Raw genomic sequence first — 72089 nt, 5'->3', positions numbered from 1 at the left:
GTTCAGATACCCTGTATACACTTATACTGTATGTTGGTTTGTTTACTGTTGAGTGAGAAAACAATGCTGCACATTAAGCTAATCATCTGGGGACCCCCCACCCCCCAAAATCATTTGGGACCCACTGTGGGGTCAAGACACAGTTACTAGTTAATATATTAACCACTTGAACTTGTAGATCGGCTATTTCTGGCAAATTTTCTCCTCAGAATATGGATGCTAGGGTTCATCGGCTATTTTTGACGAAGACATTGGTGTAGAGGGGAAAAAGCGGTCTAAATACAGCGCCTACACATGTCTGTCTTCAACAGGGGGTCCGGGACCCCTAGGGGATCCTCGGAGTTACTACAGGGGGGGGGGCGCCAAATCTTTGTGAGATCTGACCTTTTTATTTAATTTTATACATCAACCACTTGAACCCTAGCATCCCTATTCTGAGGAGAACTTTGGCCAAAAACAGCAGATCTACAAGCTCACAGAGCGAGGCGTTGTGAGCTTGTAGATCGGCTCTTTTCGGCAAAGAGGTTTGGTGTGGAGGGGGGAAAAAAGCTGACCAAGTACAGAGTGAAACGTCAAGTTCACTAAGTACTGACAGTTTAAGTGGTTACATGTCTGAAAATACATGTTAACATGAATCCAACACACACTGATGATAGTGCTGTTAAATTAATCTGCAACACAATGTTATACAAAGTGTAGTGGGGGTCCATGCTTCAACTCTCTCTCAGCTAAGGGGTCCTTGGACTGAAAAACCGGTTGAAGACCCCTGCAATAGAGGTTTGAAGAGGTTAATCCATCTACAGTGCTTTGGTCTCCCTGCTCTTCTAATGACACATTTACGCCCTGTGGTCTAGTAGGACACCTACTGGTTGACTTGAGGTACTGCATTGACCCATTAAGACGATTACGATTCTACAAATGTCTTCTAAATCGTTAACAGTTTTCTGAAACCCTTATGTTGCTATAACAATCAGTGGTTCTCAAACCTTATCACGTGAAGGACCCCCAAAATGATACGGACCATCTCAAAATATGTTGTTCCAGGGACCCCCAGAAGCAAAGATTTGAGTTAAAAATGTTCGCTTTAAAAATATATATAAATTCAAAGATTTGCACAATTTTCTTTCAAAAATAGCAGATATACAAGCTCATAGCGCGGCACTCTGTGCCGCGCTATGAGCTTGTATATCTGCTATTTTTGAATAGCCAAAGCATAAAATAGTGGAAAGTGGTTACACAGATGCGGTCCCGGGCTTAATGGGTTAAGTCAAATTACAATCCATCTTCTGCTCAAACAAGCTGTCTCTTATTATTATATCATAATTATAGCTCGACAGTGGACATTTTGGTGACCGAAATTGTCCTTCTAATGAATGTTACTCATTGCACACACAGTGTATTCTTCTTACCTGTGGGCTATAGTCGGGTGTAGTTTGGACTCTGATGACGATCTTGTGTTCCAGAGGATGAGGGACTTTGTACCCCGCAAACAGAACCTGGGGGTCTTTCAACAGCTGTCTACAAGATGGAGGGGGGGGGGGGGGGGGGGGGGTAGAATATATACATTATATTACAGAATATATACTCTATGTTGTATATATATATATATTCTGTTACACAGAATATACCGAATAAACTGAATTTACATAGCGCCATAACAGCACTTTACAGGGTTACCACACATTTTGAACAATGACATTTTGAAAACTTTTCCAAAGTATTTCACCTCACTTCCAGGCCTATAGCAATGATATAGAGCAATAATAAAGAATCTTAAGCCATTGTGTTATGAATGCACCAAGACTCGAGCAAAGGTGTCATTTGACAAAAATAGCAGATCATCTACAAGCTAACAACATATCATGGTGCAACATTTCATATCACGGTGCAGTTCTATTATTTTCGTCAGGTGAAGTCTTGTATACATATTAGGCCGCTCTCATGCAGCTTGTGCATTTGACCCATATTTCACCTCATGTTAGACAAAAACAATGGATGTCCAAAACTTTTCCAAAACATTTGATTAATTCCAGACCTTTTCCAGGAATTTCATGACCGTGGGTCATTTAAAAAAATGTGCATTACATTCAACCATTCACTCACAACCACTCACAACCACACACACACACACACACACACACACACACCTTTTAATTTCAAGGACCCCCATAACTCTGAGCGTACAAATGGGCCCATAACCAAATGGGCCCGTAAGGTTCCATTTGTACACTCTCAAGAGTTACACACACCCATAAGGGTCCATTTGAAACCCTGAGAGTCCCTGGACCCCACTTTGAGAGCCACTGACCTAGATTTTTTATTTATTTTATTATAACACTCTGGTATTGGATCTGTACTTGGTATCGATCCATAAGCAAGCTATGGGTATCAGAGTCGGTATCGGTACATCTCTGGTTGATTCAGTGAGCACATATCGTATGTATGGGGCACACATGATGAGGGGTAATTAATGACACCTGTCAGTTGTGTGTATGTGCTCACTGGAGGCGAAGTGGAGAGAATGTGGTCCGTGTCAAAGTCATGACAAAGTGGACATATTTGACTAAACACACGTTTTCTGCCAGAACCTTCAAAATGGATATGAAACTAGAGTAAAATATCTGAACCCAAGTTAGCAATCAATCATTGGGCCAGTACAAATGCAGTGATGCCACTTTTAATGCCCGACACAGGAGGACATGAGAGTTTGATTGAGTGATTGAATATTGTATTGGTATTTTTTAAAATACAGCAGTTCAACCATACAGCATAGATCTATGGCTGTGTATATAGAATACATGAAATTGATGGAATATCGCAGTCATGGATATATGAGTGTGACATCAACCCTATACTGTGTGTGTGTGTGTGTGTGTGTGTGTGTGTGTGTGTGTGTTGCTGGGAGTAGGTGGTGTGAACACGAAGGTGAAGCACCGGTGAACGCCAATGTTGCTTTTATAGCAACTTAAACACACCCGTCGTAACTACCGACTACCGTCGTTAACGTAGTGATGTGCACGATGATTTTGTGGAAAACTGTTTGGACAATGTGCCTGGTTTTGGCAATCAGAGTTGCTTATAATAGGAAGCCGCTCAATTTGGAGGAGGCGTTGTTTCCTCTACCCATGATTGTTGTCTGCTGTGCTTGACAAGTATGCCAGCATTATTGTATGTAACAATGTTCTGCCTTATATGCACTTTGTAACTGGCTGTTTTCCCATTATCTGACTGCACTGGTAGTGTGTATGTCCTTTGTACAAGGCATTCTTGTACTTCTGTTTATGTGGACGTAAATAAATATTTAAAATGTGTGTGTTCCAACATTATCATCAAATACACATTGAGGAATGAGACATTTAATATATGGATAGAAGAACTGTAGGTGTAAGACTGATATCAAATACATATTATCCAATGGTTCCTAGTGTGATCTAATAATAATAATCTTACAATGACCATCCCCCCATGTTTTCTGTACATATACTTGTATTGGTACTAGTGTTGATGAATCCTGATATGTTGTTGTATGTCTTTTAAATGTCTTCATGAATTGAAGACATTTAAGTATTTTTTCCAGAGTGTGATCTTCTTTAATGTAAACACACATAATAATAATAATAATAATAATAATAATAATAATAACAATAACAATAACAATAACAATAACAACAACAACAATAAACTTACTGTCTGATCATGTTTCCCAGGGTGTGATCTTCTTTATTTAATATAATAATAATAATAATAATAATAATAATAATAATAATAATAATAATAATAATAATAATAGTAATAACTTACTGTCTGATGATGTTTCCCAGGGTGTGATCTTCTTTATTTAAAGTAAACAAACAGGCATTAGGAACCTTGGTGTCTTTAGTGATGGTGATCTTCTTCTCTCCCTCAAACAGCAGGAATGACTCAAAGGCGGGCGGAGCGTTCATTTTAAACTCATAAACCTCCAACAACAACAATAACGAACTAATATGTATTAATATTTAGGATAAAACGAATATGCTGTCCTCATGCGTTTCTGTTTTAGCCGTTAGCTGCTAACGAAGCTCTAAGAAGCAAACACAGACGCTAACTTCCGGCGCACAGCCCGTGACGTCACTAGGCTTTGTAAGATTTTTAAACAAAAATAATATTTGAATGTCTGTTATATTTTGTATATGATTTTTTATTTGTTTGTATTTGTATTATAATTAATTAAAGTGTATTTATTATATTTATATATTATTTTATTTTAACTTTTAAGACAATTATTTGCAGTGGTATAAAGTAACTAGTACATTTACTCAAGTACTGTGCTTAAGTACAATTTTGAGGTATTGTTTTACTTTACTGGAGTATTTCCAATTTCCAGTACTTTTACTTCTACTCCACTACATCTCAGAGGCAAATATTGTACTTTTTTACTCCACTACAATTATTTAAAAACTTTAGTTACTTGGATTTAGATTATTCTTACAAAACATACATTAACTACTTCAGCCCTGTATGCATTTCGGCCATTTGAAAATAGCAGATCTACAAGCTCACAACGCGACGCATTGAGAGCTTGTAGATCTACTTTTTTCAAAAGATTTTATACATTTGAAAACGTTTGAAATGGGACATTCTGCATAATGAGTACTTTCTACTTTTGGTACTTTAAGTACATTTTGATAGCAATACTTTTCTAAATGTACTCAAGTAAATTTAGAATTCCAGACATTTACTTGTAACAGAGTATTTCTATTGTAGTATTGATACTTTTACTTAAGTAAAACATTTGGAGTTGAACATTTTTCCACCACTGGATATTTTCATAGAGTTATAATTATATTTTCCGTCTCTTCATTTTGTAAAACGTCACTTCCTGTTCACTGGGGAGGCGGAGCCGCGTTGCTTTGTTTTGTAGTCCTGCGCGTTGATTGGCCGCGTCGGTCCAGAGGGAGTCAGTGATTTGTTCATTTAAACAGGGGGGCGGGGACTAGTCTCCGTTTGAAATCGTCGTGTGTTTGAAGAGCCTCAGAAACTTCCTGCTCCGCGTGAGTCTCTGATTATCAGCATTTAATCATCATCCTTATTCATTATGTCTTTCATTTAGAACGCGTTTTGTTCCATCTTTTATCTTCTATTCATTTATTAGTGTTTTATTGGTTGAATGGCGTCTGATTCCTCAGATGTTTAAGTGTTGTTGCTATGCTAATGGTAGCTGCTAACCCAAACACAGGATTGTCATATAATTTGACACATCTTGCCTTGAAAATAGCCGATCTACAAGCTCACAACGTGTCACGATGCGACGCGTTGTAAGCTTGCAGATCGGCTATTTTTCGAATAGTTTAAGATTATTTTTAAAAAGTGCTTAAGTGGTTCATGTATGTTTTGTATTTTAATCATGGAAATCTACAAGTTGTAGCTGCTAACATAAACACAATATGAACACCATTATAGATGGTATGAATATTATTAAAATATAAACGCAATACAATGCACACTGTTATTAAATCTGATCTTTAGGACCTGCTGTCTACCCTGTTATTAAATCTGATCTATAAGACCTACTGTCCACACTGTAATTTCCAAGTGATCAGATCAGATTTGTACGGTCAGACATCACCGAAAATAGCCGATCTACAAGTTCATGTTATGAGCTCCCCGCCCTGTCAGTCCTTTTGGTTCCATGTGTACGATCTTAGAGTTACAGACCTGTAAGGGTCCATTTGGAACCCTTCAAGGATCCCAGAGGGTCCCTGGACCACACTTTGAGAACCACTGTCCTACATTTTTTGTAAATTAAACACTGGTATCGCTTTGGTACTCTGTATCGACCGATACACAGGTTGTGGGTATCGGTCGGTATTGGGAAGGAGAAAATGGTACCGGTACATCTCTAAAACGGATCGATCATGTCATAGATGGGTAGATAGAAACCTTTATTGATCCCGTGGGGTAAAAGTTACAGATACAGGCCATAGAAGAACAACAGGTGCAGAAGAATAACATCACAATAAAGATATATGATGAAGATAAATACAATATATGAATAAAGTATACAGATGTATTCACTCCATACAATCAAGTAGATGTCGTTGAGTCAGAGTGTAGACAATATTTTAAGGTCATCCAAACACCATTTACATGGCTTATACGCTTATACCAATCATAGATAACTATAATATCATTACATATTACATCAAATGTATGTATGTTTTAATGTCTCCATAGTGTGAAACATAAAGGTGATGGAATCATGGAACATGGATCGGCATGATTAATAATTATAATGATAATAATGTCGTCCTCAGTGTGAACGGTAAAGATGTCTCAGAACATGGACCCAGCTGCATTAATGATCGCTAATAATAATAATCGTTAATAATAATGTCTCCACAGTGTAAACATAAAGATGGCGTCTCAGAACATGGACCCAGCAGCAGCCTCATCCAACACATCATCTCTGAAGGGCAGTGAGGCCAGCGGCAGCTCTGCCAAGGGCTCTGTCACCAAGAGGTAACCATAGTAACAATACTGTCACCATACTAAAACAGCTCTGCCCAAGGGCTCTGTCACCAAGAGGTAACCATAGTAACAATACTGTCACCATAGCAACAGGACTGTAACCATACTAACAATCCAGCTCCACCAAGGGCTTGGTTATTCAATTAACCTACATGAGAAAGATTAAGTAGGTAATTGGTTCAGAATATTGGTTTTACTTTTGATATGTTTTGGGTTCCTTGCCCTGCCCTACCGTCTAGCCCAGGTAGGTTCCTGGTTTACCTGTGATCCTAGATTCATGGATAAAAGTTCTGTCGCCACGACTGATTTCAGTCATTTGGATTCCATAGAAGTCAGCATGTCTTCTATGGAAGCTCAGCGAAAACAGTCCATCTACAAGCTCTGTAGATGGAATATTTATTTTCAGTCACTATTTTAAGATTTTAACATTTTCAAGTGGTCAAACTTGCAATATGTTCAGAAACATTGTCCATAAAATCTTAACAGTCTCGGATATTTCATATAAAAGCAAAGGTTAAAACCTCAATCTGTGATTTCTTCACCTGGTTGGCTGAACGTAGAACAGCAGGAACAATATTACTGAAACATCATAATTGTACATAATATATTGTGTTAATTGTTTAGGGCTCCTTTCACACCATTTCACAGATCACACACTAGGACTTGGTCATACAAATATGTTGTGGTGATATTTTATTTAGCTTTAATCCATTTTTACTGAGGCACTACACTGTCTCTCTGCATTCATTCTATGTGTTTACCTTGATTACTGTAAGTCACTCTGGATAAAGAGAGTCTGATAAATGCCTACATTGTAGAGCCTGAGGTATACTTAGTGGTGTGATATGGTGTCAACCCTGGTAGAGGACGATTCAAAACTAACCTTCATCTCTCCTCCTCTTCCCCTCTGCAGACTGCAGCAGGAGCTGATGACACTGATGGTAAGAAACATATGCACGCACGCACGCGCGTGCACAGACACACACACACACACACACACACACCTGCTACATTTGTAGTTTATGAATTCTGTCAAAGTGTTGCCATTAAGTGTTAAATGGCTCTATATTGTCATAGTAGTTTGTTCAGTAACAGGGCTCTCCCTGTCTCTCCAGCTCTTTCATAAACAGACAATATATTGTCAGGATTCCAATTTCATCCAATCAGTAAAGAAACCCTACACAGATAATTATATTTATTTGACACAGCTGTGACAGTTTGTCACACTGTTCCACACTGTGTGTATGAATGTTGTTGAATTGTATTGTTTGTGTATGAATGTTGTTGAGTTGTATTGTTTGTGTGTTTATTAATGTTCTTTTTGTGTATTTCAGATGTCAGGAGATAAGGGCATCTCTGCGTTTCCAGAGTCGGAAAACTTGTTTAAATGGATCGGAACCATCGATGGAGCGCAAGGAACCGTACGTAACTAATATAACCTAACATTATAGTAATGTCATGTTACCGTACATTAATTACATTAGTGGTGCTCAACCTGTGGTTTTGGGGGTCCCCAGATGACTGAAGTTGACAATTTAAGGACTTTTAAGACCTTTTCAATTCCTAAAAAGAAAAAGACTATTACTGTATCAAAAGTAATCAACAAACTAAACTATAAAAACTTGTCAAACATTGGTCAAATTGTCAAATAATATAAGAGGCAAACATTTTGAAAATAGCAGATCTACAAGCTCACAATGCTTCGCATCGCGAGGCGTTGTTAGCTCTCAAAGGCTTTCAGGTCCAGAGACCCTCTGGGTTACTTGAGGGGGTCCCAAATAGACCCTTACAAGGTCTGTAACTAAGAGTACAAATGGAACCTTGAAAAAATAAAAAAGTTTGAGAACCACTAGTAGTATTGTAATTGTCTATCAGACATGAAGCTCTGACAATGTGATTAAAAATCCAGAAACGGTTCCAAAATGTGTCCGGTTTCTGATTTCAACCCTAGTCAGGCGTTGCCAGACGATCAAAGATCTGTGCCTACTTATTATGGTATACAGCTGAATTCAGCAAATGGGCTAAAAGTGAGTGGAAAGATCAGAGAGACATCATCAGAAATACTCCAGGGCTGCCCTTCATATCGGGACGCTATCAGTACTGGTTTTCAAAGCAGTGATTGCGATTATTTGCATAACCATCACACATTTCTTACATTTAAAAAACAAACAAATCCTAGCTGTTTAAAGGCCTTTTCTCTGCAACAAACTCATGTGTGAGTGTCAGACATGAGCTGTGTGTGTCATGTGGATTGGCCAATGCTGCCACCTATTGACTTTATTGTGCACTGCACCATGTATGTTTATTTTTCAAAACTGTGTCACACAGCATTTCAAAAGTAAAACAAAAAAAAGTATTACTAATTAAAGTAATTAGTCATTGATGTATATATTGTGTTTCAGGTATACGAGGGTCTACGTTATAAACTATCGTTGGAGTTTCCCAGCGGTTATCCTTACAAAGCACCGCGGGTCAAATTCATCACTTCCTGTTTCCATCCGAACGTTGACGACCAAGGATTCATCTGTCTGGACATCCTCAAGGACAAATGGTCTGCCCTGTACGACGTTAGGTCTATACTGCTGAGTATACAGAGTCTACTGGGAGGTAAATACTATGAACTAATGAACTAGATAACTAAGTTAATATAACCGGGGCTTTATCTGTTTGGACATCCTGAAAGACAAATGGTCTGCTCTGGACGACCTCAGGTCCATTCTGCTGTCCATACAGTCTGCTGAGGTAACTGTAGTGATAGGACGATTATGGAAATGACATCACAGAATGATTGATTAGCAACAACGCTGATTTCTCTTTAACCTGCAATCCACAAGTGTGATAACTTGCATTAAGAAGAAGTAATAGACGAGGCTTTTCAGACGAGGAGCGACACAGCGCCTCCGTTCTCACTGGATCAGTGGGAATACCTCTCATGTGAGCAGTGAGGGAAGAAGTACCAATACTCTGTTGTAGTCTGTTACAAGCACAAGTCTGGTATTCAAAATTGACTCGAGTAAAAGTACAAAAGTATTGACATAAAAATATACTTAAAGTACTCATTATGCAGAAGTTTTCAAATGTATAAAAATCCTTTGAAAATAGCAGATCTACAAGCTCGTGACGCGTTGTGAGCTTGTAGATTGGCTATTTTCTGATTGCCAAAGTTTATAGTTCTGAAGTGGTTTTGTAATAATAATCAAAATCTACAAAGTATCTAGTAACTCAAGTTTTCAAATAATTATAGTGGTTTAAAAGTACAGTATTTTCCTTTTGAGATGTAGTGGAGTAGAAGTAAAATGATTGAAAATTTGAAATACTCTAGTAAAGTAAAAATGCCTCAAAATTGTACTCAAGTACAGTACTTGAGTAAATGTACTTGAGTAAACAGCAGGTGATCTACCCCTGCTTCAGCCAGCTGTATCAAATCATTGTCCTGTGAGTTGCGTGACTGACCACAATCTAGCCTTTGTCGGGAGTTGGCGTGTGAGACAATTTAACGCTATCGCGCCTGCTTGCTGGCTTCTCCACCCTTCAGATTGTCCGGGCCGGCTCCCTACTAGTCGCTCGTCTCTCATTGAAAATGAATTAGTAGGCACGTCCATCGCTCCCTGTCTGAAACCCCTAGACTAGAGTTCTCAACAGGCCTAAAAATGAAGGCTTGGCGCTAACTGGGCAGGCCTGAACAATTACCATAATGTTAGGCCCAAAAACCTGGGGTGAAAAATGTATAATAAAAATGTGCATACATTTGAGGCCCGGCCCGAAAACGTAGGGACGGGAAAATTTGAGAACTGTACCCTAGACTAGAGTGTAACACATTGTACATACATTGTTGAATTATTTGTAATGAAATCTTTCGTTTTGTTTCAGAACCAAACAACGACAGTCCTCTGAACACTGCTGCTGCTGAGCTGTGGGACAACCAGGAAGGTAAACATCATTATGTTATGTCTGTACATTGATTAAATATTTACGTTTATCAACGATATTCAATAGAAATATAAACAATACACACATGGGATTATTTCTGTCTGAAATTGCAGAAATACAGATTTTTGTAATGGATGTCAAATCATGTCATATGTCTCCAGCGAACATAACACATGTTTTGGTCATGTCCTCACTTACAAAGCTACTGGACTGCTATTTTTGAACACCTTGCTGAAGCTTGGAACATAGAGCTGTCAGAGTGGGCAGAGATGGCATAGTTTAGAGGTTTATTAGATCACCAATTTATTGTGAGGAGTATAAAGCAGAGTCTTTATTAACAAGAAGAAGGATGTTTATTGGTGTGGAAATCCACACTGGCCCCTAAAGCATCTGTATGGCTTAAAGACCTCATGATGTAGGAAGGAAATTGATTTCAGGGTATCAACGGGAAGATTGGATCGTGTATGGGGCTCTCTGATTAAACATATTAAACTAAATTAAAGACTCTACAGGACAAATAAAACAACTGCCACCACCAACACGTTGATGAGCTCTATGTTAACACATGTCAAAGTGAGAAAATAAGTTTCTTTGCACACATACCATATCTCTGCTGTCCGGCAGCAACCAGCTAACTCCAAAATGTTCATTTTTCAGGAAATGACAAAAACAAAAATAAAGTGGATTTAGGAGGTTTTGTTCATCATTGATTAGAACAGCTGAATGGACCTCCAAGCTCACAATGAGGTTGGAGGTCAAAAGGGGGTGGAGCCTGGAGTCAGCTAAGCCAACTCCACCACCCTATGGTGAACTTAGCTGGTTTAGCAGAAAGTTTGATGTTCCAATGGATTTAGCTGGTTTTGTCAGAAGCACTTTTTAATACTTTTCATTGGTTCAATAATGTTTTAATCAACACACAGACGTAAAGGGTGTTCAATGGCCCTGATTTATGGAAAAAAAATGCAAAAGCGGAAAAATGGAGTTAGCTGGTTCCTGCCGGACAGCAACGATATGTACCATGAGGGAGTGCCAGGAGGGATAGCAAGGGAAATCATCATTTCAGTATAAAATGATAAATACATATTTTAAAAAAAAAGAAGTAATTGCAGGTAAACTAGCTCTCAACGTGCGTCCGCAACGCTTTGTGAGCTTGTTTATCTGCTATTTTTGGCATGTGACACCGTTGGATGATGAAGTATAAATCAGGGTTTAGTCTGTGTCAGAGAGGTTTGGGTTGTGTATTTACACTGTCATGATGGAACTACACATCTCTAAATCAGTCTTCCAATGTTTTCAGGCCAAGGACAGATTTTTTTCTTAAAGTTCCCATCACACAAAGATTTGGCGGCCCCCCTGTAGTAACTCTGAGGACTCCCTAGGGGTCCCGGACCCCCTGTCGAAGACCCCTGCTCTAGAGTCATATCTAACTGATAGTTGCTCCGTTATTTAGAAATTGACATTCAAAGATATTCCTTGTTGACTTATGTGGTTGTATGGTGAAACTGCTCTCAGACTTCTTATTTTATAGGTATTTCAACTTGCTATTCACATTTTCAATTTTGGTAATTTTATTCATAACTGTACAGTGTATATATATATCTGTGTATCTACAGTGTCTGTCGGATAGAAACCTGACATAGAAAAACTGTTACTTTTCAGGATTGAAATTCAAAAGTAGCAGATCTAAAAGCTCAAAACGCGTCACTTTGCGCTGTTTCGAGCTTGTAGATCTGCTACTTTTGATGCATTTTTTTGTGGCACTGTAGTATGATCAAGTAGTAGGGCATTAATGTACGAAAATACACAAAGTTTGAATATGAGGTTTCTGCCTTACAGCAACGATATGTTATATACTCCCAAATTCTGTTTTGTGTTCATGTGCTACGCGTTGAGAACTTGCAGATCGGCTATTTTTGGTATTTTTGCATAACACTCTTGTATGACAAACAAAAAGTTGAAATATGGAGATGAAAAGGTTTCCGACCAACAGTTAGAATATAATATTTCTTTGTTTTCTTGTGTCTTTCAGCGTATAAAGCTCATCTCCACTCCACCTTCAAAGACTGAAGCACTGCTATTCCTCATCCAATCACAACCTTCTATTTTCTCCTTGTTTTAAATTTTCACTCTGTGTTTGTCTGACCTCAGTTTGTATCATATTTTTATGTTTGTGTGAATAATAAAGTTGATAATTGTTAAAAATGATTATCTGTTTGTTTTCATGTTCAGTTATTTATGTATTATGGTCAACAGATGGTGCTTTAGGGCTGCCAGTGAATACATGGCCTGTCTCACCATATAGTTAGTCTCGCGTAGCCAGACCCCACAGAAAATGAAAAACAGCGACCTCTGCTTTTCTGATCTGTTCTTGAGAGATTACCATATAGTATACATGGATTGTCAGTCACCACGACTACTAGTAATTAGGATTACATGTAAACCAGCATGTCTTCTATGGAAAGGACAGCGGTCTTCAATGTTTTTCAGACCAAGGGCCGATAGCTGAGAGAGAGATTCAAGAGATGACCTCTACATATTGTGAAGTTGTTGCAATTTTATAGATTTGGGGGTGCCATAGCTGAAGCAGGGGCGGCGGTAGTTTAGAAAGCCTGCTGGGGAAGCCGAAGGTCCCAGGTTTGATTCCAGGCCTCAGTTAGTGGAAACCTAATATCCATAACATTTATATCCTACCCAGGATTCAAACCTGAGTATCCGGTGTGAGTTTTAAGAGAAAGGACATCTGGTAACGGGTTCCTTCCATTTGAGCTTTATGCAATAGCTCTTGTCAACCAGTAGGTGTCCTACTTGACCACAGGATTTATATGTCTCATTAGAAGAGCAGGGAAACTAAACACAACCACTGCAGTTGTTCTATTGTATTAATATAGAGATAAGAAAGACTTGAACTTGCCAACCTTTTTCAAGGCGCTTGAAGTGATATTTGTTAACATAAGTCTTAAATAGCTCCGTATTCCCATTGTAATCGGTGTGTTTTCAGTAACAGGGGTCTCCCTGTCTTTCCAGCGCTATAGTAAACAAATACACTTTCAGGAGAGAAGTCATACACAGTAATAGTCCAGTCAATGTGGTTTGACCCAGGGTTAGTGCTAAACCAGGGCTAGGGTTGGACACCATCTTTAGTCAACTCTGACATCCTCTGTGTTACAGCAGAGCCTTGGGCCCTATGGTAAGTTCTTTACCATAGGACATTTTTGGCACTGTATTTGTTGCATCATTAAATAATCTGAGGAATTCTTCTAAACCAGACCATCAAATGCCCAGCTGTGCCAAGGATGACACCTGCAATGTCAGAGAACAATTTCAATGCACTCCAGGTGCTTCACTTTAATAGCACTTGCTGCTGAGAGCCAAGCAACAAGTAGCATTATTTATGTTTGTTTAACAGAGGCAATACAATAACAATGTATCAGGATATAAAACATGAGAGCATTGAATTGTATTTAGGGTTTCTAGCCAATGCTAATTAGTGATCCCTGTCCCTGGGGTCGGTTTCCATGTGTTTTAGTTGTTTTCGTTAGTTTTTCCTGTTCAGATTTGATCAAACAAATCTGATTACAACCTGGATAGGCCAAAAAAATCAAACGTCACAGTGAGAACATAACCGTAGTCTTTGCTTCATTATAAACTTTCACACTCCACATAAGGAATTAATTTGTACCAAATGTACATAAGCTATTTGCTTAAAGCAGAGCACCTTCTAAATCTAATGTTAATGTAAAACACCCAAAGTGACTTCCAATGTGCACACTGCCCCTTAATACACCATATACTGTGGTGTATTTGGTCACCATCATAAACATCACCACAATAATTTCCGGGTAGATAAGGCCGGCAGCGTCACATGGGAGCAGTATTATTATTTATCAACCTTATATCTGGAAGAACAGGACACTTATATTATTATTATTGACTATTAGAAATATATTATTTTGATCTAAACATAATGTTCATAGACATTAAATATCCATAGACATTCTATACTGCTCTACATGTTTGTTTACAAACATTCTGTCTCTAGTTACTGATGAACATATCATTTCAACCAATAGCAGCCATTGTAGATAACAGCTGTGTATAGGAGGAACATTGGGGGGGAAAAGGAGCAGTCCTTCACACTGTCTTCACTTATAAAACAATTTATTGTACAGTAAGCTACAACGTTTCAGTCATCTGAATAAACAGAAATAAATGTCCAGTACATATACAGTAGTGGTTAACAGCCTTTTGTGGATCAGGGTCCACTTTAGATTGAAGTGGTCTTGTATTTTCAGAGCATGTTTAATTTAATGATCAATCAATCAATTGTGTTCCGGCTTGGACCAATGGAATTAACGTAGTATACGTTACGTTATACGTTCTCTTTTTATCGGTATCACAAAGAAAACAACATTTTCAAGATATTAAAGAATAACCAAGAATAACCAACAGTGGGCCCGGGCCCACAGGTTGAGAATCGCTGAAAGAGAGCCGTGGTCCAATCAGAGCCATGCTGGTCAATCAACATAGACAACAACGTTCATTCAACTTTCTTTTTTAAGGTTTCGAGGCCAACAGGCTCGAAGCCTTTCTTGGGATACTAGGCTTTCACTATTCTTCCGCCGCTTTTGGCAGTTCTGGCCTAACCGCGTGGTCACTTTTTATGAAATTCGGCAATATGGTAGAGGGCTATGCCAAACGGCGAAAACCCGAAACTCACAACCATTGGCCAAAGGGTGGCGCTGTAGCACTCAATTGAAATATGCCAACTTTGAACAGGTACAACTCATGCCCTGTTTGACCCACAGCCATGAAACTTACATGCGTCTCCTCATGCCTAACAACTTTCACACTCTGACTTTTGACCTCTGACCTTTAGATCTCCCACCATTTCGAATTCTATGAAAAGCAGTAAAAAAGACTCTTCCTTCGTACAGATTGAGCAATCTGTACGAAACTGTATACACATGAACTTTGGACCAATGCCGACAGACGTGAGCAAGCGGATTTTCCATAAGTGAAAACGTTAAGCTTTTATAAGCCAATGAAAATTGCAGTTTTATGACAATTATTCATCTGCCCCTAACACATACATGCAGACTTACATTTGTTTGACACTTTGCAATATTGTAGAGGGTCATTCCAAGTATCACTGAAACCAATCTTACTCCAATTGGTCAAAGGGGGGCGCTATAGCAATTTCTTGAAAATGCAAACTTTAAACAGGCAAAAGTCATGCCTCGTTTGGCCGACAGCCGTTAAACCTGCTTACACATGTGCCTTGACTCATGAGGAACACATGTATCACTTTGACCAGTAAGCTCTGCCCTTAGATTGTCTGCAATTTTGAGCAGTTTGAAAAACATTTAAATCCAGGATTTCTGAGCAATTTGCATGAAAGTGTGTCATGTGTGTGAACTCCCTTTTCACAGGTTCTTGTCTGTTGGTGGCTTCTCGCTTAAATGTGTGCCCCACAACCTGAAGGTCACCAGTTCAAGCCTCACTTGATGCAGACTTCATTAAAGTTGCATTGCAGACAATATGATCGTGTCAATTAATACACGTGTAATTGTTAAAGAACCTGAAATGCTTATTTGAGGGAGTACGTTTTTTCAATGTATGACATACTTCATTGTGAAAATAGCCGATCTACAATCTAACAACAGCTTGTAGATCGGCTACTTTCACTAGTTCGTTCTGAGGAGACAAAAGAACAGACACTGTCAGGGAGGACATAGCTCAATGAGAAGAGAGACAGTCTGTGAGTCCGTGGGTCACTGGTGCGATCCCTGTCCCTGACAATGTATTGAGATGATCATGATTTGGCATTCTTGGGTTTACACATAGTCTTGAGGATAGGCTTAGGCGTTGTTTTACTGAGGTTAGGGTTAGTGAGGGTTTAAAATGCTCATTTGTTAATTGCATGGTCTTCTTTCTCTCAAGTTCAGTCTTCTATGTTTCTATGCCTTATTGTGCATATTACTTATCATTGCTTCTTTCTAGGGAAGCAGTGATCTAGAGTAGTTAACAAAACAGAGGCCTGGTCCGTCAGGGACGGAAAGAGTTATATATATCAACAGACAGCACCAGGGCTATCATATCTCTAGCTCAATGAGAAGAAAGGCAGCCTATGAGTCCGGAGGTCACTAGTTCAACCCCATGTTTTTGCAATGTATGACATACTTCATTCTGAAAATAGCCGATCTACAATCTCAAAACTTTTCAGATAGCAACGTGTTTCTGAGCTTGTAGATCGGCTGCTTTCACTGGTTTCGGTTCCGAGGAGACATACAATTTCTCTATTGGTAAATGGTTTTTGAACGAGTGATCTTAGTGTTAGTGAAACAGGGGCTTGGTTCATGACAGAAGGCAAGAGTTAATTATCTTCAACAGACAACTCCAGTCTGGACAAAGCTATAGCGCAATAGGTAGTGTTGCAGCCTGTGAATCCGAAGGTTGAGGGTTCGATTCCTGTTAATGGCAATAGGTTGAGATGGCCAATCAATCCATTCCGTTTCCATCTCTCTCTTCAATCTATTCTTTTTCCATCTCTCTCTCTCTCTCTCTCTCTCTCTCTCTCTCTCTCTCTCTCTCTCTCTCTCTCTCTCTCTCTCTCTCTCTCTCTCTCTCTCTCTCTCTCTCTCTCTCTCTCTCTCTCTCTCTCTCTCTCTCTCTCTCTCTCTCTCTCTCTCTTCATTCACCAGGTCAGGTCTGTTGGTCCAATGGCTTCTAGCTTACATCTGTGCCTCTCAACCCCAAGGTTACCAGTTCAAACCTCACTTGATGCAGATTCCCTTTAAATTGAGTTGCACACAACATTTTGTCAATTAATGCATATGCAATTTTTAAAGATAACCTGAAATGCTTATTTGAGAGAGTTTGTTTTTGCAATTTCACATACTTCTTTCTGAAAATAGCCGATCTACAATCAAACAACAGCTTGTAGATCGGCAACTTTCACTAGTTCGTTCTGAGGAGACAAAAAACATCTTTATTGCTAAATGGTTTGTGAACCAGTTATCTAGAGTAGTTTAGGACACAGAGGCTTGGTTCATAATGGACGAAAAATAATTATAGATGTCAACAGACACTGTCAGGGAGGCCATATATCTAGCTCATTGAGAAGAGAGGCAGCCTGTGAGTCTGTGGGTCGCTGGTACGATCCCTGTCCCTGACAATGTATTGAGGTGATCATGATTTCGCATTCTTGGGTTTACACATAGTGTTTTTTGAGGATAGGCTTAGGCGTTGTTTTACTGAGGTTAGGGTTAGTGAGGGTTTGTCTTTCTCTCTCTCTCTCTTCAATTTATTCCGTTTCCATGTCTGTCTCTCTCTCTCTCTCTCTCTCTCTCTCTCTCTCTCTCTCTCTCTCTCTCTCTCTCACACACACTGAGGGAGGGTGAGAGGTGGCATTGCAGAAAACATGACCTTAAGCTCAGTCTTCTATGTTTCTATGGCTTATTGAGCATATTACTTATAGTTGTGTCTCTCTTTTAATGTATGACATACTTCATTGTGAAAATAGCCGATCTACAATCTCTCAACTTTTCAGATAGCAACGTTTTGTGAGCTTGTAGATCGGCTACTTTCACTAGTTTTCGTTCCGAGAACACAAAACAAAACTTTATTGCTAAATATTTGTCAACCAGTAATCTAGAGTAGTTAGCAAAACAGAGGCTTGGTTCATAACGGACTGACAAACCTATAGATATCAACAGACACCATCAGGGAGGCTATATTTCTAGTTCAATAAGAAGAGAGGCAGCCTGTGAATCCATAGGTCGCTGGTTTGATCCCTGTCCCCAACAATGCATTGAGGTGATCATTATTTGGAATTCTTACTTTGTTACAAACATACTCCTGGTAGCCTGTCTGTCTGTCTGCCTCTCTCTCACTCTGTCACTGTCTGTCTGCCAATCTGCCACTCTGTCACTGTCTGCCAGTCTTCCAGTCTGCCACTCTGTCACTGTCTGTCTGTCTGCCAGTCTGCCAGTCTGCCACTCTGTCACTGTCTGTCTGTCTGTCTGCCAGTCTGCCAGTCTGCCACTCTGTCACTGTCTGTCTGTCTGCCAGTCTGCCACTCTGTCACTGTCTGTCTGTCTGCCAGTCTGCCACTCTGCCACTCTGTCACTGTCTGTCTGTCTGCCAGTCTGCCACTCTGTCACTGTCTGTCTGTCTGCCAGTCTGCCAGTCTGCCACTCTGTCACTCTGTCACAGTCTGTCTGTCTGCCAGTCTGCCACTCTGTCACTGTCTGTCTGTCTGCCAGTCTGCCAGTCTGCCACTCTGTCACTGTCTGTCTGTCTGCCAGTCTGCCACTCTGTCACAGTCTGTCTGTCTGCCAGTCTGCCACTCTGTCACTGTCTGTCTGTCTGTCTGCCAGTCTGCCAGTCTGCCACAGTCTGTCTGTCTGCCAGTCTGCCAGTCTGCCACTCTGTCACTGTCTGTCTGTCTGCCAGTCTGCCACTCTGCCACTCTGTCACAGTCTGTCTGTCTGTCTGTCTGTCTGTCTGTCTGTCTGTCTGTCTGTCTGTCTGTCTGTCTGTCTGTCTGTCTGTCTGTCTGCCACTCTGTCACAGTCTGCCAGTCTGCCACTCTGCCACTCTGTCACAGTCTGCCAGTCTGCCACTCTGTCACAGTCTGCCACTCTGTCACAGTCTGCCAGTCTGCCACTCTGTCACAGTCTGCCAGTCTGCCACTCTGTCACTGTCTGTCTGTCTGTCTGTTTGCCAGTCTGCCAGTCTGCCACAGTCTGTCTGTCTGCCAGTCTGCCACTCTGTCACAGTCTGCCAGTCTGCCAGTCTGCCACTCTGTCACTGTCTGTCTGTCTGCCAGTCTGCCAGTCTGCCACTCTGTCACAGTCTGCCAGTCTGCCAGTCTGCCACTCTGTCACAGTCTGCCAGTCTGCCAGTCTGCCACTCTGTCACAGTCTGCCAGTCTGCCACAGTCTGCCAGTCTGCCACTCTGTCACAGTCTGCCAGTCTGCCAGTCTGCCAGTCTGTCACAGTCTGCCAGTCTGCCACTCTGTCACAGTCTGCCAGTCTGCCACTCTGTCACAGTCTGCCACTCTGTCACAGTCTGCCAGTTTGTCACAGTGTGCCAGTCTGCCAGTCTGCCAGTCTGTCACTGTCTGTCTGTCTGTCTGCCAGTCTGCCACAGTCTGTCTGTCTGCCAGTCTGCCACAGTCTGCCAGTCTGCCAGTCTGCCACTCTGTCACAGTCTGCCAGTCTGCCACTCTGTCACAGTCTGCCAGTCTGCCAGTCTGCCAGTCTGCCACTCTGTCACAGTCTGCCAGTCTGTCACAGTCTGCCAGTCTGCCACTCTGTCACAGTCTGCCAGTCTGCCAGTCTGCCAGTCTGCCAGTCTGCCAGTCTGCCAGTCTGCCAGTCTGTCACAGTCTGCCAGTCTGTCACAGTCTGTCCGCCAGTCTGTCAGTGTCTGTCTGCCAGTCTGCCAGTCTGCCAGTCTGCCAGTCACTCTGTCACTGTCCAGTCTGCCACTCTGCCAGTCTGCCACTCTGCCAGTCTGCCACTCTGCCACTCTGCCAGTGTCTGTCTGCCACTGAACAGTGGGCTCAGTATGAAACTAAAACAAAACAGTTGTGTGTCCATTCTCTTCCAAAGATTATATTTCAGTTAAAACCAGTTATAAAGACAAGTTAGAAACTGGGAAAGTGGGAATGCAGAAGTTCTTTTTTTAGCTTCCTGAAATTTGAACAAATGTTATGAAAATACAGGCATCTTTGATTACTATGTAGCTTACTGGAAAATACTTATATTTGTGTATAGTGTATACATATGTATATTTGATGGATGTAGATACATTATGCAAGGGATAATGCATGGGGAGGTAGTCATTATTGAAATTTAAAGCCCGACAGGGCGATTGTGGTTAATCGCCCTGCTTATTACGTACGGCTACTTAATAAATACACAAATACATCTTTCCACTCAAACAGAGAGCGTCTCCTTCCCAAACCCCAATGGTTCTAATCAGCCCCCCGCCCACAGGAGTAGCCCAATTCACTCACAACTTGCTACAAAAATCGCTCATGAAAAAATATATAATCTCCTACATTTCATTTTCCACCTTCACATGTGTCTCCTTCTCTAATAATCAAAAAGTGCTATATATTTCATCTCGCAATCTACTTCCGGATGGTTCGTTTTGCACCTTCTCTTGCCACATCGGTCACGGGAAAGACATAAGCACTGCCGTGGTCTATGGAAACAACGAGCCCAAAAGTGCACCCAAATAAGCCCACAATCGCTTATACAAACAGTCAGACCTGGCAACGCAGCCTACGCCAATCATGCGTGAGAGATCTACAAGCTATGGGGCAGAGACGCCACCGTATCTTAGCAACAACTACAGCGCTCACTCTCATTGGTCGTGTCACGCTAAGAGCAGTCTCCAGACAATGGCATCTCAGAGAGCTTGCTGTAGTGTTTATATATCTATGGCTGTAGCCATCACAGTCTAGCCTGGGTGCCAGCCTGCTTCGCTGCGTTCGGCGGACTTTTTTTCTCTCTCCAGAGAGAAACAAAAATCCGCCGAACGTAGCGAAGCAGGCTGGCACCCAGGCTAATCACAGTCAGTCGCAGCGACGACGGCCAGGGCGCTGTGATAGCTGCCATGTCGCTAACGCTAACGTGGTTGTCATGCCTGCAGCGGCTGTGCAATCAGTTTGTCAACAATGCACGTTCGTGTGGTGAATGTCAATATTGCTGCTCAGTTAGTCCATTGTAGATGGTGTATGTTTGTGTGTGTCTTCTGGAGAACTATGTAGCTCCACAGCAACTACAGTAACTAACGTAATGGCAGGACCGCCCCGTGCTACGCATGTTAGGCTGCATTATGGTCATGTAGTAAATTCAGATAATTTCGCTCAGATTAGAGCAGTGCTTATCAACCCTTTCAGGCCGCCCCCCCCCCCCCCCCAAATAAACGTACTTGATCTGGGGACCCCCCCATTCTGTTTGACTCCGTTCCACAAGTAAATATTGTGAAAATAGCCCATCTACAAGTTCGCAACGCCTCACGTTGACAGGCTTTGTAAGCTTGTAGATCGGCTATTTTCTACATGATTGCCTCTTTCTTAGATTATGTGGCCCATGTTTTTATAGTATAGTTTGTTGACTACTTTTGTTGCAGAAATGGTCATTTCCTTCACTTTCGTTTTTTTATTGTCTCCGCCAGGCCGAAAGGCATGGCGCAAGACTATGTTTCACCCCCTCTCCGTCCGTCTGTGATAGCTAATCTCTCACATCGTTGACTTGATCGCAGCGAAACTGTGCACACACACTCCCTGGATGCCAATTCAGAACCTCTGCCCTATTTCTTTCACATGGCCCTGTTACAGTGCCACCAGGAGGCCGCTTTTTGCTAAACACATTTTCTCACAGTACTCCTACATATTTTGCCCAAACATCACGCAAATCGGTACACAGTATCTCCACAGTCATTAAAAAAAAAGGCTCTTTCAGATTTTTCATATTCCATCCTGATTGGCTAAAATGGCTTCCAAAGTCTGCAGGACTGCTCCGTTTGGACCAAAATGCCTCACATTATGAACACAGCATGCACTTTCCGTGCAACTTTGCACCCACATTCCCACTATGCCGAGGAAGAAATTCCACTTGAGATTTCTCTAATCAGCCTCATGGTGGCGCTATAACAGCCCGATGTGGAGAGTCAGTGAGAGCTGGATAAACGAGGTAAAATGTGTCAAAAGGAGTCTGTACGGCTGTCGATACATGAACACATGACGTCGGTCGGAGAGGAGATATTGTGTCTTTTGGACAAACAGCAGCGTGGTGCTGATGTTTGTTGTGTGAAGCAGCTTAATGTCAGAGTGTTTGTGTTGGAGCGCCTCAGTGCGGCTGCAGAGTTCATGTGCAACCTCTTCCAGAGACAGACAGAGACACTAGAAACTCTGCTGGAGAAAAAAAAACACTGCTGGGCATTGACTTTCATATGGACATTGATCTACACACTGCAGGTATATCTGCTACACACACAACATCAAACTAAACACTACAGGTATGATGCAGCGTTTGCATTCCAGCCAGCATGCCAGCGTAGTTCCCATATGGTTTCAAGGTGGGCTAAACCATATGGACCCCATGTCAGCGGCATCCACTTCAGTCCCAACTGCGATGCCCATGCAGGCTATAAGTAGCTTCTACCTGGCCCTTAGGTGGGCCCCAACTAGCCATGTTTATGTGGGACCAAGGCGGGTCCTAACTGGGTTTGCCCATGCAGGCTTTAACTGGGTTCTACCTGGGCCCTAGGTGTACCCTAACCAACCAGAGTGCAGTGCCCATCGCTCCAATTGTTGTGACGTCAGGGCTCTCAATACTGCACATTGGTGGAGGAGGAGGGGCCGCAGGGCGACCGCACACATCGCTGAACCAATGGTAGCCCACGGATGTTTCCTCTGGGGATTTACAATCTGCCCCTCTATGCCACATATCATCCGCACTACAGGGTCTTCACTGACCGAGCCACGGCCCCACTGGCCCTCATGACGCTACCCCACTTATATGAGTTGCCAAGTGGCCGCGGGCGCTACGTGGGCGTGGCCGCGGGCTAGACGCGAGCCCCCGCGTAGCGGGGGCGAGCTTCTAGTTTACCCAAAAGTAACAACAAAACGAAGTATTTCCTTGCTTACGGCAATGAAAGTATTCCATAAGTATTGGGCTGGGCGGACAAGTTCACCTCGCAAAAACAAATGACGAAATGGAAAAAAACTCGCCCCAAAACACACTCGCCCCCCATTCTATTTACTGCCGATTTGCCTGTAATACCGCCGGATTTGCCCCGGGGCGACTGTGTTTTGGGGCGAGCGTTTTGGTATTCCCCCGTTGTTGCACCACGATAAACAAGGAAGTGCAGTGGATCAAATAGAATGACTTCTCGGTTATTGCATCGTCTATTTCTCACTTCAAATGTTTTTGACGTGTAACTGAGGCATCAAGCCAATGACCAGATACGACATTTTCAAAAACATTCTTGAGAGCAACGTTTAGTTGTAAATGACATTGTTTGTTTGTTTACATGGCTGTCATGTTGGATAAAGCATATAACCAAGCAGCACAGGTTGACATGAGCAGGTGTTCTGAGTCTCTGATTACACAGCGGTCCGTTATAGAGCTCATCGGTCATTATCCAGAAATAATGACCGATGACTGACCAATCAGAATCGAGAATTCAACCAAGCCGTGTAATAATAGGCTATACTGTACCGTGTGGGAACAATGGAGTCTTGTTGTTCGTCTGCTTCTTGGGTTCTTCCTCTTTTCTTTTTTCTTCTTTTAGTTTGATCAAAGTTCAGTTTGTGCTTCCTTTATCAAGATTCCTTTAGCCAATCCCACGCATATAGATGTAAATATGTAGACGCCTCATTGGCCACTGGGGCTGTCCATCAACAGTAACACCAGCCCCATACTGGAAGCTTGCCATATCTCCACTGTAAGAAAATATGTCTGTATATGTAGAAGTAGGCTACCTGAGACTTTTATAACCTTTAATGTTACTATCTATGTAGTCTCGCGTAGCCAGACCCAACTGAAAATGAAAAACAGCGACCTCTGCTGTTTGTTATATTGTCTGTTGGGTCTGGCAGGAAGCAAACGTAACACCAGTGCGCAGGGAAACCGGGGTTTCATGTCTGCCTTCAGCGCACCACTTCCGGTTGGTGCGACTATGTTTTCATTCCCACTAACAATATTTCTACACGGAACACTAACACCACTTCTCCCAGAGAACATGTATGGTTTTGGTTATAAGCCCACTTGTTTCTATGATGAAAGAGTAAGTTAAAATGTGAATATCTTTCCGTGGTTTTGTCTGCTCCGAGGACGCTATTGTTAAATTAGTTTTGGCTAGTTTCGAGGGGGGAAGGGTGGACGGACAAGTGAATCCCGCCCACTACATTTGATTGGGTAAAGCGCGGCCTGCTTCATAATCTGAAGGCACACCCACTTGAAACCAATGCGCACGGGTTGTCAACACGGCTACCGACAGATTCCAACGCAGAGCAGAATCTGTTCTTGAGAGATTATGAGCTTGTAGATCTGCTATTTTCAAACATTTTAGTACTTTTACTTCTAGTACTTTAAGGATATTTTGATGCCAATACTTTTGCACTGTTACTCAAGTAACATTTTGAACACAGGCCTCTGTTACTTGTAACAGAATATTTTTTATATTGTGGTATTGCTACTTTTACTTAAGTAAAATATCTGAGTACTTCCTCCACGCCTAGGCAGTGGATCATCTTGACCACATGTCTACATGCAGGCCTGAATGCATTGAGTTGCTGCCATGCGAATGGCTGATTATAAATGTATGTTAACATGCAGATGGAGAGGTGTGTAATGACACACATTCCTGGCACATTTTTTTTCCAGATAGGGGTCCACTTTCATTTAGGGCTCGAGAACCAGAATCTGTTCTTGAGAGATTACTATCTATGTAAGATAAGGTGTTTTGGTGTGAATACACATTTGTTTATTTGTATATAACTAAACAAATGTAGAACCTGTGAAATAAGATGGCAAAGTACGTTTTTTGGTAACAGGAAGGGTGGGCACCAAAACATTCTGCGCATTGGACCTGAGTTGGCTTTGTACTTGGGCCGCTTATTTCAGTCGACGCCAAATCTCTTCGCCAAAAATAGCCGATCTACAAGCTCACAACGCGTCGCATTGTGATGCGTTGTGAGCTTGTAGATCTACTATTTTCCCTTTTTAAAGGAACATTTCACTTTCAAACATGCTTGGGTCATTTTAACGTTGACTTGATATACATTTTTATCAGACACGTCCCCTATTTAAAGCCATTTTAACTTCAAACTCAAACTACAATAGCTTTATATAGGAATGGGGTGGGTCTGATAAAATGAATATCAAATATCTACATTAAAATTACCCCAAACAAATAGAAAGTGAAATATCTCTTTAAAACAAAAAGTAATTGTTCATTAATTGTAATCAAGGCATATTGATTTGAAGTCATATCACCCAGCACTGATGATGATGATGATGATGATGATGATGATGATGATGATGATATGTCTGGTTCTTAGGTCTTGTTCACACTGTCGGCCCAAATCAGATTTTTAGGCGATGGTGGCTCACACAGGCTTCAAAGGTTAAAACAAAGGTTTTCGTTTTTTTCTTCCAATTTCAATTGTTTACCTGTAGGCCTATTCCTGTATGAGTTCTCTCTCCTGATTGAGTTAGATTGGTATCCCAACCTGAAAATGTTTTTTTGTTGTTGTTAGTTTGTCTTTATTAAAGAGCTGGTAAGACTCAAAAGCAATGGTTACTATGGGAATATACAGTAGAGCTATTTAACACAAAAAAAGTGTCACTTATACCAACTTTAAGGTAGCAAATTCAGTTCTTATCTCTACGACTAAACCTACAATCCACAGCGTTTCTAGTGTATATAATGGGCCTATAGTACAGTGGTTTTGAAATCTTTTTCATGTCAAGGACCCCCAAATTAATTTTTTTGGCCATGGACCCCCATCTGAAGATATGTTGTGCCAGGGACAAGATTTGTGTTATTAAAATATTCTATTTTCTTTTTTAAAATAGATTGTGAGCTTGAGCTTCAATCAGCTATTTTCAAATAGTCTGTGTTTATAGGTGTTATTGTGGTTAAACTTATTTTGATGCTATTTTAAGCCATTTTGCTGAGGACCTCCTGGAACCCCCTCAAGGACCTATGGGGGTCCCGGACCCCACTTTGAGAAGCATTGGTACAAACATCTGCAGTGGTTGTATTGAGTTTTTCTGCTCCTCTATTGACACATTTAAATCCTGTGGTCAAGTAGGACACCTACTCGTTGACAAGAGGGATTGCATAAACCTCAAATGGAAACAAGTCACCTTTCCAGTTGTGCTTTCTTATTGTAATGTGATTTAACATGATTTTATTAACATATTGTTACAATTAAGACAATTACACTATGCCATCTATCAGTAGTGTTTCATAATTAATATAGGCACATGTACATTAAGCTGGGAGTGGAGAAGGGTTTTCCACAGCTATTTTCGAACAGCCAAAGTATAAAATGAAGCTGAAGTTGTTCATGTAAGTCTTGTAATAATAATCTGAATCTAAAACGTAACTATAGCAACTGAAGTTGTCAAATAATTGTAGTGGAATAATAATACAAAAATGTAGATGTGGTGGAGAAGAAGTATAAATGATCTGTCAGCAGGGAGTGTTCCGTGGGAGGAGTAGGACGAAGGTTCTACGTCCTCCCGGTGAGGGCTCCTCGCTGGCAGGTGAATCCAAAGCAAATCGTAAAGTACTTTGGATAAACCCGCTAGGATATTATAAATGCACCATTTGATTTAGCGAGTACAGTACTTGAGTAAATGTAGTTGCTTTCCACCACTGCCACCTGACTAAATTGGCGTTAACACATTGTGTAACAAACAGCTGGTCTGAGAGAAAGTCAAATCCCCTGTCAGCTCTTTCAATATGTTTTATTTATTCATTTTCTAACAGGATTAAGTGCACATTACAAAGACACACATTTAAGACAAACAAACATGACGCAAACAGTAATATCAATATTAGCAGCAATAATAATAGTGGCCACCTATACTCACAAAGTACAATTTGAATGTGCTCATTCTTATATATTTGTCACCCCTAAACTCTTTTCCAATCGTCTTTTAAAAAACAATGTTATGTATTTGTCACCCCAAATTACTCTTTTCCATTAGTCTTTTAACCCATTACGGGCGCACTCCCACCGCACTTTTATTTTACCTCTGGGGCGGAATCTGCTAATGCTTTGTCAATGTAAATGCGTGGATTCACGCAAGAGCGGATCTTTCCGCATGTCGCGCAGACCTTGCGTTTATCTGCTCTACACGACTTGTCCATTTGAAGCATATAACTGCTGGAGGCAGGAGCTGATTTTCCCCCTCTGTCCAATCGGGTGAGTCGAAGGCCGATCGTCCCAAGACTCAGGAAGCACCATGGTGCTCAAGGCAGAAGGCGGTGCGGGTTACGAGGAGGGTCCTGAAAGTGAGTGACAGGTGCGTCACTCCCGTTTTTTAGGATCCTCTGGCTGCAAAAAACTGTGGCCGCGCAAAACCTGCGTTTAACAGCAGCCGACCATGTTTTGGTGGGAGCGCGCCCTAAGACCTAAGGCCGATTCTACAAGTTCCTTCTAAATCAGTAGTTCTCACACTTTCAAGATTATTATTATTTTTTCAAATATAGCAGATGTACTAGCTGTGAACTTGTATCTGCTATTTTTGAATAGCCAACGCTAAAATCTAAAATGGCACAGATGCCTTCCCGCTTTTAATGGGTTAAAACAATGCAATTGGTGACCAGTCTCTTACAAAATCAGCAAGAACACCTATATACAGTATGATTGCCTCTCCATTGGCAAGTTTTTCATACCATAATGTGATATCAGGGGATCTTCATTCACCCAACCAACCATTTCTTCGCTAAATTTAGATTTAGATGTATCTCTATTCGAAAAACGTTCATAATCTCCTTTTGAACTTAAAAGCAAAAATTGAGCATGACCACATAAGATGACTATTATGTCCCAGCACTAGTTTCACTTTTCAAGCATAAACGCACGTAGGTCATAGGATGGTATTTTACATTGTATAGCTGGGATAGCATGCAGTGTTGTCAAGTCTGCTTAATATAAGCGACATTGGGGCTTGTTTCTGATGTGTAGTTGTTTGGCTTGTTGTTTAAACCAGTGGTTCTCAAACATTTTCATTCAAGGACCCCCAAATGAATATGTATTTGTCCGCGTATCCCCATGTGAAAATATTTTGTGCCAGGGACCATCAAACAAGATTTGTATTGTTAAAATGTTTCCAAAATATTCCACATTTCACTTATATTACATAATTATACATCCAAAAAAAAATCGGAAAATAGCCGATGTAGGTTTAAAGTGCTCATGTGGTCTATAGTTGCTTCTTTTGGGCTTATTTTCATAGACCTGGTTGCTTATTTCTCTCGGAGAATCTGACAATGCTGGTTACATGTAGCCTGTGAATAATCTTATATTGAGTTTCATAGGATTTGATGGCACATCATGTAATTTTCTTTTAATTTAACAGAACGCGTTGCCACATTTTGCCACAACAACTGGCGCACAATATATTTCAATCGTCAGCTAATTCTATTGGTTAATTAATTAAGTGTTAGATGTCAGATTATGTGTTGAAACATACTCATGAATTAACTATTGGACATATTTCAGATCTACAAGCTCAAGAGCGTGTAGATCTGCAAGTGTTGGCAATTGTTTTAATTGGAATGGTGAAAAGTAAGGTTTCCACCCGACAGCACTGAACAACACAAAAAAATAAAAGGAAGCTGTTACAACTCAACTAATTGATGGTTATAATTAGATCCTGTTACATTATACCATAGTGTTTTATATATAGTTTATTATGTACTTTTTCTTAATACATTAGCAGACCCCTGAACAGTGTTTGGTGCAGAAAGGAGCAACATTACGCCTGTGGCATCCAGGGGCTCTGTGGCCCTTGGTGTGGCTATTCTGATGGCAGAACCCTGACCAGTGTTTGTGCCAAGTTTGGTGCAGATCGGAGCAACGGTGCACCTTGCAGGTCTGCATGTTACGTTTGTAACCATCCTATTGGCTAGATAAGTATACAGGGCATACACCCTATTGGCTAGTTGAGCACACAGAGCTTGCATCTTATCGGCTAGTAGAGTGCACAGACCCTATTGGTTAGTTGTGCACACAGAGCTTGCATCCTATTAATCTCTCAAGAACAGATTCCGACCTGCGGTGGAATCTGTCGGAGCGGTTCGTCCTAACCAGTGCGCATTGGCTAAAAGTGGGCGTGCCTTCAGATCAGGAAGTGGGCCGCGCTTTACCCAATCAAATGTAGTGGGCGGGATTCACGTGTCCATCCACCATGATCCACCCTCCCCCCCTCGAAACTAGCCGAAACTAATTTAACAATAGCGTCCTCGGAGCGGACAAAACCACGGAAAGATATTCACATTTTAAATTACTCTTTCATCATAGAAACAAGTGGGCTTATAACCAAAACCATCCATGTTCTCTGGGAGAAGTGGTGTTAGTGTTCCGTGTAGAAATATTGTTAGTGGGAATGAAAACATGGTCGCACCAACCGGAAGTGATGCGCTATAGGCAGACATGAAACCGGTGTTTCCCTGCGCTCTAGTCTAACATTATACTCCTGCCAGACTCCACAGAATATCAGAAAAGCAGAGGTCGCTGTTTTTCATTTTCTGTGGGGTCTGGCTACGCGAGACTAGCATCCTATTGGCTAGTTGAGTGTACAGATCCTATTGGCTAGTTGAGCATGCAGAGCAGGCATCCTATTCGACAACAGGAAGGGTGCCAGCAGGCGGCCATCTTGTTTGTGTTGTCATGTGACCCATCCTCCATGTCCTCCATCAGGTCCTCGTCATCCAGCCCGGCGTCGGGGTCAGCGGGGTCAACCTGAGACTCCGCCCACAAAGGCTGGACCGCCTCCACTGACCAGAACGGAACCGACACCTGAAACCAGTAAGCTAACCAGTAAGATGAGTAAGGCATTTGTAGAATCAGCCTCAGGTCTTAATGGGTTAAAATCTTGAAGCGTATAGGTTGTATGATCAAAATCTATTTTTCCTTGGATCATAACGCAACTCCCCCATATAGACCCTGGCCATTTGTGTCAGACTAGATTTTCCGCCATTTAGCATTTTCACTTTTCGCTAAAACTTACACCTTTTGACCAAAACTCACTCAAAGCGGTATGCTACACATGATCTCTGAAGTCATGTGATGAAGATATATACATCAGTCAGATTTCTCATATAACCACTACATTTGTCTATAACTTCCTTCCAAAGTTTGTGGGTTAGGGTGCACGTGTGTGTGTGTGTGTGTGTGTGTGTGTGTGTGTGTGTGTGTGGGGTATGTGTGTGTGTGTGTGTGTGTGTGTGTGTGTGTGTGTGTGTGTGTGTGTGTGTGTGTGTGTGTGTGTGTGTGTGTGCGTGCGTGTGCGTGTGTGTGTGTGTGTGTGTGTGTGTGTTTGACCTTTTGCTGCATGTGTCTCAGCATGGCGTCCAGCTCTGCCAGGTGACTGATGAGATCAGGGCAGGGCTGCTCCTCGGGGGTCAACCAGGGCATCTGGACTGATGCTGCACGAGCAGCCACGCCAGAAACTCCATCACCTGAGCCTGAACGGGACACACATGAGGTTATGGTTGCTGCAATACACACTGAAAAAATCACACCCAGTGTGAAGTGAGCGGTGCTATTTAAAAACAACAGTGGTCATCACAGTGATGGAAGTTCACTTAATTTTTTTTTTTTTTTTAAGTGAGTGGTGCTATTTATGAGTTATTAATTTCGTCATGCGTCTCGCTAGCCAATCACAGTACTGAGCAAAGGGTCTGAATACCAATCAGCCAATCACAGTACAGCGAAAGACACATTTTCACGACGGAAAGAAAAACTTTCACCACGGATGGGTCCCAAACCCACTTATAGGAGCGGCTACACCGCTCAAAAAGGTGTCTCGCTGTAAAAACTGTAGCCTACCCTACTAGTGCCAACGTTTGTTTGGTTCAGCTGGGTCCAGACTACAATATGATGTCATTCAGAGGTTCTACAGACTACAATATGATGTCATTCAGAGGTTCTACAGACTACAATATGATGTCATTCAGAGGTTCAGCTACAGACTACAATATGATGTCATTCAGAGGTTCAGCTAAAGACTACAATATGATGTCATTCAGAGGTTCAGCTGGCTACAGACTACAGCATCCACAGGCAAAAAAACGAATTAAACCATCTATCACACGTATTTTAACAACATTTTCCCACTGACAGGAAGGGATGTCATCACACCTGTGTTGAGCAATGAGCGTCGGTCGTTGCGCTGAGTCAGAGGGAACTGGCCAATCAGGTCGCTGGCTTTGTGAAGGTCCAACAGGAAGTGCTCCACAGCGGACAGGAAGACCACCCACATCCTCTCTGCGTTTTCCCGCTCCTCTGGACAGGAAGTACTTCCTGCAGGGCCGTACTCTGACAGCAGACTGAGCAGCCTTCTGGACAGACCTGGAGGTTTTACAGGTCAAATATATATGTATATCCTACTATAATTCTAGTAACCTCTGTCTGTCTGTTTGTCTGTAGTGGTAGGTGTCTGTAGTGGTAGGTGAAGCTACCTGGTTCTCCTCAGTGGCTGGACCAATTGCTCTGATTTTGCACACAGCCATTGACCATTACCATCTGAACTTAAAGGTAGGGTAAGTGATTTGCGTTGGTTAAAATAATTGTTAAATAGCTCTTTATTGTGATAGTACTCATTGCTATAGAGTGTTTGTTCAGTATTAGGAGTCTCCTTGTCTCTCCACCTCTTTATTAAACAGAAAATGCATTTTCGTTTCAGTTTCAGTTTCATTTCCAATTTTATCCAATCAGGATAGAGAACTCAATCAGGATACAGATTAAAAAAGTGAAATTGGAAGTGATGACACTAAGAAATGAGCAGACAAAATTGGAACTGAAACACTATACAAATTAAGCTTAAAAATGGGTACTTTCTCCTGATTGGCTGAGATTTTGACACCTACCGGAAAATGTATTTTCTGTTTATTAAAGAGCTGGAGAGACATGGAGACATCTGTTACTGACAAAACACTCTATAGCAATGATCACTATCAGAATATAGTATTTTAACCTTTTAACAAAATACTTTTTGTTTTAACCCAAAAATATCACTTACCCTACCTTTAACTGTGAAGCCCGTTTTTCAATTTCATCAAATCTCAGCTTCTTATTAGCGTTTATGTGTCAAACAATGTCGCCTCCCGGGTTGCCAGATCATGTGCGCATATCCCCCCACGGATGCGTCGACCGGGTATGGTCTAGTAATTATTAAATAGACCAGGGGTCTTCAATGCTTTTCAGGTCAATAACTCCTTAGCTGAGAGAGAGAGAGAGAGAGATGAAGCAGGGACCCCCCACTACAAGTTGTATAAAATTGTGTTGCAGATTAAACTTTTTCATAGATAGCTCCATAGACGTGTTTGACAGCACTATCATCAGTGTTGTGTAAATGAATGTTTGTTTACACATTATCTTTTCTATTAATATGTTGGATTCATGTTAATGTGTATTTTCAGATATTTAACCACTTAAACCCTCAATACTTAGTAAACTTGAACTTTGGCTCTGTACTTGGTCTGCTCTTTTTTCCCTCCACACAGAAATTAGCCGATCTACAAGCTCACAACGTGTAACAGCGTGTGACACGTTGTGAGCTTGTAGATTGGCTATGTCGGCGAATGTTCCCACTAGAATTGTGATGCTAGGGTTCAAGTGGTTAATGACACCCCCTGTAGTAACACGGAGGACCTCCTAGGGGTCCTGCTGGACCCCCTGTTGAAGACCAATGAGATAAATAATTATATAATAATTATAATTAAAGGTAGGGTAAGTGATTTTTAGTTAAAACCAATGTTTTTTTGTTAAAAGGTTAAAGCACTATATTCTGATAGTAAACATGCTATAGAGTGTTTATTCAGTAACAGGGGTGTTACTGAATAAACACTGTGTCTCTCCAGCTCTTTCATAAACAGAAAATACATTTTCAGGCGTGTGGCCAATCATCAGCCAGTCAGGGGAAAGTACCCATTTATCAGCCTCGGTTTTATAGTGTTCCAGTTCCAATTTTGTCTGCTCATTTCTTTGTGTCATCACTTCCAATTTCACTTGTTAATAAGGTGTTCTGTCGTGTGAGTTCTCTCTCCTGGTTGGATAAAATCGGTATCCCATTTCCTGTTTAATCAAGAGCTGGAGGGACGGGGAGACTCCTATTACTGAACTGATATAATTAGTCTGGCCATACATGCCAGGCTAGAACAAAGACTCTATACTGAGTACTATCAGACTATAAAGCAATTTAACACTTACTTTAACAAAACAATATCACTTACGTAAGCTACCTTTAACTAAAACTAAAGCCCAAGGCATTCTCATGTATAGTAATACAAACGTGTGTACGTGCGTCTGGGTGTCCGTGCTTGTGTGTGTGTGTGTGTGTGTGTGTGTGTGTGTGTGTGTGTGTGTGTGTGTGTGTGTGTGTGTGTGTGTGTGTGTGTGTGTGTGTGTGTGTGTGTGTGTGTGTGTGTGTGTGTGTGTGACCATTTTGGAAGTACGATGTACATTCGACCACAGTCTGGAAGGTGCCTTCCGTACCAAAGTACCAACGTCTTAAGGATGCTATTACATAGCTTGGTTACAAATGTAAACTGCTTGTGTTCATATACTTAGAAGCCTCTATAATGTCCATAAATTGGTTGTGAGAGGCCTGCAGATTGCCGGCATGCCCAAGCCAAGAGCTGATATAGTCCAGGGGACAACACTGATATTTTCACAAATTGGTACCACCTGAGGTGGCCGTAAAGTTTTTGTATTTTTGTATTCCTACATGTCTCTAGTTTATATTTTGGTATGATACATCTTCCAATTCAGTAGCTTAATGGCAGTTATCACTACCTACCAGCTAATGTATCCGGTAGGAGACACAAAGTAGAATCTTTGTGTCTCCTACCGGAAATACACCCAGGCATCAAATTATTGCGACAAAAAACAAAATATATCCATGTATTCAAGGCTTCATGGGGTGTGCAATTGATAACTTCTCAGATTTTTGGTGTTTGCAAAAAGACTGCTTTCCATAAGCTTGTAAAAGTTGACCCTCCTTCGGTCTAGGGTGGTCATAGCTGAATGGGTAGAGAGTCCCCCTGGGAAACTTAAAGGAGGAGTTCACCCAAAAAATGATTATTTTCTGTCAATTGCACACCCCATGAAGCCTTGAATACATGGATATATTTAGTTTTTTGTCGCAATAATTTGATGCCCGGGTGTATTTCCGGTAGGAGACACAAAGATTGTACTTTGTGTCTCCTACCGGATACATTAGCCGGTTTAGAGTGATTACTGTCATTAAGCTACTGAATTGGAAGATGTATCATACCAAAATATAAACTAGAGACATGTAGGAATACAAAAATACCAAAAATGTACGGCCACCTTAGGTGGTACCAAAATCTGCCTTGGCCCCTGGACTAATAAGGCTTTGGCAAAATTCTGTTCAGTGTGATAATTGGCAGTCGCCACATACTGTAGGGCTGTCACAATTATACATTTAAGTTGATGATTAATTGTCACACAAATAAACGATTAACGATTTGATTGTGTTTTTGGCATTTAACATTGGCCTTTTAGGCTTTGTAATGAAAAGTTGCACAGGGCAGATGTGATAACTAAATATAATAATAACTTAAATATACAAAGAAATGATTAATAATTTTATGCTTTAAAAATGTAAAAATTACAGAAATAGCTGATCTACAAGCTTTGCAACGCGTTGTAAGCTTGTACATCTGCTATTTTTTGAAAATGTTTGAAACATTTTCAACATGAAAACGATTATGCAAATGAATTGCAATTAATTGTGCTTAGGCGTCAGGCGATTATGGCAAAATTGTGACATGCCTGCCTAGGTGTGTCCTGTATCCTGAACCACTTTCCCAAGCGTGCGCATCTACAATTGTTTGTGTTAAAGAATTTCTTGTTAAATGTGAATGCAAATAAAGATGTTAAATGTTTTTGTTTTTTTTACGTTTTGTTTATTCGTTTTTGTTATTTTACATACTCATAGGTAGTACAGACATTTACTTGAAGCAAATAAGCAAATAAACAGAGTATCTCCAAACAGTGAGAGTAAATAAAGATGTTAAATGTGTGTGTGTGTGTGTGTGTGTGTGTGTGTGTGTGTGTGTGTGTGTGTGTGTGTGTGTGTGTGTGTGTACCGGTACAGATTCGGTGAGCCAGCGTTCGGGTTTCGTCCAGCTCCTCTCGCAGGAAGCTGCAGTCCGCCGTGCTTCCTAGACAGGAAGCCAGCTGCTGGAAACAGGAAGTGACCTTGCTGAGCGCCTCCTGAGCGCGCTCACACTCCCACACCTGTCTCTTCCTGGTCTGTAACTCATCCACCGACTTCCTCCAACGATTGGTCTGTAACTCATCTACCGACTTCCTCCAACGATTCATCTGACAGACAGACAGACAGACAGACAGACAGACAGACAGACAGACATGAATAGTTCTACTCTCCTATACTGTCTCGGTCTCTCAGCTCTCCGACTATCTGTCTCTCCTACACTGTCTCCCTCTCAGCTGTCCTACTGTCTGTCTCTCCTACACTGTCTCCCTCTCAGCTGTCCTACTGTCTGTCTCTCCTACACTGTCTCCCTCTCAGCTTTCTGGCTATCTGTCTCTCCTACACTGTTGGAGAGACAGACAGAGGAAAGCTGAGAGGGAGACCCCTCTCAGCTTTCCTCTGTCTGTCTTTATTTCCATAGACAACTCCCTGGTGGCTTCTGTTCCAGCTGCCAAGGGCCTTGGTGTTGTCCTGGAGAGTCAGGTCTCATTCAAGGCACAAAACACAGGAAAGCTGTCTGAACCTTCCCTAAAACACCATGGACAACGCTCCACACGCCCTAGACTTCTCCCTTCATTAAAACACACTGGACAACGCTCCATGCGTCCTAGACTCTTCTCCCTTCCATAAAACACACTAGACAGCGCTCCACACGTCCTAGACTCTTCTCCCTTCCCTAAAACACACTGGGCAACGCTCCACACGTCCTAGACTCTTCTCTCTTCTCTAAAACACCATGGACAACGCTCCACACGCCCTAGACTCTTCTCTCTTCCCTAAAACACACTGGACAGCGCTCCACACGTCCTAGACTCTTCTCCCTTCTCCTAGACTCTTCTCTCTTCTCTAAAACACCCTGGACAACACTCCATGCGTCAATGCAATGGGGAATAAACTCCCCATTGCAGTCAGAACTGCAGACTCACTCCCAATTTTCCACTGTTGTCTGAAGACTCACCTCTTCAGACTCCACCTCACCCCCTAGCTTTCACCTCTTCAGACTAAACCTCATGAACAAGGTTTGACATAAGGTGCATGAGCATAGCAGCTGGTATATACTGTACTATACCAGCTGCTATGCTCATGCACCTTATGTCAAACCTCATGTACGTATATGCTTTGTGTAAATATATAGATACCTTTTTATTTTTTCTGACATCACTGTCACTAGAGGCCACTATCCTTCTGGGTCACTGAGTCGTTTTGAAAATAACATAGGGTCATCTTAGATCTCAAAAAGCAAATGAGCCCAGTGATTTGACTCATATGGATATGAAGCATCAACTGACGGTGAAAAAGAACACATTATCCAAAGAGTAAGAAAATAAATCTATTTTCTCCAAACACAGACGTTATCAAATGTGACTCAATATCATAAACGACAAAGAGTCACATACCTGACAGAATCCCGTCAAAAACGGGAAAGCATCTTTACAATATATAATTACAATATATAAATTGTATATATTATTATTATTATTATTATTATTATTATTATTATTTAACCCATTAAGACCTAGAACGCATCTGTGTCACCTTAGCTTTCTTTGGCTATTCAAAAATAGCAGATATACAAGCTCATAGCGCGGCACCGAGTGCCGCGCTATGAGCTTGTAGATCTGCTATTTTGAAAAGTGTTTTTTTGTTCAAACAACTGATAGGATTTAGAAAAAAAATTAAGAAGGTCTTAATGGGTTATTTATAAGGCACTTGTGGAATGGGCCTCAGGAATAGCCAACGCAAAAATCTAAAATAACAGGGATGCTTTTAACGGGTTGTTTGACGTCGCTGTCGGGCAGAAACCTTCCATCTCCATATTTCATGTTTTTTCCGTCACTTTAATGCCCTACTTCATCGTACAAGAGCGGCATTTAAACAGCGGTATATGTTATTTCAAAAGTCTTCATTAAAATGTGATCTTACCTCCAGTGTGTATCAGAGAGCCATCGGTTCACACCTGTAGAGATGATGATCTGTCAACATAACCTCTCTCTCTCTCTCTCTCTCTCTCTCTCTCTCTCTCTCTCTCTCTCTCTCTCTCTCTCTCTCTCTCTCTCTCTCTCTCTCTCTCTCTCTCTCTCTCTCTCCAGGGTATGTATTTCTCTCCTGTCATCGTGCCAGAGTTAATTAATGTTTTTAATTAAACTCAGCAGCAGATGAGACCTGCCTGTCCTCAAGGGAGCTGCTGAGCCATCAGCAGCCGGAAGGTTGTCGGTTCAAATCCCCTTCCCCATAGAATGCCCAGTACCGGTGTTTCCCATTCATTCAATGGTTTTCAACATCAGGACCCAGGGGTCCTTGGGGGGGTTACAGGGGGTCCCCAGCTAAATGAGTTAAACCATGAAGACCTGAGGCCGATTCTACAAATGCCTTCTAAATCAGTAGTTCTCACGCTTTCAAGATCTTTCAAAAATGCTCAAAAATAGCAGATGTACAAGCCTTGATAAGTAGGAAATATAGGCCTATAGGGTGAACCAAAATCTGAGGCATCCCTTTAATTCCAGACATTTCAATTCTTTCAGTATTCAGACGGAGGAAGAAGCTGAAGAATTTGACAAGAGGAAATGCATGACACTGGATATCATGCAAAATACAGCATCCATGTCAAAGGTTAATTTGATTCAGGGCTGCGTAGGCATATCGTTGTGGAAACAGGGGTGCCCAGGTAAGATCTGTCACACCCACAACTCTCTGGGTGTCTGTCAGTCAAAATCCACACCCAGGCGCCTCATTGGTGACATGAGAAAAGGATTTGACCAAAGATTTAAAGTCTGGCAGGACAAAATATAGGTGAGTCTCAAAATGTACTGGAGGCCTACTCTTAAATTCAATGTGGCATGTAAGCCACTGATAATAGTCCTGTATACAACATTTATTTGAGTAAAAGTATAAAAGCATTGGCTTCAAAATGTACTTAAAGTACCAAAAGTAAAAGTACCCATTTTGTAGACTGTCCCATTTTTGAAAATTGCAGATCTACAAGCTTACAATGCGTTGCAAACGCATCGTAGATCGGCTATTTTCAAATAGCCAAAGTACTAATTAATTGGTTAATGCATGTTTTGTAATAAATAATAAAGATAACAAAGTAACTAGTAACTAAAGTTTAAAAAATAATTGTAGTGGAGTAAAAAGTACAATATTTGCCTCTGAGATGTAGTGGAGTAGAAGTAAAAGTATACTGAATTGAAAATACTACAGTAAAGTAAATATTCCTCAAATTTGTACTCAAGTACAGTACTTGAGTACATGTACTTAGTTACTTTCCATCACTGACCAATTTTTTTTTTTGTAATTTACAAAAGTATCTTCCATGTTATCACATCTGGTTTGCATCACATGCATACATAATGTCTACTATCTTCTACAGGATGATTTTGACCTGCTTTACAGCGACAAATTTACAGCTCACATCGCAACGCATTGTGAGCTTGTAGATCTGCTATTTTCAAAAGATTTTTTATATATAAGTTGTGAAATTGGGCATTCTGCATAATGAGTACTTTCTACTTTTAGTACTTTAAGTACATTTTGATACCAATACTTTTGTACTTTTACTCAAGTCAATTTGGAATTCCTGACTTTTACTTATAACAGAGTATTTCTACAATGCAGTATTGATACTTTTACTTAAGTAAAAAATGTGAGTACTTTTTCCACCTCTGGATTTCAGCTATATATCGTCTCTGTCGGGGTGGAAACCTCATATGTCCGAAGCTGTTACTTTTCACCATTCAAATTTAAAAGTAGCAGATCTACAAGCTTGTGGATCTGCTATTTTTTATGCTTTCGTGTGACGCTGTAGTATGATCAAGTCGTTAATTTACGAGAAAAAAAAACACAAAAAGTAAAAAATATGGAGATCAGAGGTTGTGTTAAACGGAGTGCGTTGCGGTGGAGATTGAATTGAACTCTCATATTCTCAGTTTATCTTTAGCCTTCAATAGGCATATTTATTGTATCGGCTGGGAGAGATGCGGTCGTGCTGCCACTCTTGTTCACAATAACATCTACTGGTACAGGTTACAGGTAGTAAGTACACAGGTAGCGTCAGTGATGTCACGTCCTGGACACACTGCACACAACATCGCCCTCTGCAGAACACAATGAGTAAGGGCACAAAAAAATGTATGACATTTAACAGGTTTCTGCCTGACAGCAACGATATACTCTATAGCAACTTAGGTTTTTTCAGAAAACTGTTAGGATGTAGAAGGTATTTGTAGAATGAATGGGTTAAAATAATAAGCTTTATAATCTTTGTGCTGTATTATCAGGTGTTTTAATAATTCATAACTCTTACATTTTCAGTTCAGTTGCTCAGCCTACATCACTGCATGTGCTGTGCAGCCGACTTCCTGGTTGTACGGGCAGATGACAATGTCCCAGAATTCCACCTGGCTGCTGACTAAACTGCAGTGGCTGTATGACCTTGCAGAGAAAAGTTGTTCAGTTCTGTTGGTTGGCTCCTAAACAGGAGGGCATCGATTTGGTGGCTGCAGTTGACCAAAAAGGATAATGGCAGCCTTTCTGTCATTGCAAGGAAGGTAAAGAAAATGTTAACTCCATAGTGCAATTGTGGGCGGTCAAATAATAGCTCAATTAATACCTTGTGTTAACCATTGCTATTCAATCAGCATTGATTATATGGCAAATAGCATTGTACCTCAACAGATAAAGGTGGAGACATGCTAATGTGCTGTATAGCTACAACTGTCCTCACATAATGGACCCACTTGGCCTGTACCAACCTCACTTCTGTGCCCAGTGCATTGGTACTGTAGTTCAACCTGTGAGGACAGTGGCAGCTACATTTACTGCACATGCCATGAAAAAGAAAAGGAGGCAAAATGGTGCGGTGCCATCTTGAAGAGCGATGCCTCCACAGTGAAGGTATTATTATATTATATATTATAATATTATTATAGTGTATTCACTAGAGATGTACCAGTACCATAAAATAATAATGCATAATTAATGTGCTGCAACAAGTTAGTAAAAATAATAATAATAGTAAGAGTATAATAAAGTACAGTAAGAGTAAGAGAACTGAAGCAATCAAAATATCACTGTAAATGAAATATCATTATGTGATAAATGACGTGGTATCAGATCGGCATAGACTGCCATACTCGATACCGATACCAGCATTTTAGGCAGTATCGGCAGCTTTTCCGATATTGGTATCGGAACAACTCTAGTATTAAATATGTGTCTATTGCTTGACCTATATAGACGTTAATCATCATAACCATTACTGACATTTTGATCTTATCAAAACTGTATTATGTGTCTTACTTAGAGTCATCTTTGCATTTCCCCTAAAAGGTGAATGGTACTGCTCACCAGAGTGCCGTCAGGAACAAAATCAGGACAACGTTCTGAAGGTAACCGCCTTCCATTCCGACATCTCACCACTCCGACTAGTGGCTTCCGTGTGCGGTTAGGGTTAGGGTTAGGGTTAGGTATAGGGTTCGTTAACGTCGGAAAGGCGACATGTCGGAAAGGCGACATGTAACAGTTCTGAATTATACAAAGGCAGTGATGTGGAGGGGCCTTTGTCACATGGCCAGGCAGGATTGTGTCAGAGAGGGTGATGGACCAACGTTGATGCAATTCTAGAAGCATGACCTCCTGTCCTTTTGGCAAAGGAAACGCCACAACTATACTTTATACTTGCCCACAGTATGCTAACTGGTATAATGATCATATTGGTAACAATTTTATTACAGTATGATGCAATTATCATTTATAGTGGTTCATGTCTCTTTTAAATTTAAGTCTTGGTTTATGTTGTCCATTAGGAATTGATTTGATTGATTATTGATTGATTGATTGTTTGCCAAAAACGTCTCTGTATGGAGATGGTGTGGGGTAAAGTGACCAACATTAATGGCGGGCCTGGACATTTTTTGCCTTTAGATCTGGCAAATGAATTCATGAACAATGATTCAGAGGTATGCCTTCAATCTATTAAAAGAATACTGACATTAATCCACTCAATCCAGGAGCATCTGTGTCATATATACAGTGTATAGCACATTGGTTCTCATTCGTACTTTTGGTACTTTAAGTACATTGGCTCAAATAAAATTATTTTGTGGCATTTGTATGTTTTGTTTACTTATTTTATTACTTGATCAAAAATGAATACGTTCATATTAAAGAGATAGTTCACCCCCAAAAAAGACTTACTTTCTATCGATTACTCACCCCATGAAGACTTGAATTCATGGATATTTTGTTTGTGTGAGCCTGTTTTGTGTCCTTAGATCTTCATGTCTACTTCACAAGACGAGTCAAGAAGTTGTGACTTCTTACAACAGAAGAAAAGTGGAAATAAAGTGGACAAAAGTACAGCTAAGTACGCGCAAGCACAGTTCTCTTCAGAAACTACATTGCGTGGGATTTGCCAGCATGACGCTAAGACAGCGAGGAACACCCAGCTGCAGACTCACAGAAAAGACCTGGTGTGTGAGCGCTGCTGTGTGAGGGTCGGAAATGTTTTTTGTTTTTTTTCACGCTTGCACACGCGTGCACACGCATGCATGCAGAAGTTTGCGTGCGTGCATGCACAAGTTTGCGTGCGTGCATGTACAAGTTTGCGTGCACACGTGCTGGGATTTGAACTCATGGCTCCATAGAGACTGGAGCCTAAATCCAGCGCCTTAGACCACTCGGCCACACTACCACACAACAGCACATTTTGTGTCTCATTCATCTTCATGTCTATTTCACAAAGGCGAGTCGTTGTTGTTTTCTGACTACTTACAGCGGAAAACGTGTGGAAATACAGTGCACAATAGTGGACAGAATTACAGCTAAGTACGTGCAAGCACTGTTCTCTTCAGAAACTACATCGCGTGGGATTTGCCAGCATGATGAAATCGGCATGATGCCAAGACAGCAGGTTGATGTGACGACGAAGCGTTAAAAGGAGGAAGCAGTTGTTGGACAACAGGCTTAGCAGAGGATGGTTTCGATCCATCGACCTCTGGGTTATGGGCCCAGCACGCTTCCGCTGCGCCACTCTGCTTTACATTCACTGAATGGGATTTGAACACACATATCCATTAGGCCACTGGTACTATGTAACACAGATGACTACAGTCACCGAATATGCACCTATAGGTTGAATATTTAGAAATGATTTAGCATACACTGTTGGCACTGGTATTTGAGTCCACAACTCCATAAAGACCTGAGCCTAAATGCAGCGCCTTAGACTGCTCACCCACACACCCCCATTTTGTGTCCATTGATCATCATGTTTGATTGACAAAGGAGCATTTTCTTTCAAACTGACATAGCAACTATATTGTGTGGGATTTGCCATCAATCGGGACACATCATGAAATCGGCACGATTTCAAAACAGCAGGTTGATGATGTGATGAGTAAGTGCTGAAATCAGGAAAACATAAAATTGACATTACAGATAGCAGAGGATGGTTTCGATCCATCGACCTCTGGGTTATGGGCCCAGCACGCTCCCGCTGCGCCACTTTGCTCTGAGTTATGCAGGACGGAAATTGAATCCACAATCTCTAGATTAGGACATTATGTACAATGCATATAATTCATGTACAGATAGAATGCATTGTATAGTCAAGGAAAAGCTGAACTTAGGCCTCCATTACAAGCAAATTGGTGAACCTTCAGAGATCAGTGACTTCATGACTAGCTCTCAGGCATCTGCAGAAGACACAGGCGTGTGAAAGCAAGGGTTGTAAACACATGTTTGTGGCAGTGGTGGGATTTGAACCCACGCCTCCAGAGAGACTGGAGCCTTAATCCAGCGCCTTAGACCACTCGGCCACACTACCAGTGTATGATGTATATGGCTGATGCCTACTTGTTGCTCTTAACCTGAAGCAGGCGTAAAGATCAAAGTGGACATGGCCACAAGTGAGGAAATATGACATACCCAGAGTCAACGCGTTGTCTTGGAGTGTACAGCAGCTGTGTCTTTTCTCAAAATCAACACTAAAGATGGATAGTGTGATCAGAAGGAAACAGTTGGTAGACAACACACTTAGCAGTGGAAGATCTTGATGGCAGAGTTAGATTCTATTTAGAAGGAACAGTTGGAGGACCACATGCTTAGCAGAGGATGGATTCAGTCCATGGCCCTCTGGGTTAAGGGTGCAGCATGCTGATGTATCCCAGATGGGATTTGAACCCACAACCCCTGGCTTAGGAGGCAAGCGCCTTATCCATTAGGCCACTGGGGCTAGATACCTCAGAAAGCCACCGCTACGTAATAGCCACCTAGGCTGAATGTATAGAAATGAATGAACAGAAAGCACTGGCAGTGGTGGGATTTGAACCCACGCCTCCATAGAGACTGGAGCCTAAATCCAGCGCCTTAGACCACTCGGCCACACTACCACACAAGAGCACATTTTGTGTCTCATTCATCTTCATGTCTATTTCACAAAGGCGAGTCGTTGTTGTTTTCTGACTACTTACAGCGGAAAACGTGTGGAAATACAGTGGACAATAGTGGACAGAATTACAGCTAAGTACGTGCAAGCACTGTTCTCGTCAGAAACTACATTGCGTGGGATTTGCCAGCATGATGAAATCGGCATGATGCCAAGACAGCAGGTTGATGTGACGACGAAGCGTTAAAAGGAGGAAGCAGTCGTTGGACAACAGGCTTAGCAGAGGATGGTTTCGATCCATCGACCTCTGGGTTATGGGCCCAGCACGCTTCCGCTGCGCCACTCTGCTTTACATTCACTGAATGGGATTTGAAGACAGGTATACATTAGGCCACTGGTACTATGTAACACAGATGACTACAGTCACCGAATATGCACCTATAGGTTGAATATTTAGAAATGATTTAGCATACACTGTTGGCACTGGTATTTGAGGCCACAACTCCATAAAGACCTGAGCCTAAATGCAGCGCCTTAGACTGCTCACCCACACACCCCCATTTTGTCTCCATTGATCATCATGTTTGATTGACAAAGGAGCATTTTCTTTCAAACTGACATAGAAACTATATTGTGTGGGATTTGCCATCAATCGGGACACATCATGAAATCGGCACGATTTCAAAACAGCAGGTTGATGTTGTGATGAGTAAGTGCTGAAATCAGGAAAAAATAAAATTGACATTACAGATAGCAGAGGATGGTTTCGATCCATCGACCTCTGGGTTATGGGCCCAGCACGCTCCCGCTGCGCCACTCTGCTCTGAGTTATGCAGGACGGAAATTGAATCCACAATCTCTAGATTAAGACATTATGCACAATGCATATAATTCATGTACAGATAGAATGCATTGTATAGTCAAGGAAAAGCTGAACTTAGACCTCCATTACAAGCAAATTGGTGAATCTTCAGAGATCAGTGACTAGCTCTAAGGCATCTGCAGAAGACACAGGCGTGTGAAAGCAAGGTTTGTAAACACATGTTTGTGGCAGTGGTGGGATTTGAACCCACGCCTCCAGAGAGACTGGAGCCTTAATCCAGCGCCTTAGACCACTCAGCCACACTACCTGTGTATGTTGTATATGGCTGATGCCTACTTGTTGCTCTTAATCTGAAGCAGGCGTAAAGATCAAAGTGGACATGTCCACAAGTGAGGAAATATGACATACCCAGAGTCAACGCGTTGTCTTGGAGTGTACAGCAGCTGTGTCTTTTCTCAAAATCAACACTAAAAATGGATAGTGTGATCAGAAGGAAACAGTTGGTAGACAATATGCTTAGCAGTGGAAGATCTTGATGGCAGAGTTCGATTCTATTTAGAAGGAACAGTTGGAGGACCACAGGCTTAGCAGAGGATGGATTCAGTCCATGGCCCTCTGGGTTAAGGGTGCAGCATGCTGAGATACATCCCAGATGGGATTTGAACCCACAATCCCTGGCTTAGGAGGCAAGCGCCTTATCCATTAGGCCACTGGGGCTAGATAGCTCAGAAAGCCACCGTTACGTAATAGCCACCTAGGCTGAATGCATAGAAATGAATGAACAGAAAGCACTGGCAGTGGTGGGATTTGAACCCACGCCTCCATAGAGACTGGAGCCTAAATCCAGCGCCTTAGACCACTCGGCCACACTACCACACAAGAGCACATTTTGTGTCTCATTCATCTTCATGTCTATTTCACAAAGGCGAGTCGTTGTTGTTTTCTGACTACTTACAGCGGAAAACGTGTGGAAATACAGTGGACAATAGTGGACAGAATTACAGCTAAGTACGTGCAAGCACTGTTCTCTTCAGAAACTACATTGCGTGGGATTTGCCAGCATGATGAAATCGGCATGATGCCAAGACAGCAGGTTGATGTGACGACGAAGCGTTAAAAGGAGGAAGCAGTCGTTGGACAACAGGCTTAGCAGAGGATGGTTTCGATCCATCGACCTCTGGGTTATGGGCCCAGCACGCTTCCGCTGCGCCACTCTGCTTTACATTCACTGAATGGGATTTGAAGACACGTATCCATTAGGCCACTGGTACTATGTAACACAGATGACTACAGTCACCGAATATGCACCTATAGGTTGAATATTTAGAAATGATTTAGCATACACTGTTGGCACTGGTATTTGAGGCCACAACTCCATAAAGACCTGAGCCTAAATGCAGCGCCTTAGACTGCTCACCCACACACCCCCATTTTGTCTCCATTGATCATCATGTTTGATTGACAAAGGAGCATTTTCTTTCAAACTGACATAGAAACTATATTGTGTGGGATTTGCCATCAATCGGGACACATCATGAAATCGGCACGATTTCAAAACAGCAGGTTGATGTTGTGATGAGTAAGTGCTGAAATCAGGAAAAAATAAAATTGACATTACAGATAGCAGAGGATGGTTTCGATCCATCGACCTCTGGGTTATGGGCCCAGCACGCTCCCGCTGCGCCACTCTGCTCTGAGTTATGCAGGACGGAAATTGAATCCACAATCTCTAGATTAAGACATTATGCACAATGCATATAATTCATGTACAGATAGAATGCATTGTATAGTCAAGGAAAAGCTGAACTTAGACCTCCATTACAAGCAAATTGGTGAATCTTCAGAGATCAGTGACTAGCTCTCAGGCATCTGCAGAAGACACAGGCGTGTGAAAGCAAGGTTTGTAAACACATGTTTGTGGCAGTGGTGGGATTTGAACCCACGCCTCCAGAGAGACTGGAGCCTTAATCCAGCGCCTTAGACCACTCGGCCACACTACCTGTGTATGTTGTATATGGCTGATGCCTACTTGTTGCTCTTAACCTGAAGCAGGCGTAAAGATCAAAGTGGACATGTCCACAAGTGAGGAAATATGACATACCCAGAGTCAACGCGTTGTCTTGGAGTGTACAGCAGCTGTGTCTTTTCTCAAAATCAACACTAAAAATGGATAGTGTGATCAGAAGGAAACAGTTGGTAGACAATATGCTTAGCAGTGGAAGATCTTGATGGCAGAGTTCGATTCTATTTAGAAGGAACAGTTGGAGGACCACAGGCTTAGCAGAGGATGGATTCAGTCCATGGCCCTCTGGGTTAAGGGTGCAGCATGCTGAGATACATCCCAGATGGGATTTGAACCCACAATCCCTGGCTTAGGAGGCAAGCGCCTTATCCATTAGGCCACTGGGGCTAGATACCTCAGAAAGCCACCGTTACGTAATAGCCACCTAGGCTGAATGCATAGAAATGAATGAACAGAAAGCACTGGCAGTGGTGGGATTTGAACCCACGCCTCCATAGAGACTGGAGCCTAAATCCAGCGCCTTAGACCACTCGGCCACACTACCACACAAGAGCACATTTTGTGTCTCATTCATCTTCATGTCTATTTCACAAAGGCGAGTCGTTGTTGTTTTCTGACTACTTACAGCGGAAAACGTGTGGAAATACAGTGGACAATAGTGGACAGAATTACAGCTAAGTACGTGCAAGCACTGTTCTCTTCAGAAACTACATTGCGTGGGATTTGCCAGCATGATGAAATCGGCATGATGCCAAGACAGCAGGTTGATGTGACGACGAAGCGTTAAAAGGAGGAAGCAGTCGTTGGACAACAGGCTTAGCAGAGGATGGTTTCGATCCATCGACCTCTGGGTTATGGGCCCAGCACGCTTCCGCTGCGCCACTCTGCTTTACATTCACTGAATGGGATTTGAAGACACGTATCCATTAGGCCACTGGTACTATGTAACACAGATGACTACAGTCACCGAATATGCACCTATAGGTTGAATATTTAGAAATGATTTAGCATACACTGTTGGCACTGGTATTTGAGGCCACAACTCCATAAAGACCTGAGCCTAAATGCAGCGCCTTAGACTGCTCACCCACACACCCCCATTTTGTCTCCATTGATCATCATGTTTGATTGACAAAGGAGCATTTTCTTTCAAACTGACATAGAAACTATATTGTGTGGGATTTGCCATCAATCGGGACACATCATGAAATCGGCACGATTTCAAAACAGCAGGTTGATGTTGTGATGAGTAAGTGCTGAAATCAGGAAAAAATAAAATTGACATTACAGATAGCAGAGGATGGTTTCGATCCATCGACCTCTGGGTTATGGGCCCAGCACGCTCCCGCTGCGCCACTCTGCTCTGAGTTATGCAGGACGGAAATTGAATCCACAATCTCTAGATTAAGACATTATGCACAATGCATATAATTCATGTACAGATAGAATGCATTGTATAGTCAAGGAAAAGCTGAACTTAGACCTCCATTACAAGCAAATTGGTGAATCTTCAGAGATCAGTGACTAGCTCTCAGGCATCTGCAGAAGACACAGGCGTGTGAAAGCAAGGTTTGTAAACACATGTTTGTGGCAGTGGTGGGATTTGAACCCACGCCTCCAGAGAGACTGGAGCCTTAATCCAGCGCCTTAGACCACTCGGCCACACTACCTGTGTATGTTGTATATGGCTGATGCCTACTTGTTGCTCTTAACCTGAAGCAGGCGTAAAGATCAAAGTGGACATGTCCACAAGTGAGGAAATATGACATACCCAGAGTCAACGCGTTGTCTTGGAGTGTACAGCAGCTGTGTCTTTTCTCAAAATCAACACTAAAGATGGATAGTGTGATCAGAAGGAAACAGTTGGTAGACAACACACTTAGCAGTGGAAGATCTTGATGGCAGAGTTAGATTCTATTTAGAAGGAACAGTTGGAGGACCACATGCTTAGCAGAGGATGGATTCAGTCCATGGCCCTCTGGGTTAAGGGTGCAGCATGCTGATGTATCCCAGATGGGATTTGAACCCACAACCCCTGGCTTAGGAGGCAAGCGCCTTATCCATTAGGCCACTGGGGCTAGATACCTCAGAAAGCCACCGCTACGTAATAGCCACCTAGGCTGAATGTATAGAAATGAATGTACAGAAAGCACTGGCAGTGGTGGGATTTGAACCCACGCCTCCATAGAGACTGGAGCCTAAATCCAGCGCCTTAGACCACTCGGCCACACTACCACACAAGAGCACATTTTGTGTCTCATTCATCTTCATGTCTATTTCACAAAGGCGAGTCGTTGTTGTTTTCTGACTACTTACAGCGGAAAACGTGTGGAAATACAGTGGACAATAGTGGACAGAATTACAGCTAAGTACGTGCAAGCACTGTTCTCTTCAGAAACTACATTGCGTGGGATTTGCCAGCATGATGAAATCGGCATGATGCCAAGACAGCAGGTTGATGTGACGACGAAGCGTTAAAAGGAGGAAGCAGTCGTTGGACAACAGGCTTAGCAGAGGATGGTTTCGATCCATCGACCTCTGGGTTATGGGCCCAGCACGCTTCCGCTGCGCCACTCTGCTTTACATTCACTGAATGGGATTTGAAGACAGGTATACATTAGGCCACTGGTACTATGTAACACAGATGACTACAGTCACCGAATATGCACCTATAGGTTGAATATTTAGAAATGATTTAGCATACACTGTTGGCACTGGTATTTGAGGCCACAACTCCATAAAGACCTGAGCCTAAATGCAGCGCCTTAGACTGCTCACCCACACACCCCCATTTTGTCTCCATTGATCATCATGTTTGATTGACAAAGGAGCATTTTCTTTCAAACTGACATAGAAACTATATTGTGTGGGATTTGCCATCAATCGGGACACATCATGAAATCGGCACGATTTCAAAACAGCAGGTTGATGTTGTGATGAGTAAGTGCTGAAATCAGGAAAAAATAAAATTGACATTACAGATAGCAGAGGATGGTTTCGATCCATCGACCTCTGGGTTATGGGCCCAGCACGCTCCCGCTGCGCCACTCTGCTCTGAGTTATGCAGGACGGAAATTGAATCCACAATCTCTAGATTAAGACATTATGCACAATGCATATAATTCATGTACAGATAGAATGCATTGTATAGTCAAGGAAAAGCTGAACTTAGACCTCCATTACAAGCAAATTGGTGAATCTTCAGAGATCAGTGACTAGCTCTAAGGCATCTGCAGAAGACACAGGCGTGTGAAAGCAAGGTTTGTAAACACATGTTTGTGGCAGTGGTGGGATTTGAACCCACGCCTCCAGAGAGACTGGAGCCTTAATCCAGCGCCTTAGACCACTCAGCCACACTACCTGTGTATGTTGTATATGGCTGATGCCTACTTGTTGCTCTTAACCTGAAGCAGGCGTAAAGATCAAAGTGGACATGTCCACAAGTGAGGAAATATGACATACCCAGAGTCAACGCGTTGTCTTGGAGTGTACAGCAGCTGTGTCTTTTCTCAAAATCAACACTAAAAATGGATAGTGTGATCAGAAGGAAACAGTTGGTAGACAATATGCTTAGCAGTGGAAGATCTTGATGGCAGAGTTCGATTCTATTTAGAAGGAACAGTTGGAGGACCACAGGCTTAGCAGAGGATGGATTCAGTCCATGGCCCTCTGGGTTAAGGGTGCAGCATGCTGAGATACATCCCAGATGGGATTTGAACCCACAATCCCTGGCTTAGGAGGCAAGCGCCTTATCCATTAGGCCACTGGGGCTAGATAGCTCAGAAAGCCACCGTTACGTAATAGCCACCTAGGCTGAATGCATAGAAATGAATGAACAGAAAGCACTGGCAGTGGTGGGATTTGAACCCACGCCTCCATAGAGACTGGAGCCTAAATCCAGCGCCTTAGACCACTCGGCCACACTACCACACAAGAGCACATTTTGTGTCTCATTCATCTTCATGTCTATTTCACAAAGGCGAGTCGTTGTTGTTTTCTGACTACTTACAGCGGAAAACGTGTGGAAATACAGTGGACAATAGTGGACAGAATTACAGCTAAGTACGTGCAAGCACTGTTCTCTTCAGAAACTACATTGCGTGGGATTTGCCAGCATGATGAAATCGGCATGATGCCAAGACAGCAGGTTGATGTGACGACGAAGCGTTAAAAGGAGGAAGCAGTCGTTGGACAACAGGCTTAGCAGAGGATGGTTTCGATCCATCGACCTCTGGGTTATGGGCCCAGCACGCTTCCGCTGCGCCACTCTGCTTTACATTCACTGAATGGGATTTGAAGACACGTATCCATTAGGCCACTGGTACTATGTAACACAGATGACTACAGTCACCGAATATGCACCTATAGGTTGAATATTTAGAAATGATTTAGCATACACTGTTGGCACTGGTATTTGAGGCCACAACTCCATAAAGACCTGAGCCTAAATGCAGCGCCTTAGACTGCTCACCCACACACCCCCATTTTGTCTCCATTGATCATCATGTTTGATTGACAAAGGAGCATTTTCTTTCAAACTGACATAGAAACTATATTGTGTGGGATTTGCCATCAATCGGGACACATCATGAAATCGGCACGATTTCAAAACAGCAGGTTGATGTTGTGATGAGTAAGTGCTGAAATCAGGAAAAAATAAAATTGACATTACAGATAGCAGAGGATGGTTTCGATCCATCGACCTCTGGGTTATGGGCCCAGCACGCTCCCGCTGCGCCACTCTGCTCTGAGTTATGCAGGACGGAAATTGAATCCACAATCTCTAGATTAAGACATTATGCACAATGCATATAATTCATGTACAGATAGAATGCATTGTATAGTCAAGGAAAAGCTGAACTTAGACCTCCATTACAAGCAAATTGGTGAATCTTCAGAGATCAGTGACTAGCTCTCAGGCATCTGCAGAAGACACAGGCGTGTGAAAGCAAGGTTTGTAAACACATGTTTGTGGCAGTGGTGGGATTTGAACCCACGCCTCCAGAGAGACTGGAGCCTTAATCCAGCGCCTTAGACCACTCGGCCACACTACCTGTGTATGTTGTATATGGCTGATGCCTACTTGTTGCTCTTAACCTGAAGCAGGCGTAAAGATCAAAGTGGACATGTCCACAAGTGAGGAAATATGACATACCCAGAGTCAACGCGTTGTCTTGGAGTGTACAGCAGCTGTGTCTTTTCTCAAAATCAACACTAAAAATGGATAGTGTGATCAGAAGGAAACAGTTGGTAGACAATATGCTTAGCAGTGGAAGATCTTGATGGCAGAGTTCGATTCTATTTAGAAGGAACAGTTGGAGGACCACAGGCTTAGCAGAGGATGGATTCAGTCCATGGCCCTCTGGGTTAAGGGTGCAGCATGCTGAGATACATCCCAGATGGGATTTGAACCCACAATCCCTGGCTTAGGAGGCAAGCGCCTTATCCATTAGGCCACTGGGGCTAGATACCTCAGAAAGCCACCGTTACGTAATAGCCACCTAGGCTGAATGCATAGAAATGAATGAACAGAAAGCACTGGCAGTGGTGGGATTTGAACCCACGCCTCCATAGAGACTGGAGCCTAAATCCAGCGCCTTAGACCACTCGGCCACACTACCACACAAGAGCACATTTTGTGTCTCATTCATCTTCATGTCTATTTCACAAAGGCGAGTCGTTGTTGTTTTCTGACTACTTACAGCGGAAAACGTGTGGAAATACAGTGGACAATAGTGGACAGAATTACAGCTAAGTACGTGCAAGCACTGTTCTCTTCAGAAACTACATTGCGTGGGATTTGCCAGCATGATGAAATCGGCATGATGCCAAGACAGCAGGTTGATGTGACGACGAAGCGTTAAAAGGAGGAAGCAGTCGTTGGACAACAGGCTTAGCAGAGGATGGTTTCGATCCATCGACCTCTGGGTTATGGGCCCAGCACGCTTCCGCTGCGCCACTCTGCTTTACATTCACTGAATGGGATTTGAAGACACGTATCCATTAGGCCACTGGTACTATGTAACACAGATGACTACAGTCACCGAATATGCACCTATAGGTTGAATATTTAGAAATGATTTAGCATACACTGTTGGCACTGGTATTTGAGGCCACAACTCCATAAAGACCTGAGCCTAAATGCAGCGCCTTAGACTGCTCACCCACACACCCCCATTTTGTCTCCATTGATCATCATGTTTGATTGACAAAGGAGCATTTTCTTTCAAACTGACATAGAAACTATATTGTGTGGGATTTGCCATCAATCGGGACACATCATGAAATCGGCACGATTTCAAAACAGCAGGTTGATGTTGTGATGAGTAAGTGCTGAAATCAGGAAAAAATAAAATTGACATTACAGATAGCAGAGGATGGTTTCGATCCATCGACCTCTGGGTTATGGGCCCAGCACGCTCCCGCTGCGCCACTCTGCTCTGAGTTATGCAGGACGGAAATTGAATCCACAATCTCTAGATTAAGACATTATGCACAATGCATATAATTCATGTACAGATAGAATGCATTGTATAGTCAAGGAAAAGCTGAACTTAGACCTCCATTACAAGCAAATTGGTGAATCTTCAGAGATCAGTGACTAGCTCTCAGGCATCTGCAGAAGACACAGGCGTGTGAAAGCAAGGTTTGTAAACACATGTTTGTGGCAGTGGTGGGATTTGAACCCACGCCTCCAGAGAGACTGGAGCCTTAATCCAGCGCCTTAGACCACTCGGCCACACTACCTGTGTATGTTGTATATGGCTGATGCCTACTTGTTGCTCTTAACCTGAAGCAGGCGTAAAGATCAAAGTGGACATGTCCACAAGTGAGGAAATATGACATACCCAGAGTCAACGCGTTGTCTTGGAGTGTACAGCAGCTGTGTCTTTTCTCAAAATCAACACTAAAAATGGATAGTGTGATCAGAAGGAAACAGTTGGTAGACAATATGCTTAGCAGTGGAAGATCTTGATGGCAGAGTTCGATTCTATTTAGAAGGAACAGTTGGAGGACCACAGGCTTAGCAGAGGATGGATTCAGTCCATGGCCCTCTGGGTTAAGGGTGCAGCATGCTGAGATACATCCCAGATGGGATTTGAACCCACAATCCCTGGCTTAGGAGGCAAGCGCCTTATCCATTAGGCCACTGGGGCTAGATACCTCAGAAAGCCACCGTTACGTAATAGCCACCTAGGCTGAATGCATAGAAATGAATGAACAGAAAGCACTGGCAGTGGTGGGATTTGAACCCACGCCTCCATAGAGACTGGAGCCTAAATCCAGCGCCTTAGACCACTCGGCCACACTACCACACAAGAGCACATTTTGTGTCTCATTCATCTTCATGTCTATTTCACAAAGGCGAGTCGTTGTTGTTTTCTGACTACTTACAGCGGAAAACGTGTGGAAATACAGTGGACAATAGTGGACAGAATTACAGCTAAGTACGTGCAAGCACTGTTCTCTTCAGAAACTACATTGCGTGGGATTTGCCAGCATGATGAAATCGGCATGATGCCAAGACAGCAGGTTGATGTGACGACGAAGCGTTAAAAGGAGGAAGCAGTCGTTGGACAACAGGCTTAGCAGAGGATGGTTTCGATCCATCGACCTCTGGGTTATGGGCCCAGCACGCTTCCGCTGCGCCACTCTGCTTTACATTCACTGAATGGGATTTGAAGACACGTATCCATTAGGCCACTGGTACTATGTAACACAGATGACTACAGTCACCGAATATGCACCTATAGGTTGAATATTTAGAAATGATTTAGCATACACTGTTGGCACTGGTATTTGAGGCCACAACTCCATAAAGACCTGAGCCTAAATGCAGCGCCTTAGACTGCTCACCCACACACCCCCATTTTGTCTCCATTGATCATCATGTTTGATTGACAAAGGAGCATTTTCTTTCAAACTGACATAGAAACTATATTGTGTGGGATTTGCCATCAATCGGGACACATCATGAAATCGGCACGATTTCAAAACAGCAGGTTGATGTTGTGATGAGTAAGTGCTGAAATCAGGAAAAAATAAAATTGACATTACAGATAGCAGAGGATGGTTTCGATCCATCAACCTCTGGGTTATGGGCCCAGCACGCTCCCGCTGCGCCACTCTGCTCTGAGTTATGCAGGACGGAAATTGAATCCACAATCTCTAGATTAAGACATTATGCACAATGCATATAATTCATGTACAGATAGAATGCATTGTATAGTCAAGGAAAAGCTGAACTTAGACCTCCATTACAAGCAAATTGGTGAATCTTCAGAGATCAGTGACTAGCTCTCAGGCATCTGCAGAAGACACAGGCGTGTGAAAGCAAGGTTTGTAAACACATGTTTGTGGCAGTGGTGGGATTTGAACCCACGCCTCCAGAGAGACTGGAGCCTTAATCCAGCGCCTTAGACCACTCGGCCACACTACCTGTGTATGTTGTATATGGCTGATGCCTACTTGTTGCTCTTAACCTGAAGCAGGCGTAAAGATCAAAGTGGACATGTCCACAAGTGAGGAAATATGACATACCCAGAGTCAACGCGTTGTCTTGGAGTGTACAGCAGCTGTGTCTTTTCTCAAAATCAACACTAAAGATGGATAGTGTGATCAGAAGGAAACAGTTGGTAGACAACACACTTAGCAGTGGAAGATCTTGATGGCAGAGTTAGATTCTATTTAGAAGGAACAGTTGGAGGACCACATGCTTAGCAGAGGATGGATTCAGTCCATGGCCCTCTGGGTTAAGGGTGCAGCATGCTGAGATACATCCCAGATGGGATTTGAACCCACAATCCCTGGCTTAGGAGGCAAGCGCCTTATCCATTAGGCCACTGGGGATAGATACCTCAGAAAGCCACCGTTACGTAATAGCCACCTAGGCTGAATGCATAGAAATGAATGAACAGAAAGCACTGGCAGTGGTGGGATTTGAACCCACGCCTCCATAGAGACTGGAGCCTAAATCCAGCGCCTTAGACCACTCGGCCACACTACCACACAAGAGCACATTTTGTGTCTCATTCATCTTCATGTCTATTTCACAAAGGCGAGACGTTGTTGTTTTCTGACTACTTACAGCGGAAAACGTGTGGAAATACAGTGGACAATAGTGGACAGAATTACAGCTAAGTACGTGCAAGCACTGTTCTCTTCAGAAACTACATTGCGTGGGATTTGCCAGCATGATGAAATCGGCATGATGCCAAGACAGCAGGTTGATGTGACGACGAAGCGTTAAAAGGAGGAAGCAGTCGTTGGACAACAGGCTTAGCAGAGGATGGTTTCGATCCATCGACCTCTGGGTTATGGGCCCAGCACGCTTCCGCTGCGCCACTCTGCTTTACATTCACTGAATGGGATTTGAAGACACGTATCCATTAGGCCACTGGTACTATGTAACACAGATGACTACAGTCACCGAATATGCACCTATAGGTTGAATATTTAGAAATGATTTAGCATACACTGTTGGCACTGGTATTTGAGGCCACAACTCCATAAAGACCTGAGCCTAAATGCAGCGCCTTAGACTGCTCACCCACACACCCCCATTTTGTCTCCATTGATCATCATGTTTGATTGACAAAGGAGCATTTTCTTTCAAACTGACATAGAAACTATATTGTGTGGGATTTGCCATCAATCGGGACACATCATGAAATCGGCACGATTTCAAAACAGCAGGTTGATGTTGTGATGAGTAAGTGCTGAAATCAGGAAAAAATAAAATTGACATTACAGATAGCAGAGGATGGTTTCGATCCATCGACCTCTGGGTTATGGGCCCAGCACGCTCCCGCTGCGCCACTCTGCTCTGAGTTATGCAGGACGGAAATTGAATCCACAATCTCTAGATTAAGACATTATGCACAATGCATATAATTCATGTACAGATAGAATGCATTGTATAGTCAAGGAAAAGCTGAACTTAGACCTCCATTACAAGCAAATTGGTGAATCTTCAGAGATCAGTGACTAGCTCTCAGGCATCTGCAGAAGACACAGGCGTGTGAAAGCAAGGTTTGTAAACACATGTTTGTGGCAGTGGTGGGATTTGAACCCACGCCTCCAGAGAGACTGGAGCCTTAATCCAGCGCCTTAGACCACTCGGCCACACTACCTGTGTATGTTGTATATGGCTGATGCCTACTTGTTGCTCTTAACCTGAAGCAGGCGTAAAGATCAAAGTGGACATGTCCACAAGTGAGGAAATATGACATACCCAGAGTCAACGCGTTGTCTTGGAGTGTACAGCAGCTGTGTCTTTTCTCAAAATCAACACTAAAAATGGATAGTGTGATCAGAAGGAAACAGTTGGTAGACAATATGCTTAGCAGTGGAAGATCTTGATGGCAGAGTTCGATTCTATTTAGAAGGAACAGTTGGAGGACCACAGGCTTAGCAGAGGATGGATTCAGTCCATGGCCCTCTGGGTTAAGGGTGCAGCATGCTGAGATACATCCCAGATGGGATTTGAACCCACAATCCCTGGCTTAGGAGGCAAGCGCCTTATCCATTAGGCCACTGGGGATAGATACCTCAGAAAGCCACCGTTACGTAATAGCCACCTAGGCTGAATGCATAGAAATGAATGAACAGAAAGCACTGGCAGTGGTGGGATTTGAACCCACGCCTCCATAGAGACTGGAGCCTAAATCCAGCGCCTTAGACCACTCGGCCACACTACCACACAAGAGCACATTTTGTGTCTCATTCATCTTCATGTCTATTTCACAAAGGCGAGTCGTTGTTGTTTTCTGACTACTTACAGCGGAAAACGTGTGGAAATACAGTGGACAATAGTGGACAGAATTACAGCTAAGTACGTGCAAGCACTGTTCTCTTCAGAACCTACATTGCGTGGGATTTGCCAGCATGATGAAATCGGCATGATGCCAAGACAGCAGGTTGATGTGACGACGAAGCGTTAAAAGGAGGAAGCAGTCGTTGGACAACAGGCTTAGCAGAGGATGGTTTCGATCCATCGACCTCTGGGTTATGGGCCCAGCACGCTTCCGCTGCGCCACTCTGCTTTACATTCACTGAATGGGATTTGAAGACACGTATCCATTAGGCCACTGGTACTATGTAACACAGATGACTACAGTCACCGAATATGCACCTATAGGTTGAATATTTAGAAATGATTTAGCATACACTGTTGGCACTGGTATTTGAGGCCACAACTCCATAAAGACCTGAGCCTAAATGCAGCGCCTTAGACTGCTCACCCACACACCCCCATTTTGTCTCCATTGATCATCATGTTTGATTGACAAAGGAGCATTTTCTTTCAAACTGACATAGAAACTATATTGTGTGGGATTTGCCATCAATCGGGACACATCATGAAATCGGCACGATTTCAAAACAGCAGGTTGATGTTGTGATGAGTAAGTGCTGAAATCAGGAAAAAATAAAATTGACATTACAGATAGCAGAGGATGGTTTCGATCCATCGACCTCTGGGTTATGGGCCCAGCACGCTCCCGCTGCGCCACTCTGCTCTGAGTTATGCAGGACGGAAATTGAATCCACAATCTCTAGATTAAGACATTATGCACAATGCATATAATTCATGTACAGATAGAATGCATTGTATAGTCAAGGAAAAGCTGAACTTAGACCTCCATTACAAGCAAATTGGTGAATCTTCAGAGATCAGTGACTAGCTCTCAGGCATCTGCAGAAGACACAGGCGTGTGAAAGCAAGGTTTGTAAACACATGTTTGTGGCAGTGGTGGGATTTGAACCCACGCCTCCAGAGAGACTGGAGCCTTAATCCAGCGCCTTAGACCACTCGGCCACACTACCTGTGTATGTTATATATGGCTGATGCCTACTTGTTGCTCTTAACCTGAAGCAGGCGTAAAGATCAAAGTGGACATGTCCACAAGTGAGGAAATATGACATACCCAGAGTCAACGCGTTGTCTTGGAGTGTACAGCAGCTGTGTCTTTTCTCAAAATCAACACTAAAGATGGATAGTGTGATCAGAAGGAAACAGTTGGTAGACAACACACTTAGCAGTGGAAGATCTTGATGGCAGAGTTAGATTCTATTTAGAAGGAACAGTTGGAGGACCACATGCTTAGCAGAGGATGGATTCAGTCCATGGCCCTCTGGGTTAAGGGTGCAGCATGCTGATGTATCCCAGATGGGATTTGAACCCACAGCCCCTGGCTTAGGAGGCAAGCGCCTTATCCATTAGGCCACTGGGGCTAGATACCTCACAAAGCCACCGCTACGTAATAGCCACCTAGGCTGAATGTATAGAAATGAATGTACAGAAAGCACTGGCAGTGGTGGGATTTGAACCCACGCCTCCATAGAGACTGGAGCCTAAATCCAGCGCCTTAGACCACTCGGCCACACTACCACACAAGAGCACATTTTGTTTCTCATTCATCTTCATGTCTATTTCACAAAGGCGAGTCGTTGTTGTTTTCTGACTTCTTACAGCGGAAAACGTGTGGAAATACAGTGGACAATAGTGGACAGAATTACAGCTAAGTACGTGCAAGCACTGTTCTCTTCAGAAACTACATTGCGTGGGATTTGCCAGCATGATGAAATCGGCATGATGCCAAGACAGCAGGTTGATGTGACGACGAAGCGTTAAAAGGAGGAAGCAGTTGTTGGACAACAGGCTTAGCAGAGGATGGTTTCGATCCATCGACCTCTGGGTTATGGGCCCAGCACGCTTCCGCTGCGCCACTCTGCTTCACATTCACTGAATGGGATTTGAACACACGTATCCATTAGGCCACTGGTACTATGTAACACAGATGACTACAGTCACCGAATATGCACCTATAGGTTGAATATTTAGAAATGATTTAGCATACACTGTTGGCACTGGTATTTGAGGCCACAACTCCATAAAGACCTGAGCCTAAATGCAGCGCCTTAGACTGCTCAACCACACACCCCCATTTTGTGTCCATTGATCATCATGTTTGATTGACAAAGGAGCATTTTCTTTCAAGCTGACATAGCAACTATATTGTGTGGGATTTGCCATCAATCGGGACACATCATGAAATCGGCACGATTTCAAAACAGCAGGTTGATGTTGTGATGAGTAAGTGCTGAAATCAGGAAAAAAATAAATTGACATTACAGATAGCAGAGGATGGTTTCGATCCATCGACCTCTGGGTTATGGGCCCAGCACGCTCCCGCTGCGCCACTCTGCTCTGAGTTATGCAGGACGGAAATTGAATCCACAATCTCTAGATTAGGACATTATGCACAATGCATATAATTCATGTACAGATAGAATGCATTGTATAGTCAAGGAAAAGCTGAACTTAGACCTCCATTACAAGCAAATTGGTGAACCTTCAGAGATCAGTGACTTCATGACTAGCTCTCAGGCATCGGCAGAAGACACAGGCGTGTGAAAGCAAGGGTTGTAAACACATGTTTGTGGCAGTGGTGGGATTTGAACCCACGCCTCCAGATAGACTGGAGCCTTAATCCAGCGCCTTAGACCACTCGGCCACACTACCAGTGTATGATGTGTATGGCTGATGCCTACTTGTTGCTCTTAACCTGAAGCAGGCGTAAAGATCAAAGTGGACATGGCCACAAGTGAGGAGATATGACATACCCAGAGTCAACTCGTTGTCTTGGAGTGTACAGCAGCTGTGTCTTTTCTCAAAATCAACACTAAAGATGGATAGTGTGATCAGAAGGAAACAGTTGGTAGACAACATGCTTAGCAGTGGAAGATCTTGATGGCAGAGTTCGATTCTATTTAGAAGGAACAGTTGGAGGACCACACGCTTAGCAGAGGATGGATTCAGTCCATGGCCCTCTGGGTTAAGGGTGCAGCATGCTGAGATACATCCCAGATGGGATTTGAACCCACAATCCCTGGCTTAGGAGGCAAGCGCCTTATCCATTAGGCCACTGGGGCTAGATAGCTCAGAAAGCCACCGTTACGTAATAGCCACCTAGGCTGAATGCATAGAAATGAATGAACAGAAAGCACTGGCAGTGGTGGGATTTGAACCCACGCCTCCATAGAGACTGGAGCCTAAATCCAGCGCCTTAGACGACTCGGCCACACTACCACATAAGAGCACATTTTGTGTCTCATTCATCTTCATGTCTATTTCACAAAGGCGAGTCGTTGTTGTTTTCTGACTACTTACAGCGGAAAACGTGTGGAAATACAGTGGACAATAGTGGACAGAATTACAGCTAAGTACGTGCAAGCACTGTTCTCTTCAGAAACTACATTGCGTGGGATTTGCCAGCATGATGAAATCGGCATGATGCCAAGACAGCAGGTTGATGTGACGACGAAGCGTTAAAAGGAGGAAGCAGTCGTTGGACAACAGGCTTAGCAGAGGATGGTTTCGATCCATCGACCTCTGGGTTATGGGCCCAGCACGCTTCCGCTGCGCCACTCTGCTTTACATTCACTGAATGGGATTTGAAGACAGGTATACATTAGGCCACTGGTACTATGTAACACAGATGACTACAGTCACCGAATATGCACCTATAGGTTGAATATTTAGAAATGATTTAGCATACACTGTTGGCACTGGTATTTGAGGCCACAACTCCATAAAGACCTGAGCCTAAATGCAGCGCCTTAGACTGCTCACCCACACACCCCCATTTTGTCTCCATTGATCATCATGTTTGATTGACAAAGGAGCATTTTCTTTCAAACTGACATAGAAACTATATTGTGTGGGATTTGCCATCAATCGGGACACATCATGAAATCGGCACGATTTCAAAACAGCAGGTTGATGTTGTGATGAGTAAGTGCTGAAATCAGGAAAAAATAAAATTGACATTACAGATAGCAGAGGATGGTTTCGATCCATCGACCTCTGGGTTATGGGCCCAGCACGCTCCCGCTGCGCCACTCTGCTCTGAGTTATGCAGGACGGAAATTGAATCCACAATCTCTAGATTAAGACATTATGCACAATGCATATAATTCATGTACAGATAGAATGCATTGTATAGTCAAGGAAAAGCTGAACTTAGACCTCCATTACAAGCAAATTGGTGAATCTTCAGAGATCAGTGACTAGCTCTCAGGCATCTGCAGAAGACACAGGCGTGTGAAAGCAAGGTTTGTAAACACATGTTTGTGGCAGTGGTGGGATTTGAACCCACGCCTCCAGAGAGACTGGAGCCTTAATCCAGCGCCTTAGACCACTCGGCCACACTACCTGTGTATGTTGTATATGGCTGATGCCTACTTGTTGCTCTTAACCTGAAGCAGGCGTAAAGATCAAAGTGGACATGTCCACAAGTGAGGAAATATGACATACCCAGAGTCAACGCGTTGTCTTGGAGTGTACAGCAGCTGTGTCTTTTCTCAAAATCAACACTAAAAATGGATAGTGTGATCAGAAGGAAACAGTTGGTAGACAATATGCTTAGCAGTGGAAGATCTTGATGGCAGAGTTCGATTCTATTTAGAAGGAACAGTTGGAGGACCACAGGCTTAGCAGAGGATGGATTCAGTCCATGGCCCTCTGGGTTAAGGGTGCAGCATGCTGAGATACATCCCAGATGGGATTTGAACCCACAATCCCTGGCTTAGGAGGCAAGCGCCTTATCCATTAGGCCACTGGGGCTAGATACCTCAGAAAGCCACCGTTACGTAATAGCCACCTAGGCTGAATGCATAGAAATGAATGAACAGAAAGCACTGGCAGTGGTGGGATTTGAACCCACGCCTCCATAGAGACTGGAGCCTAAATCCAGCGCCTTAGACCACTCGGCCACACTACCACACAAGAGCACATTTTGTGTCTCATTCATCTTCATGTCTATTTCACAAAGGCGAGTCGTTGTTGTTTTCTGACTACTTACAGCGGAAAACGTGTGGAAATACAGTGGACAATAGTGGACAGAATTACAGCTAAGTACGTGCAAGCACTGTTCTCTTCAGAAACTACATTGCGTGGGATTTGCCAGCATGATGAAATCGGCATGATGCCAAGACAGCAGGTTGATGTGACGACGAAGCGTTAAAAGGAGGAAGCAGTCGTTGGACAACAGGCTTAGCAGAGGATGGCTTCGATCCATCGACCTCTGGGTTATGGGCCCAGCACGCTTCCGCTGCGCCACTCTGCTTTACATTCACTGAATGGGATTTGAAGACACGTATCCATTAGGCCACTGGTACTATGTAACACAGATGACTACAGTCACCGAATATGCACCTATAGGTTGAATATTTAGAAATGATTTAGCATACACTGTTGGCACTGGTATTTGAGGCCACAACTCCATAAAGACCTGAGCCTAAATGCAGCGCCTTAGACTGCTCACCCACACACCCCCATTTTGTCTCCATTGATCATCATGTTTGATTGACAAAGGAGCATTTTCTTTCAAACTGACATAGAAACTATATTGTGTGGGATTTGCCATCAATCGGGACACATCATGAAATCGGCACGATTTCAAAACAGCAGGTTGATGTTGTGATGAGTAAGTGCTGAAATCAGGAAAAAATAAAATTGACATTACAGATAGCAGAGGATGGTTTCGATCCATCGACCTCTGGGTTATGGGCCCAGCACGCTCCCGCCGCGCCACTCTGCTCTGAGTTATGCAGGACGGAAATTGAATCCACAATCTCTAGATTAAGACATTATGCACAATGCATATAATTCATGTACAGATAGAATGCATTGTATAGTCAAGGAAAAGCTGAACTTAGACCTCCATTACAAGCAAATTGGTGAATCTTCAGAGATCAGTGACTAGCTCTCAGGCATCTGCAGAAGACACAGGCGTGTGAAAGCAAGGTTTGTAAACACATGTTTGTGGCAGTGGTGGGATTTGAACCCACGCCTCCAGAGAGACTGGAGCCTTAATCCAGCGCCTTAGACCACTCGGCCACACAACTGTGTATGTTGTATATGGCTGATGCCTACTTGTTGCTCTTAACCTGAAGCAGGCGTAAAGATCAAAGTGGACATGTCCACAAGTGAGGAAATATGACATACCCAGAGTCAACGCGTTGTCTTGGAGTGTACAGCAGCTGTGTCTTTTCTCAAAATCAACACTAAAGATGGATAGTGTGATCAGAAGGAAACAGTTGGTAGACAACACACTTAGCAGTGGAAGATCTTGATGGCAGAGTTAGATTCTATTTAGAAGGAACAGTTGGAGGACCACATGCTTAGCAGAGGATGGATTCAGTCCATGGCCCTCTGGGTTAAGGGTGCAGCATGCTGATGTATCCCAGATGGGATTTGAACCCACAACCCCTGGCTTAGGAGGCAAGCGCCTTATCCATTAGGCCACTGGGGCTAGATACCTCAGAAAGCCACCGCTACGTAATAGCCACCTAGGCTGAATGTATAGAAATGAATGTACAGAAAGCACTGGCAGTGGTGGGATTTGAACCCACGCCTCCATAGAGACTGGAGCCTAAATCCAGCGCCTTAGACCACTCGGCCACACTACCACACAAGAGCACATTTTGTGTCTCATTCATCTTCATGTCTATTTCACAAAGGCGAGTCGTTGTTGTTTTCTGACTACTTACAGCGGAAAACGTGTGGAAATACAGTGGACAATAGTGGACAGAATTACAGCTAAGTACGTGCAAGCACTGTTCTCTTCAGAAACTACATTGCGTGGGATTTGCCAGCATGATGAAATCGGCATGATGCCAAGACAGCAGGTTGATGTGACGACGAAGCGTTAAAAGGAGGAAGCAGTCGTTGGACAACAGGCTTAGCAGAGGATGGTTTCGATCCATCGACCTCTGGGTTATGGGCCCAGCACGCTTCCGCTGCGCCACTCTGCTTTACATTCACTGAATGGGATTTGAAGACAGGTATACATTATGCCACTGGTACTATGTAACACAGATGACTACAGTCACCGAATATGCACCTATAGGTTGAATATTTAGAAATGATTTAGCATACACTGTTGGCACTGGTATTTGAGGCCACAACTCCATAAAGACCTGAGCCTAAATGCAGCGCCTTAGACTGCTCACCCACACACCCCCATTTTGTCTCCATTGATCATCATGTTTGATTGACAAAGGAGCATTTTCTTTCAAACTGACATAGAAACTATATTGTGTGGGATTTGCCATCAATCGGGACACATCATGAAATCGGCACGATTTCAAAACAGCAGGTTGATGTTGTGATGAGTAAGTGCTGAAATCAGGAAAAAATAAAATTGACATTACAGATAGCAGAGGATGGTTTCGATCCATCGACCTCTGGGTTATGGGCCCAGCACGCTCCCGCTGCGCCACTCTGCTCTGAGTTATGCAGGACGGAAATTGAATCCACAATCTCTAGATTAAGACATTATGCACAATGCATATAATTCATGTACAGATAGAATGCATTGTATAGTCAAGGAAAAGCTGAACTTAGACCTCCATTACAAGCAAATTGGTGAATCTTCAGAGATCAGTGACTAGCTCTCAGGCATCTGCAGAAGACACAGGCGTGTGAAAGCAAGGTTTGTAAACACATGTTTGTGGCAGTGGTGGGATTTGAACCCACGCCTCCAGAGAGACTGGAGCCTTAATCCAGCGCCTTAGACCACTCGGCCACACTACCTGTGTATGTTGTATATGGCTGATGCCTACTTGTTGCTCTTAACCTGAAGCAGGCGTAAAGATCAAAGTGGACATGTCCACAAGTGAGGAAATATGACATACCCAGAGTCAACGCGTTGTCTTGGAGTGTACAGCAGCTGTGTCTTTTCTCAAAATCAACACTAAAAATGGATAGTGTGATCAGAAGGAAACAGTTGGTAGACAATATGCTTAGCAGTGGAAGATCTTGATGGCAGAGTTCGATTCTATTTAGAAGGAACAGTTGGAGGACCACAGGCTTAGCAGAGGATGGATTCAGTCCATGGCCCTCTGGGTTAAGGGTGCAGCATGCTGAGATACATCCCAGATGGGATTTGAACCCACAATCCCTGGCTTAGGAGGCAAGCGCCTTATCCATTAGGCCACTGAGGCTAGATACCTCAGAAAGCCACCGTTACGTAATAGCCACCTAGGCTGAATGCATAGAAATGAATGAACAGAAAGCACTGGCAGTGGTGGGATTTGAACCCACGCCTCCATAGAGACTGGAGCCTAAATCCAGCGCCTTAGACCACTCGGCCACACTACCACACAAGAGCACATTTTGTGTCTCATTCATCTTCATGTCTATTTCACAAAGGCGAGTCGTTGTTGTTTTCTGACTACTTACAGCGGAAAACGTGTGGAAATACAGTGGACAATAGTGGACAGAATTACAGCTAAGTACGTGCAAGCACTGTTCTCTTCAGAAACTACATTGCGTGGGATTTGCCAGCATGATGAAATCGGCATGATGCCAAGACAGCAGGTTGATGTGACGACGAAGCGTTAAAAGGAGGAAGCAGTCGTTGGACAACAGGCTTAGCAGAGGATGGTTTCGATCCATCGACCTCTGGGTTATGGGCCCAGCACGCTTCCGCTGCGCCACTCTGCTTTACATTCACTGAATGGGATTTGAAGACACGTATCCATTAGGCCACTGGTACTATGTAACACAGATGACTACAGTCACCGAATATGCACCTATAGGTTGAATATTTAGAAATGATTTAGCATACACTGTTGGCACTGGTATTTGAGGCCACAACTCCATAAAGACCTGAGCCTAAATGCAGCGCCTTAGACTGCTCACCCACACACCCCCATTTTGTCTCCATTGATCATCATGTTTGATTGACAAAGGAGCATTTTCTTTCAAACTGACATAGAAACTATATTGTGTGGGATTTGCCATCAATCGGGACACATCATGAAATCGGCACGATTTCAAAACAGCAGGTTGATGTTGTGATGAGTAAGTGCTGAAATCAGGAAAAAATAAAATTGACATTACAGATAGCAGAGGATGGTTTCAATCCATCGACCTCTGGGTTATGGGCCCAGCACGCTCCCGCTGCGCCACTCTGCTCTGAGTTATGCAGGACGGAAATTGAATCCACAATCTCTAGATTAAGACATTATGCACAATGCATATAATTCATGTACAGATAGAATGCATTGTATAGTCAAGGAAAAGCTGAACTTAGACCTCCATTACAAGCAAATTGGTGAATCTTCAGAGATCAGTGACTAGCTCTCAGGCATCTGCAGAAGACACAGGCGTGTGAAAGCAAGGTTTGTAAACACATGTTTGTGGCAGTGGTGGGATTTGAACCCACGCCTCCAGAGAGACTGGAGCCTTAATCCAGCGCCTTAGACCACTCGGCCACACTACCTGTGTATGTTGTATATGGCTGATGCCTACTTGTTGCTCTTAACCTGAAGCAGGCGTAAAGATCAAAGTGGACATGTCCACAAGTGAGGAAATATGACATACCCAGAGTCAACGCGTTGTCTTGGAGTGTACAGCAGCTGTGTCTTTTCTCAAAATCAACACTAAAAATGGATAGTGTGATCAGAAGGAAACAGTTGGTAGACAATATGCTTAGCAGTGGAAGATCTTGATGGCAGAGTTCGATTCTATTTAGAAGGAACAGTTGGAGGACCACAGGCTTAGCAGAGGATGGATTCAGTCCATGGCCCTCTGGGTTAAGGGTGCAGCATGCTGAGATACATCCCAGATGGGATTTGAACCCACAATTCCTGGCTTAGGAGGCAAGCGCCTTATCCATTAGGCCACTGGGGCTAGATACCTCAGAAAGCCACCGTTACGTAATACCCACCTAGGCTGAATGCATAGAAATGAATGAACAGAAAGCACTGGCAGTGGTGGGATTTGAACCCACGCCTCCATAGAGACTGGAGCCTAAATCCAGCGCCTTAGACCACTCGGCCACACTACCACACAAGAGCACATTTTGTGTCTCATTCATCTTCATGTCTATTTCACAAAGGCGAGTCGTTGTTGTTTTCTGACTACTTACAGCGGAAAACGTGTGGAAATACAGTGGACAATAGTGGACAGAATTACAGCTAAGTACGTGCAAGCACTGTTCTCTTCAGAAACTACATTGCGTGGGATTTGCCAGCATGATGAAATCGGCATGATGCCAAGACAGCAGGTTGATGTGACGACGAAGCGTTAAAAGGAGGAAGCAGTCGTTGGACAACAGGCTTAGCAGAGGATGGTTTCGATCCATCGACCTCTGGGTTATGGGCCCAGCACGCTTCCGCTGCGCCACTCTGCTTTACATTCACTGAATGGGATTTGAAGACACGTATCCATTAGGCCACTGGTACTATGTAACACAGATGACTACAGTCACCGAATATGCACCTATAGGTTGAATATTTAGAAATGATTTAGCATACACTGTTGGCACTGGTATTTGAGGCCACAACTCCATAAAGACCTGAGCCTAAATGCAGCGCCTTAGACTGCTCACCCACACACCCCCATTTTGTGTCCATTGATCATCATGTTTGATTGACAAAGGAGCATTTTCTTTCAAACTGACATAGAAACTATATTGTGTGGGATTTGCCATCAATCGGGACACATCATGAAATCGGCACGATTTCAAAACAGCAGGTTGATGTTGTGATGAGTAAGTGCTGAAATCAGGAAAAAATAAAATTGACATTACAGATAGCAGAGGATGGTTTCGATCCATCGACCTCTGGGTTATGGGCCCAGCACGCTCCCGCTGCGCCACTCTGCTCTGAGTTATGCAGGACGGAAATTGAATCCACAATCTCTAGATTAAGACATTATGCACAATGCATATAATTCATGTACAGATAGAATGCATTGTATAGTCAAGGAAAAGCTGAACTTAGACCTCCATTACAAGCAAATTGGTGAATCTTCAGAGATCAGTGACTAGCTCTCAGGCATCTGCAGAAGACACAGGCGTGTGAAAGCAAGGTTTGTAAACACATGTTTGTGGCAGTGGTGGGATTTGAACCCACGCCTCCAGAGAGACTGGAGCCTTAATCCAGCGCCTTAGACCACTCGGCCACACTACCTGTGTATGTTGTATATGGCTGATGCCTACTTGTTGCTCTTAACCTGAAGCAGGCGTAAAGATCAAAGTGGACATGTCCACAAGTGAGGAAATATGACATACCCAGAGTCAACGCGTTGTCTTGGAGTGTACAGCAGCTGTGTCTTTTCTCAAAATCAACACTAAAAATGGATAGTGTGATCAGAAGGAAACAGTTGGTAGACAATATGCTTAGCAGTGGAAGATCTTGATGGCAGAGTTCGATTCTATTTAGAAGGAACAGTTGGAGGACCACAGGCTTAGCAGAGGATGGATTCAGTCCATGGCCCTCTGGGTTAAGGGTGCAGCATGCTGAGATACATCCCAGATGGGATTTGAACTCACAATCCCTGGCTTAGGAGGCAAGCGCCTTATCCATTAGGCCACTGGGGCTAGATACCTCAGAAAGCCACCGTTACGTAATAGCCACCTAGGCTGAATGCATAGAAATGAATGAACAGAAAGCACTGGCAGTGGTGGGATTTGAACCCACGCCTCCATAGAGACTGGAGCCTAAATCCAGCGCCTTAGACCACTCGGCCACACTACCACACAAGAGCACATTTTGTGTCTCATTCATCTTCATGTCTATTTCACAAAGGCGAGTCGTTGTTGTTTTCTGACTACTTACAGCGGAAAACGTGTGGAAATACAGTGGACAATAGTGGACAGAATTACAGCTAAGTACATGCAAGCACTGTTCTCTTCAGAAACTACATTGCGTGGGATTTGCCAGCATGATGAAATCGGCATGATGCCAAGACAGCAGGTTGATGTGACGACGAAGCGTTAAAAGGAGGAAGCAGTCGTTGGACAACAGGCTTAGCAGAAGATGGTTTCGATCCATCGACCTCTGGGTTATGGGCCCAGCACGCTTCCGCTGCGCCACTCTGCTTTACATTCACTGAATGGGATTTGAAGACACGTATCCATTAGGCCACTGGTACTATGTAACACAGATGACTACAGTCACCGAATATGCACCTATAGGTTGAATATTTAGAAATGATTTAGCATACACTGTTGGCACTGGTATTTGAGGCCACAACTCCATAAAGACCTGAGCCTAAATGCAGCGCCTTAGACTGCTCACCCACACACCCCCATTTTGTCTCCATTGATCATCACTAGAAGCTCGCCCCCGCTACGCGGGGGCTCGCGTCTAGCCCGCGGCCACGCCCACGTAGCGCCCGCGGCTACTTGGCAACTCATATAAGTGGCGTAGCGTCATGAGGGTCAGTGGGGCCGTGGCTCGGTCAGTGAAGACCCTGTAGTGCGGATGATATGTGGCATAGAGGGGCAGATTGTAAATCCCCAGAGGAAACATCCGTGGGCTACCATTGGTTCAGCGATGTGTGCGGTCGCCCTGCGGCCCCTCCTCCTCCACCAATGTGCAGTATTGAGAGCCCTGACGTCACAACAATTGGAGCGATGGGCACTGCACTGTGGTTGGTTAGGGTACACCTAGGGCCCAGGTAGAACCCAGTTAAAGCCTGCATGGGCAAACCCAGGTAGGACCCGCCTTGGTCCCACATAAACATGGGTAGTTGGGGCCCACCTAAGGGCCAGGTAGAAGCTACTTATAGCCTGCATGGGCATCGCAGTTGGGACTGAAGTGGATGCCGCTGACATTGCTGACATGGGGTCCATATGGTTTAGCCCACCTTGAAACCATATGGGAACTACGCTGGCATGCTGGCTGTAATGCAAACGCTGCATCATACCTGCAGTGTGTAGTTTGATGTTGTGTGTGTAGCAGATATACCTGCAGTGTGTAGATCAATGTCCATATGAAAGTCAATGCCCAGCAGTGTTTTTTTTCCCCAGCAGAGTTTCTAGTGTCTCTGTCTCTCTCTGGAAGAGGTTGCACATGAACTCTGCAGCCGCACTGAGGCGCTCCAACACAAACACTCTGACATTAAGCTGCTTCACACAACAAACATCAGCACGATGCTGCTGTTTGTCCAAAAGACACAATCTCCTCTCCCACCGACGTCATGTGTTCATTAGTCGACAGCCGTACAGACTCCTTTTGACACATTTTACCTCGTTTATCCAGCTCTCACTGACTCATCGGGCTGTTATTTTGCTGCGATCAAGTCAACGATGTGAGAGATTAGCTATCACAGACGGACGGACAGGGGGTGAAACATAGTCTTGCGCCATGCCTTTCGGCCTGGCGGAGACAATAAAAAAAGGAAAGTAAAGGAAATGAGCATTTCTGCAACAAAAGTAGTCAACAAACTATACTATGAAAACATGGGCCACATTGTCAAAGAATGTAAGAAAGAGGCAGTCATGTAGAAAATAGCCGATCTACAAGCTTACAAAGCCTCTCAACGTCAGGCGTTGTGAGCTTGTAGATCGGCTATTTTCACAATATGTACTTGTGGAACGGAGTCAAACAGAATGGGGGGGTCCCCAGATCAAGTACGTTTATTTGGGGGGGGGGGGCGCTTCAGGCATGAAAACCACGTTAGCGTTAGCGACATGGCAGCTATCACAGCGCCCTGTCCGTCGTCGCTGGGACTAACTGTGATGGCTACAGCAGTAACAGCAAGCTGTCTGCGATGCCATTGTCTGGAGACTGCTCTTAGCGTGACACGACCAATGAGAGTGAGCGCTGTAGTTGTTGCTAAGATACGGTGGCGTCTCTGCCCCATAGCTTGTAGATCTCTGACGCATGATTGGTGTAGGCTGCGTTGCCAGGTCTGACTGTTTGTATAAGCGATTTTGGGCTTATTTGGGTGCACTTTTGGGCTCGTTTCCATAGACCACGGCAGCGCTTATTTCTTTCCCGTGACCGATGTGGCAAAAAAAGTGCAAAACGAACCATCCGGAAGTAAATTGCGAGATGAAATATATAGCACTTTTTGATTATTAGAGAAGGAGACACATGTGAAGGTTGAAAATGAAAGGTAGGAGATTATATAGTTTTTCATGAGGGATTTTTGTAGCAAGTTGTGAGAGAATTGGGCCACTCCTGTGGGCGGGGGGCTGATTAGAACCATTGGGGTTTGAAAGGAGACGCTCTCTGTTTGAGTGATAAGATGTTTGATTGACAAAGGAGCATTTTCTTTCAAACTGACATAGAAACTATATTGTGTGGGATTTGCCATCAATCGGGACACATCATGAAATCGGCACGATTTCAAAACAGCAGGTTGATGTTGTGATGAGTAAGTGCTGAAATCAGGAAAAAATAAAATTGACATTACAGATAGCAGAGGATGGTTTCAATCCATCGACCTCTGGGTTATGGGCCCAGCACGCTCCCGCTGCGCCACTCTGCTCTGAGTTATGCAGGACGGAAATTGAATCCACAATCTCTAGATTAAGACATTATGCACAATGCATATAATTCATGTACAGATAGAATGCATTGTATAGTCAAGGAAAAGC

General features: G+C 43.1%; 3 protein-coding genes across 4 annotated transcripts in view; 1 reads left to right on the top strand and 2 right to left on the bottom strand.

Moving 5' to 3' along the window:
* polr2j (RNA polymerase II subunit J) overlaps positions 1 to 4098 on the bottom strand; it is a 6279-nt gene extending 2181 nt beyond the window's left edge. For both annotated transcript variants that reach the window (XR_014601197.1, XM_084062962.1), the window contains exons 1-2: positions 3802 to 4098; positions 1410 to 1518 (exon numbers count right to left, since the gene is read on the bottom strand). Coding sequence is in view for 1 of the 2 variants with exons in the window: in XM_084062962.1 (XP_083919088.1) it covers positions 1410 to 1518; positions 3802 to 3944 (252 nt within the window). In the remaining variant the exon portion in view is untranslated. The remainder of the gene's footprint in view (positions 1 to 1409; positions 1519 to 3801) is intronic.
* Positions 4099 to 4990: 892 nt separating this feature from the next.
* ube2c (ubiquitin-conjugating enzyme E2C) lies at positions 4991 to 12645 on the top strand. Its single transcript, XM_084062406.1, has 7 exons — positions 4991 to 5033; positions 6385 to 6501; positions 7424 to 7451; positions 7845 to 7931; positions 8913 to 9117; positions 10381 to 10440; positions 12470 to 12645. The coding sequence occupies exons 2-7, from the start codon at positions 6398 to 6400 to the stop codon at positions 12505 to 12507; spliced, it is 522 nt and encodes a 173-aa protein (XP_083918532.1). The 5' UTR covers positions 4991 to 5033; positions 6385 to 6397; the 3' UTR covers positions 12508 to 12645.
* A 17153-nt stretch (positions 12646 to 29798) lies between these two features.
* On the bottom strand, positions 29799 to 35561 carry LOC311049455 (regulator of G-protein signaling 9-binding protein; the record flags this gene model as incomplete). Its single annotated transcript, XM_084063026.1, has 4 exons — positions 29799 to 30005; positions 30531 to 30673; positions 31350 to 31559; positions 35324 to 35561. The coding sequence occupies 4 exons, from the start codon at positions 35559 to 35561 to the stop codon at positions 29799 to 29801; spliced, it is 798 nt and encodes a 265-aa protein (XP_083919152.1).
* Between the last annotated feature and the right edge of the window lie 36528 nt (positions 35562 to 72089).

This window comes from Gymnoscopelus microlampas, assembly GCF_963454915.1.
Source record: "Gymnoscopelus microlampas genome assembly, chromosome: 7".
Lineage (NCBI taxonomy): Eukaryota > Metazoa > Chordata > Actinopteri > Myctophiformes > Myctophidae > Gymnoscopelus > Gymnoscopelus microlampas.
The sequence above is the reverse complement of the archived record's forward strand: the minus strand, read 5'-3'. Positions and strand labels throughout refer to the sequence as shown.

Coding starts and splice junctions, on each gene's coding strand:
- ube2c (XM_084062406.1), top strand. CDS start 6,398: ATGGCGTCTCAGAACATGGACCCAGCAGCAGCCTCATCCAACACATCA. Junction 7,932..8,912: donor TCGATGGAGCGCAAGGAACC/GTACGTAACTAA, acceptor ATTGTGTTTCAG/GTATACGAGGGTCTACGTTA. Junction 9,118..10,380: donor TATACAGAGTCTACTGGGAG/GTAAATACTATG, acceptor GTTTTGTTTCAG/AACCAAACAACGACAGTCCT.